Source organism: Macrosteles quadrilineatus, unplaced genomic scaffold, assembly GCF_028750875.1.
Source record: "Macrosteles quadrilineatus isolate MER2022 unplaced genomic scaffold, UCM_ALF_1.0 Scaffold_2__2_contigs__length_208266976, whole genome shotgun sequence".
NCBI lineage: Eukaryota > Metazoa > Arthropoda > Insecta > Hemiptera > Cicadellidae > Macrosteles > Macrosteles quadrilineatus.
Window position 1 is genome coordinate 75,182,106 of NW_026542595.1, and position 67,324 is coordinate 75,249,429.

The 67,324-nt window shown below is 36.1% G+C and overlaps 2 protein-coding genes across 2 annotated transcripts; one reads left to right on the forward strand and one right to left on the reverse strand.

Moving 5' to 3' along the window:
- Positions 1–14,772: 14,772 nt before the first annotated feature.
- Positions 14,773–43,414, reverse strand: LOC128984435 (uncharacterized). The gene is made up of 22 exons (XM_054403755.1): positions 43,214–43,414; positions 41,220–41,447; positions 37,783–38,013; positions 37,053–37,208; positions 27,768–27,861; positions 22,634–22,882; positions 22,041–22,184; positions 21,101–21,251; positions 20,922–20,935; positions 20,643–20,777; positions 20,327–20,461; positions 20,011–20,145; positions 19,743–19,829; positions 19,537–19,671; positions 19,221–19,355; positions 18,953–19,039; positions 18,747–18,881; positions 18,431–18,565; positions 18,236–18,249; positions 17,965–18,077; positions 17,244–17,497; positions 14,773–15,089 (listed from the first exon to the last, which is right to left on the reverse strand). Exons 1-22 carry the CDS (start codon positions 43,250–43,252, stop codon positions 14,878–14,880), a joined length of 3,018 nt encoding a protein of 1,005 aa, XP_054259730.1. The 5' UTR covers positions 43,253–43,414; the 3' UTR covers positions 14,773–14,877.
- Positions 43,415–47,205: 3,791 nt separating this feature from the next.
- Positions 47,206–55,028, forward strand: LOC128987477 (WD repeat-containing protein 18). Its single transcript, XM_054408338.1, has 5 exons — positions 47,206–47,382; positions 51,355–51,430; positions 52,067–52,345; positions 53,256–53,516; positions 54,110–55,028. Exons 2-5 carry the CDS (start codon positions 51,383–51,385, stop codon positions 54,983–54,985), a joined length of 1,464 nt encoding a protein of 487 aa, XP_054264313.1. The 5' UTR covers positions 47,206–47,382; positions 51,355–51,382; the 3' UTR covers positions 54,986–55,028.
- The last annotated feature ends 12,296 nt before the right edge of the window (positions 55,029–67,324 follow it).

The window sequence follows — 67,324 nt, forward strand, 5'->3', positions numbered from 1 at the left end:
CCTAAGTTGGAATACACTACCGAGGGTAGTAGTCAAAAAATATGCACTGTATAGCAGTCAAGTCATGATACAACATGCAATTAATAACAAATCACAAAACACTATAATCTATAAAAGGTTTACGTACAAAAAACTCACACAATGGAACACTAACAACACCGTACGCTATGACTCCACCACTATGATCCCGAAACGTTGTGTATTGTTTTTTACATTCGTGATGGAAAATGTCCGCAATAAACCTTTGAACAACATTAACTCACCATCACCAACAATGAACTTCAAACAAAAAAGGACATAATAAACTCCTAGCATTGACTATATATACCTACAGTACATAGCACTACCTATACACCTTAGCAATCCAGTAGGTATATATAGTCAATGCTCCTAGCAAATTCAGGCTAAAAATCAAAACGGATCAAAATGTTTTACCAGCTCTGCAACGACCGGAGAAGGACTCGTATTAACGTGAATTGTACATACAATTTTTGTTAAAACGCGATACTGATTCTTCTAAAAGGGGTATACTTTTTAAATAATCTCAAGAAAACATAGTACAAAAAGAACTTCAACTTTAATCAGACATAACTATTCAAGACCAACTCTAACAATCAATCAAAAGGAAAACACTAATAATTGCAAAATGGAAACAAATAAAACATCTGATGAATTAAATTAATACATAAATAATCATCTAGAGACAGTCATTTTCAACATACTCCCACCTTTTGAGTCTTAAGTTTCCATTGTTTAAAGACTCAAAACACATATTATTGTAATAAAAGTTCAGTCTTTTTGGTAACTTAATTTGCTTTCCTCGTTTTCTAAATTTAACTTTATTTACAACTTTTCCATTTGAACTTTCTTTATCTTGCACTTCTTCTACTTCTTTTTCGTTTGAACTTTCTGAGTTCAAAATTGCTACACTTGATGATATAGACTTTTTAAATTCATATCCAAAAGCGTCTTCATCACATATCTTATTAATTTCAGATTCCATCCTGACAGTTACAGGATCCTCTATATTAGGAATGTCTACACTACACTTGTCAGAAATAGGTGTTAACAAAGATGTTATAGTCATTACACTTGATCTACATGTCACTCCTTTTACTTTTACTTTCCCCATTAACACCCAACCAAGTAAGGTTTCCATTGCAACTAAATCATATGTCAAAACATGACGTTTCCCTGTAAACAACTTTCCACCAATATCAGATCCAATCAAAACTTCAATTGGCCCTTCTACAGTGTCAGAAACATTAAAACCAAAAGACTGTAATTCGTTTATCCAAGGGCCCGCTTTGATTTCTGAAATATTATTACATATCACATCTTGATCTAATACCTCAAAGTTGCAATAGTAATTGTTACCCAAATCACTTAACCTTACTTTATGTCGATTGTGTTCAACAGCATTTGTTACTGATCCACCAAACAATGCATGATTAAGGGTTTCCTTTCCAAATGATACATACCCCATTTCTTCTGCAGTTTTCTTCAAAATGTAGGACCTTTGAGAACCAGAGTCAAAAATGACACGTGCTGCTCGTTCTTTATTACTTCCTCTAATATTCACACGTACAGTTTGTAAAAATACTTCAGAGTGTGCATTATTAGCTAAATTACTTTCACAACGTACTAAAGTGTTATCATTAACATAATTTACATTAGATTTATCTTGAGACTTGTTACACATTACTGTTGCATGTCGACCATTGCAAAGAGAACAGTTTAGTCGAACATGACACTTCTTACTAACATGGCCATACTTTGTGCAACGATAACAACATCTGTTACTTGACAATAGGTTTACCGTTTCTAAATGTGTCAGATTACTACAACTCTTACAATTTTCTGTCAAATGTTTTTCACCACAAAAAATACATTTCATAGGGGGTTTACCAACCTTTTGGTTGACAAGTCCGGCTGCAATTGGTATTGATTCCATTTTGTCTCATAAGAATGGTTTGGATGACTTACCCAATTGTCTCTTCGAGTCCCCAAAACCTGAGGTAGCAAGTGAAATTCTTTCCTCATTTGTCACTTCAATTCGCAGAAACTTCAAAAGCGCATCGAGTCTATTCTTCAAATCAGCTTCTGGATCAAAGTCGGAATGACGTTGCCACGCCCTTAAAAGATCCTCTGGCAAACACGACTCAACTAATGGGTAAAGAATAGCCGCACATTTATCAGTAGTTACTCCTAATGTGTCAAGAGCTCTGATTTGACATTCTAATTTGTCAAATAAAGTCGAAATCACTACCTTTTGGCTCAAGTTATTGAGTAGCAACTTTAAAAGTTCTCGAACATAGACTTCTATCAAAAGATCATCCCTTCCAAAACGACTTTTTAAACTCTGAATAGCATCTCTATAATTCTCTGATGTAGCAGGATAGCTATCTACAATTTGTCTCGCTTTAGAATTTGGAATAGTGGCCTGAACTAAATAGTGGAACTTATCAACATCATCAATAGAGGGATCTTCATCTATCCTCTTAAAAATTCCCCAAAAAGGAAGCCATTCTTTAAGATTCCCGCTAAATTGTACTAGTTTAATCTTGGGAAGTTTAAGCTTAGTCTTTAAATTTGAACTTCCACTCTTAGCTGAATTACTACTGACCAAATCATAATCTCTAGACTCATTCAACCTACTTTGTACCAAAACATTTACTTGATTATAGGTTTCCAAATAACTATAAGCTTTAGACACTTCTTCTTCAAGAATTGCTTCACTTTCCTCAAATTGAAATAAATGGTCAGATATCTTTGTGTCTAAATTCTTTAACTCTTCATAAACCATACTTACAGTTTGAAACCTACCTTTCAATTCATCTAAGTGAACCGTTTCCTGTGTGAGTTCATCCTTTAAATGGTTCACTAGTCTTGAAAAGTTTGCCCTAACTACAGTTCTATGTTTCTTGTTCTTATTAAATTCCCTAACATCAGTTTCACTCATCATACTGTCCTGTCACGGTCGCCAAATGTTAAAACGCGATACTGACTCTTCTAAAAGGGGTATACTTTTTAAATAATCTCAAGAAAACATAGTACAAAAAGAACTTCAACTTTAATCAGACATAACTATTCAAGACCAACTCTAACAATCAATCAAAAGGAAAACACTAATAATTGCAAAATGGAAACAAATAAAACATCTGATGAATTAAATTAATACATAAATAATCATCTAGAGACAGTCATTTTCAACAATTTTCTTCCGCTAAAACTTTACATTGAAACTACTGTGACAACTGAAGTGTAGGGGGTGTGACAGGAAGAGGAAGTAGCGCTTACCATATTGCACCCTGGGTAATCCGACCCGGAAGTGATCGGCAGGTAGCCTGGGAGCTTCCTCCCCCTTCCCCTGCATGGTTCGCACCCCGACTTTAATTGCGGATATTAAACGCTGTAAATCAACAAACCTAATTCCATTTTATGCTCGACCACTCTTCAGCTTCTCACGGGCTTTAGGTGTCTAGTGATAAATTTATGTTTATAGGCTTCACATGGTCACACGCCTTTGTCTGAAGTCGATGAGTGAATGTAATGTATTGTGAATATATTGACCTTCATAAAAACAACACAAATTTATAACGAAATTACCACAGAATAGAGAGAAGTGTAATGGTATTCATATCTGTCTGTAATAATAATAAACTAAAAATACCCCCGCCGCAGCAAACCTGCTGACTAAGCGAATTTCCATTTGTCTGAATTGATTTTCAGTTAAATATATTTTAATAACATTAGGTTTAACGAGTACCTAGGTTTGCTGCTACAAGGAAACTAATAAAGTGTGTTTTTGAGTAAAATATTGATAGCTTAGTACAAAATAAATAAATTTGCCAAGTGTGATCAAAATATATCCATAAACAAGCAAACTACAAGATTTGACATTATTCTCCATAAGAATAACATGGGAATTTTAAATTTACAATTTTTTAATTTTCTTCGTTACTAATAATCGAACAAAAATACTTTTATATACTAAGTTATTTGTTTTTTTAAGCTCTTTAAAAAGGTCTAAAGAGAAATCGGGAAATTTTGTGTTTTGAGGGTCAAAAGTAAGAAAAACCAATTTTTACCATATAAATCCCCCAGTAAATCCCCGTTCCCATGGTCCGATTGTGCTGGTTCGCGAACTCATTCAAGTTTATCCCACTTTACACCTTTAAACCAAATTTCATCAAAATCGGACAAAAATTACTCAAGTTATCGCGTTCACGGACGTATATATATATATATATATATATATATATATGTCTATATATATATATACATATATAAAAATTTGAACGAATGGTGTTTTTGGCCTCTGGGGACATCAAAATGAAAAAAGCAAATCGGTCCCGGGTCTAGGTCTTACCGTGCCACCTACGGTAATAGCTACTTCCCTATAGGGAAATTCGCTAAAAGAACTATGATCAAAATCACGAATACTAGAATATAAAATTCATAATTCATGGAGATTTCAATTTTAGACCGTAAAAAAATATAACTACAGTACACATTAACAAAAATTGAGTTTTAAGCGTTGTCTATTGGATAATAGTCAAATGTTTAGGCTAGGTTTATGAGTACCAAGTGAAGCGTATTATTCAGTCATTTCATCCTATAAGCTAATTATGATATCTAGTCTGCCGAAATAATATTATTCAATTAATTCTTTTTATTTAGTTAAATGTGTTAAAATTGTACACATTTAACTAAAAAACAATGAAGCTAATATTAACCTAATGAATATTGACTGATATTATTTCGGCGGATCAGATATCATAATTAGCTTTAATCGGATAAAATGACTAAATATGCTTCACTTGGTACTCATTTAATATACAGTACCTATGTTTTTATTTGAGATTCCATACATTATTTATGTGTTTCCATATCATGTTTTTACTCCACTGTAAATTTTTGTTTCAGATGAATCCCCAGTAGCAGCTACCATCAGATTGACGTCGGGAATAATAAATTTTCCTCGACTGCCTTCTTGGATGTTACTTTTAGTAGACAGACATTTTAAAAGGTGGTAGGCTTATTATATGTATAAAGTAACAATGTTTCTACCCCATTCAATTATTCCCATTTTGAAATCTTACCTTCAAAACAGGACTTTTCTAAATATCAAGATGTTCTTGTTCTTACTGACCTACCGTACCACATCCAATTGAATCTGGGATTCCTCAAGGAAGTGTCCTCGGGCCCTTTTTAAATATTCTTTATACAGAGCTGACCTCCCGTTTTATGGGAGGGCTCGAACTGCACTCACGTCAGTCCCTGGTCCTAATCCAACTATGGAACTGCACTCACGGTCACTTTGAGCCTTTCTGGGGGTACTGGAACTGCACTCACGGTCAGTTTTTAATTAGCCTATATCACATTGTGCAACACCATGATTAAATTGATAAAAACTTATTAAATTAGTTGAAATATATTGAAAAGTTTTGATTAAATTAATCCAAACGTCAAAAAATAAACTTACTACTGACATTGTAAAAAATACACATATATATGTGCACAGAAAATTCTAGCATAGTATTTACGATAACATGATAAGCTATATTCTTATTATAACGAAGCTGCTTTTGTAAAGGTTTCTTGTTGGGCGCGAATATTTTGGGGATTTACAGCGTATTTCCAAAGGGGGAGGTGGGAATGTCCAGCGAGATGGTTCTTTTGGTAGCGTCACCACATTCCATCCCCATTGTTCGTACATGACTCATTTACCTGTTGTGCCAATATACACTTCCCTTTCTTGTCAGTTTCAGTTTCAGACTAGAGCTGGTGTGATCTGTTTCCGAAGGTATGAGTAGTGCGCCGTGTGATACGGTTAAGATGTTTAGTGAGAGGGGGCGGGAGTTATTAATATTTAGTCATTATAAGTTTTATAAAAGCCGTTTAACGACTCAGGGACAAAAGTGGAGATGTTGTAAGAGGGGTTGTACGGCAAGAATATACATCAACTCTACGAACGACACGTTGCCTGTTGGGGACCATAACCACCCTGCGAGTGAAATTTTGCATCGACAGTTCGTGTCTAATAGTGTAAAAAGAAAAGCTGAGGGCGATTTACTAGATATGCCGGCAAAAATCGTTAGGCGAGAAATTGTAAGTGCTCCTCCAGATATACAAACTAAGCTAACCCGGTACGATGTGTGCCGTATAAAGCATAATTTATACCACAGAAAGCGGCAAGAATATCCACCTCTACCAAAAGAAAGGCGTGACGTCCACGAAGCGCTGGAGTGCCTGAAGATCGAAAGTAATGAGAAAGAGAACATGCTCATGAGCAATGACAAAAAATCTAATATTATAATTTTTTCAACGAAAAAAAATTTGGATTATCTGGCTAAAAGTAAAACAATTTTCATGGATGGAACTTTTTCTTACAGTGTCCGTTTTTTCACTCAGATGTTTACGGTGCACATTGTGGAAAATGGTAACTACGTACCCTTAGTCTTCAGTTTGTTACCGGACAAAGAAACCAAAACTTATTCTGCGTTTTTTAGTAAATTATTGGAATTGTGCTGTGAACATGGAGTGGTGCTGTCTCCGGAAAACATCGTCGTGGACTTCGAATCCGCTATACATAACGCTGTTTGCCAAGTTTGGCCAACAGCAAAACTTACAGGTATGTTTGATTTTTTTTATTTTAGACGTATTTATTATTCTTTTTTAGCTGAACCTGCATACATATATTAAATCAATAAAGTCTCAATACACGTGTTAGTAAAATGGATTTTATATCTCGTATAACAGCAAAATTACAATGTTTAATCTCACTAAGTGTATGTAATACTAGTTGACCCCCGCGATTTATAATTTAATTTTTCATTATAAAAAGGAAATTACGTATTTATCATGAAAAGTAATGAAGTTATTTTAAAGCTTCAGGAAATGTGTTCTCTACCATTATATTTTGCGTATGTAATTTACGCGCTCCAATAAAACCAAGGATTGGCACATTTAGCCATTGTATTAAACTTTGAAACTTTACATACTTTGCCAACTGCTTTATCCTCACGATAATGCTATAGTTTATTTTCCATTTTGTAAATAATTTATAATTTATTTCACTATTTAAAAACAACACTACCGAAATCATGACATAAAACCGAAAGGTCGCTGGAAACTTTTTTATATTTTGGTCAGAGTCTTTTGACCTGCGGCAAAGTTGTAGGTTATGAATCAAATTTAATTTTTCGTTTCAAGATTTTTTTCTAAAGTGCACTGTTCTGCTCGTGTAGCACTCAGAACGACGCGTCAGTGGAGATTTCTGAACGGCTCAGGTTATTTCCTATAAAGGAAATTACTGTACTTTGTTTATTTTGTTTGTAATATTAAGAAGAAATATTTTTACTTAAGATTGTGCGTTATATTTGGTTTAAGGTGGGTTTGCTGTTAGATTAAATGTCAAAGCAATAATATATTAGTTTTTAGCGAATTTCCCACATAGGGAATAAGCTATTACCGTAGTACTCATGGTAAGACCTGGACCCGGGACCGATTTACTTTTTCGCCTAGAGGCCAAAAACACCATTCGTTCAAATTCATATATATATATATATATATATATATGTGTGTGTGTGTGTGTCCGTTAGCGCGATAACACGAGCAAAAATCATCCGATTTTGATGAAATTTAGTACAAACGTGTAAACCTACGTTTATTCGAACGAGTTCGCGAACCAGCATGATCGAACTATGGGAACAGAGGTTTATTGGGGGTTTTATGAGTTAAAAATTGGTTTTTCCTATTCTTGACCCTAAAAACTTAAAATTTAGCAATTTCTTTCCAAACCATTTTGTAGAGCTTAAAAAAATAAATAATTTAGTATATAGAAGCGTTATTATGCGCATAATAGTTACGGAGAAAATTCCAAAAATCTGTAAAATAAAATTCCCATATTATTCTTATGGAGAATAAGTAAGTTAAACCATTGACTATTGGATACAGAAGAAGACATCCCATCTATATGGATCAGCTGTCGGCAATTTTTTACTAAAAAAGAATGTACTTGTGTGAGCCAGTCACATATTGCACTAGTGGCTAAAGCTCTATTTTGTACCTTATTTTTTTACTGGCATAGTTGCTGGGTCACAACAGTTGCTATAGCTCATAATAAGTCATTCCATTAATTTGACTTGGTAAGAAACATTGTGTATTCGACAGAAATAAGTCATTTAGATCAGCGCAATCTGTTGGTGGCTAACATCAACCACGACGAATTTAATAAAAAAAAACTGGTGACAACTTTAACATGGGAATGGAATGTAAGGGTACAGGCTTCTCTATTTTCACCCCACGCTGTAAATAAAACATGTGATTGTAATTTCTTCCATTCGTTTTGATTTTCTGTTTATATTTTGTTGTTATTTCGTCGCCAACATGGCAACGCATAAAGCCCATGTTATTTTTTTTTTGAATTTCAAATCCATTTTTTGTGCTTATATTTGAGCCTATTTTAATTTTTAAAGGTATTCTGCACTTCTACAGGAAAATATCTTTCTAACGGTATGCGTGGATTTTCTCTGCGATGCACACGAGCTGAGAAAAAAGGTTTTAAAGAAACATGCTTGCCTATTAATATATAGATAGATATAGATATTAATATATAGATAGATTGGATAAAGTAAGACAGAGGACGGAATAAACAGATGACTTTTTATTACTGGCTAGCGAAGCGTTCAGCCGTGAAAGACCGATTTTTGACCGTGAGTGCAGTTCCATATGGCTTAGGCGGGCGACCCTTCCAACCCTTGTAAATTCCTTTGACCGTGAGTGCAGTTCGATGTCAGCCCGTTTTATAGAAATTGATACATTTACAGATGATACTGGAATTTTGTCTGTTCATCATGATCGACATGATCCGTTTCAAACTTCTCTGAATTTACAGCATAATCTGAATCTAATTACTGATTGATTGAAAACATGCAGATTGAAAATAAATTAAACTAAACCCGATTACCTTTCTTATACTCTAAATAAAAATATTTTGTTCCTGTCACTATAAACAATATACCCACCTTACAGAAGTAACAGAGGTTAAATACTTTTTGAAGACAACATTAACGTGCGGTAACACATATTTGGAATTGAAAAAAATACAATTAAATTAAAAATCTTAGCAGTTAATGTTAATTAATAATCTAAGGTCTTACCTTAGCAATCCTATTAGGCTATTGTATTGTCCATCCGATATTAATTTCGGATCCGAAGGTCCATCTTCAGTCGGAGTATAGGTAGACCAAATATTTATAGTAGAATGCACCCGATGGGCTTCGTAGAGAGTACAATCACATTTAACACATTGCAAATTACAGTCAACACGAAAATTGTACAAACATTAGGGACAAAATTCATAGTTTTTAGAAGTGTAGGATAACCTCACTTTAGTATGGGATCACGTTTCCGATACACAGGCAAAAGGCAAACTGTCCCAAGTAGCAAAAATCGTTGGCAAATCGTTGGCCCAACGTTTCTGTCGATCGTTGGCCAACGGTATGTTTTGGCACTCAGTCTTACGGTTGGCCAACCAACCAATTTTTGCGGAAGGGCCAACCATCCCATTGGGCATAAACATAAAAAACACAAAGTAATATAGATTTTGTATGCAAAACATAATTATGAGTTGAGTAAATTGATTAAATAGTTAATAAAAACTTATTTTGAAAATAAAACGAAATAAATTTTTTGGCTGGGACGGGTCTCGAACCAGGTACCTTCGACATGTGAGCCTCACGCCTTACCTCTGAGCTACCTGTGCTTGTTGACTAGTGTTTTCAAGTGGTGAAAGAGTAGCCGACAGGTGCAATGGTCACAATTAATACTTTAAATATTTTTGATGCTACAGTATAATATGATTCTGTTAATCTGTTTAGGACTCAAGTAGTTGAATTGTTTTTCTGGTAGTTGGAGAGGATACTAGTATTTAAATATAGATTATTTAATTACTATTAGATTAGTAGGCTATACTGTTATAATTGATTGTTATATAATTAATTAATCTTTTCTCTATAACTATTAAAAACTTGCTTAAATAAGTTAAAGAATATTTAAAAAAAAAAAATAATTGTAATAATTATTATATGTTAAGCAGGTGTTCCCCACTGTATATCTAGTATCACAACATCATCTGACTACATTCATTATTGATCCAAATTTTTACAATATTTGTCTTATATTCTGCTGCCATAATATTTGTACTTTTAAATAAATCAATTTGTTAAAATTCGTTTTATAATGTTTTATACTTAAACCCAACGAATGCCCAACGATTCTTTCCTTTGTAGGGCCAACGAATACCAGTTTCTGTTGGGCCAATGTTGGCAAATCGTTAAAATTTCTGCCAACCATTTCCCAACCGTGCCGACCATTTCCCAACGTTGGGCCAACAATGTGTGCTACTTGGGGTCAAAATCATTGGGGACGGGATTCCAATTTGAGGTTAAGGCTATGTTACATGTTGACTTGATAAGAATACATTGACAAAGAGTAAGAAGTTAATACTATCGATACAAAATTATGTCAATCAATATTCATTCAGTTATACAGTGTGTAAATTAAGTCTGGCACACATTTTTTATCTTTTTTTCTCTAATAGATAGAAGAAATCAATTTGCGTGACTGATTAATAACAAATGTTAGGCACTTTTTACAAATTTTGAAAATAAAAATTCCCTTAAGGGCAAGTGGGGGTGGGGGGTAACTAAAAATTTTCAAATGACAACCCCCATCTTGTGACCCCTCATTTTAAAGGTATTTAGAAGACAAATCTAAAGATGTGTCTGAAAAAAGTTTTTTGCACCCTATCCAAGATGGCGGTTTAAAATGTACTTAGGGTTGAAAAGGTAAATTAGGTATGGCACACATTTCTTATCTTTTTTACTCTTTGTAGATAGAAGGAATTAATTTGCGGGACTGAGTAAGAACAAATGTTTGGCACTTTTTCATAATTTTGAAAAAAAATTCCCTTAAGGGTAAGGTACCACCCAACCGTACCAGCAAACACCACAACTCAATCAAACCATCGTAGTTTTAAAGCACGCTCCAATCAATACCCACAATATACTTCACCGGAGAAGGACTCGTACATACAATTTTCTTCCGCTAAAACGTGTTGTTTAAAACTACTGTGACAACTGAAGTGTAGGGGGTGTGACAGGAAGAGGAAGTAGCGCTTACCATATTGCACCCTGGGTAATCTGACCCGGAAGACAACATTGTATGTAATAATATCTCATTATTATTATTATAACCGAGATTATAACCGAATTGCGATTTATTTCATCGTTAAATTTGTCTTCCAAATACCTTTAAAATGAGGGGTCACAAGATGGGGGTTGTCATTTGAAAATTTTTAGTTACCCCCCACCCCCCCTTTGTCTTAAGGGAATTTTTATTTTCAAAATTTGTAAAAAGTGCCTAACATTTTTTATTAATCAGTCCCGCAAATTGATTACTTCTATCTACTATAGAAAATAAACGGTATCAGCATTCTGACACATACTTTCTCCCATAAGTTTGTCAACAACCTTTATCATATTGTGTAAGCGGTGAGAGTAAATATACGGAATTGGGATTAGTATAATCTTGTTCAGAATTTAAAGGACTACATACAAAATTTTTATCAAAATCGTTTGGGCCAGTTTTTTGAAAATCAGATTTTCCGTTATTTTATGGGAAAATAACATAATTTACAATAACTTTTGAACCGTAATTTTTACAGAAATGGGATTTGTACAATTTTGTTTAGAATATAAAGGACTATAACATACCAAATTTTTATCAAAATCGTTCGGGCCGTTTTTGAGAAAATCCTATTTTTCCGTTATTTTATGGGGTTTTATGGGAAAATTCCCATAAAAAATTAAATTTTTTTTAATGAAAAAAACTATTAAAACTTTAAGAACCATAACATACTATGTTAAATTAAAACCGGATTTTTTTCTAAAATCCTATTTTTCGTTATTTTACGGGGGTTTTATGGGAAAATAACATAATTTACCATAACTTTTGAACCGTAATTTTTAGAGAAATGGAATTTGTACCATTTTGTTCAGAATTTAAAGGGCTACAACATACTAAATTTTTATCAAAATCGTTCGGGCCGTTTTTGTGAAAATTTGATTTTTCCAGTTTTTTATGGGTTTTAATGGGAAAATCCCCAATAAAAATCAAAATTTCAAAAAAATGAAAAAAACACCTGGAGATACCATGGATTAGAACCTACATACCAAATTTCATCGAAATCGGACCACAGGTGTAGTCCCTAGCTCTGTACACATCCAGACACACAGACACACACACACACACACAGACATCACTTGGAAAACCACTTTTTTGGGTCCAGGGGGACCCAAAACGAATATATCCACTCAAAACTCAAACTCGAAAATTTTGACGAAAACAATACTTTCTCCATACTATGGTATAGGGGGAGAAAGTAAAAAGATAAAAAATGTGTGCCAGACTTAATTTACACACTGTAGTTATTCGTAATAGTCCAGGCAATTTAGACAAAAAAATGGTGTGCTTCCCGAAAAATCGTCTAAAGTGTTTTATTTAATATCTTTTAGGGGTCCCAAAAAGAGTCCTTTGAGTTTGTATAACTTTTGGAGTCAAAAAACTATGAGAATTTTGCACTTTTTCAGTTTTTGGCTTAACTCATGAATGATGAATCCAACGAAAATTGTAGTTCAGTTGTTTCTTAAAGTGCAGTAAATCATGTATCAACTATAACAAAAATGTGTTAAATGGGTCAAAATCGGCTCAGCGGGTTAGTCGCTTAGCTTTTCAAAACTGAAATATTTTCACCAAAATGGCTATTCTTTATTTAGTTTATGCTTACAACTCCTAAACGACACCGACAATTGCTACAGAAAATGTACCTGCAATTTGTAGTTTGAAGAAAATACAATTCTAAAAGAATGCTTTTTATTCATCAAGAACGGCTCATCCTCTCAACGGTAATTGATTGTTCAAATTGGGTGATTTTACCAGCTTGGCCAACATTTTTATTCTGCCCATTAAATGGTTCATATTATATAGTGATGTCGTGGTAATCATCCAGAGATTTATCCAAGAATGTAACTATGTAATTTTAGGTCTAATATTGTTGTCTAGGGTTCCAGAAATTCTAAGATTCACTTCAACCTCTCCTTTATTCGATCCATCCCTGGATCCTTTGTTCAGTTTTTGCCTTACAACTTAAGGACACATGCTACAGAAAAATGTACCTGTAATTCGTTTGAATAGCATAAAATTCTGCTTAGAATGCTTTTCAACTCATTAAGATCGGCTTTGTCATTTAGCCGCTATTGATTGATAACAAACACTAGATCAGATGCTTGTAAGTTTCTGTACTGACGAAAATTTTTCAAAGTCTATCACACCATAATCTAGCACAATGTTTTTTGTTACGACTTTTGTGAAATAACCTAGTTCAATAAACTGTCATAGCCACAGACATAGCATTAGTCGATTTGCCATTGAGCTGTAAGGGCCGGCGCGCACTATCCCGACCACAACCAAAGGCCCGACCGGTTGTTGTCATTCACCATACAATCAGAGCACAACCCGACTAGGACTAGAGCAACGTATGTTAAACAACTTCAGTGTCAAGATGGATGTTGAAATGAGTAACGTTTTTACATCCAATAAACATCAGTGTGATCTCCCAAGCTTCCTTCTTCATCCCTCTTTTGGAATAATCTACTACTGATAGATCCCATAAATAGGGCCCTCCTTTAATTGCTGCAATAAAACTCTCAGTGTCAAAATCCTGCGACATTTTACAAAAGAAGCCACTTCACAAACCACACAAAAACAAGAGCTGGGGAGTGGTGTACTGGTCGGGTCGGAGGTCATGGGTAGTGCGCGTCGCTCCATTAAAATGTGTTCTATTTTAATTCTTATTCTATTTTTTCTGGCAACAGCCAGCGAGTGGAGCCCGACCTAACTGCAAGGACTTTGGTCGTGCAACCAGAGTCTGTCCAGGGTCCGACCAGTGCGCGCTGTTCCATTCACTGTTATAAAACTGGTCGGAGTCGTGGTCGTGGTCGGGCTAGTGCACGCCAGCCCTAAGGAAATAAATTTAACTGTTAACCAATGTCGTAAACCTAGTTTTATATTTTGGTATTTTAAGCCTGTATTGGTCTGAAATATCAATGTTTAGTACATTTATTTTTTCTTTTTGTTTCACTTTTAGTTACAGACTTGTTCAGAATAGATTTCAAGTTTGGAAAATTTTCGCCAGTACAGAAACTTCAAACGATGACATGACATGGTGGTTAATTGAACACTTCTTATTCCTAAACAAAACCTGACAAAGTCATGTACGATTCCCAGTTCCCTTAAAACTCTGTATCAAATTAAGTTTTTTTTTTTATTTTATTTACAAAACCTGCAAACAACATAAGATTTTATTCCATACACAAGACTCTTCATCCAATTTTGTTCTGATTTCTACTTAAAAAATTCAAAATTACTCATCCAAACTTTTGAAATTACCCACTCTAAATTCTTAAAACGACAAATACTCACAAAAACTAGACAGCTATTAAACAGTGGGTATCATACTTGAGCATTCTACTATCTAAATGTTAAATTAGAGTCAGTGCTTATGGAACTGTACGAGCCTGGCCTTGAAATATACAGATAACAAGATAACCCATCACAACTAAATGTTAAATTAAATTATAACCCGTTAATAATTAATAAGGAACCTAATAAACTTTTGCTTCAAAACTATAATCAAAACACAAGGAACAAAAATAAAACATATTTAATCAAAATGGGTACAACAATTGCGGCAGGATGCATATAAATATCTTCTATAAAAATAATATAGCGTTGCGCTGGCGCTGTGCCTCAGAAGCACTGCGGACGAAGCGGCAAGCACATGTTGTAGTAAGCTGTCTTGTTCCAAAAGTCAGGTTTCTTCCAGCCGACCCAGCCCTTGGACTGGATAGTGCGAAGGTCCTCACTGCCTGTGTAGTGAGGGTCCAGGATCAGGAATCTTACATCTCCAGAGTCCCGGTCCAGAGTCACTCCCAGGATAGTGTGGGCCAGAACTCCTCCTCCTGCAATATAGGCAAATGTTTAAGCCAAACCAAGTGTTTTGGTTTTGCAAAGGGGCTTGAATTTAGAATAACTTTGAAGTTCCAAAGTTAAAGTTATTTGCTAGATTAATGCTTCCTATGAATGTTTGATTAACGAGAAGCTCTTTTCCTTAACATTACGTATACAAAATGTACAGTTCATACTGTAATAACCTTAATAGCATTAGCATTAGCAATTGAGATGGAGACTAAATTGAGATAGCAAGATAAATGTTTACAAATCACTAGGGTTTTATCTGAATAACTTCTGATGATAACAAATAAACTATAAAAGATTAATATTGAAATTTAATTTAAGTATAGTTCTGCTAAGAAAAAGAAGAAAATCTTTAAAGTAAGCATAGGATGATATGCACATAAAATATGGTCTTTGTTAGTAAAATAAAATGCCGTTGAAAGATTGGAGTCAAAAGTTAGCTTTCACTTTGGATGTTGAGGTTTAGGTCTAATTGCACCTTGCTAAGTAGCCAAAAAGGATGTTAAAAAATTTGACGCTAATATGAATTAGTGTGCAAAAGGCTTTTTCATTTCATGATCGTATAACTGTATGACATTAAAAACAATTTCTCTTAAAATTCAAGACTAATTTCAGACTTTTCAAGACTAGTTTTTCAACAATTGGTGATGTTTTATGTCGATACCAAAATTTATCGATTCTCGATACCAATACCATTTTTCATAGTTTAACCAATATTCATTATTATTAATAACTTAATTTTACTACACTAACCCCTTTATGTAATAAAATATTTTTAAATGATGGAGCGTTTATCACGTAAAGAAAAAATTAATGCAGCAATGAAAAACTAGCCAATTTGGGTTTGAACCCATCTTAACACATTAAATAAATACCATATCAAAGGTAAATGAAGATCTAATGACAAAAAGACAACTTTATTATAACTAGAGGTGTGCCAGCCTGATATTTTCAGTTAAGCCAAGACAGAGGTAATAGCGTGATCATCTGCGGTCGTGGAGACATCATCGAAACATCCTCACTATCTTTTGCGGTTGCGGGAAAATCCTGAATAGCAACAAAATCGCCATTCTCTCTGTCTCCCGCGGTCACGGAATCGCCATCCTCATCTCCCGTGGTCATGGAAACATTATCAACAACTACCACGATCGTGGCGATATCACAAGTATCTCCCACGGTCATATGGCCATTATCATCGTCTCCCACAATCACAGGAAAAACTCTGATCAGACTATCCCCTGTGGCTGTAAAGACAACTTTATAACTTTCAAGGTCACAAAACCTTATCTTTGTCTTCCCCGATCGCGATAACAGTATGATTATCTCCCGTGGCCATGTGAACATCATCATCGACTTTCGCAGTCACGGAAACATCATTGTAATCTTGTGCTATCGTAACAAATTCCCAATAAATTCTCGGCAGAATGGGCATTATCATCCTATTCCGCGAGTGCGATAACATTCTGATTATTTCCCGCAGCCATGAAAATATCATCATCAACCTACGCAGTTAGGGAAATGTCATCATCATCTTGCTCGATAGCAGCAAATTCACAAAAATGTATCCGAATTATTTGGCCGAATGGAATTAATTATTATTGTATTCCGCAATCACGGCAAAATTCTGTTCATCTCTCATGGTTGTATAGTCATCATCATCAACTCCCCACATACACAAAAACGTGATCGTCATCTAGCACAATCACGGCAAAATCAAGAAACATCACTAAAGTCGTGTAGACATCATCGTCTCCCGCGGTCGCGGAAACATGATTGTCTTCTTGCGCGATCGAGGCAAAATCTTAAACATCCCACACATGCCGTCTAAATAGCATCATTGCCTCCTGTGGTCATGAAAACATGATTGTCGTATAGTGCGATCACAGCAAAATCATGAAAATTTGATTAGATTTTACATGGTCCATAAAGTTCCTAACTCTGCCAACAAAATAAAGACTAAATCCCGACTTACCCGACTTATTCCCAGATTACCAGTTTTTCCCCGACTACTAGACGGTGATTTCTTGAGGGTAAGGCATAGGGGCATTATACATTTCCTAAATTAAATCTCATTTCTCTTGTCTGCACAGTAGAGAGAAGCCTCATCAACAGTCCTCTGTTCAGTGTTCTACACTCACCAATCATGACAGGTGTTCCATGAGTGTTGAAGTGGTTGGCCAGAGTTCCTCCCAGTTCCTGCAGCTCGCTGCCGGAGCTCACGTTGATGATGCGACAAGTGACTCCCAGCATGGTGTCCAGACAGAAGCTCACCTCTGTTGAGCCGATCCACTGGCGAGACCCCACGAAGCTCACTGGCTTGTCTTTGATGTCTACCAGACACTGTTGTATCTCCTTGTGTGAGGGAACCGGACGATCCGTGTAACCTTGATGCCTGTGCGATTTGTTAAATAGTTTAGGGTCATTTATGTATTGTATGTATTGTACATTTATGATAAGATCTGACAAAAAACTTAATTTATAAATTTAAAGACATCATTCAAAACTTTTTGTTTTAATATTCTAAGTCAACACTAAGTAAGTATATTGAATATCATGACAAAAATAAGATGAGTTTAGAGCGCTTTTAAAATTAGCAATGCTTCTTGTTGTATCTAAACTTGCATATAAAGTAGAATGGGTGAAATGCCCTGTGTAGCTTAGCTTTATACTAATAATTTATTCTTAATCCATTTACTAAACCAAATCAAGAATATATTTACCCAACAATTTTGGGACAAGTCCAACAATATTTGTTAAAGTAAAAAATTCAAGTTAAAATAATGATTTAATAACATGTTAAAAGTTTATACTGTTAATACTGTTGCTGTGTATACTGTAATACTGTAAACCCCCGTTTACCTGAACCATGAGATGACCGTCTGTAAGCTTCTGTATGCACAGCCCCAGCCATCATCATTGAAGTTGTCCTGCATGTAGTGGTGATAGCTGTAGCGGCCAGACACCACACTCACCTTTCCTTCCTTCACTGTCACAAACACAACACATTACAGCACAATCTGAACCATAAGATGACTGTCTGTAAGCACCCGTATGAACAGCCCCAGCCATCATCATTGAAGTTGTCCTGCATGTAGTGGTGATAGCTGTATCGACCAGACACCACACTCACCTCTCCTTCCTTCACTGTCACAAACACAACACATTACAGCACAATCTGAACCATGAGATGACCGTCTGTAAGCACCCGTATGAACAGCCCCAGCCATCATCATTGAAGTTGTCCTGCATGTAGTGGTGATAGCTGTATCGACCAGACACCACACTCACCTCTCCTTCCTTCACTGTCACAAACACAACACATTACAGCACAATCTGAACCATGAGATGACCGTCTGTAAGCACCCGTATGAACAGCCCCAGCCATCATCATTGAAGTTGTCCTGCATGTAGTGGTGATAGCTGTAGCGGCCAGACACCACACTCACCTTTCCTTCCTTCACTGTCACAAACACAACACATTACAGCACAATCTGAACCATAAGATGACTGTCTGTAAGCACCCGTATGAACAGCCCCAGCCATCATCATTGAAGTTGTCCTGCATGTAGTGGTGATAGCTGTATCGACCAGACACCACACTCACCTCTCCTTCCTTCACTGTCACAAACACAACACATTACAGCACAATCTGAACCATGAGATGACCGTCTGTAAGCACCCGTATGAACAGCCCCAGCCATCATCATTGAAGTTGTCCTGCATGTAGTGGTGATAGCTGTATCGACCAGACACCACACTCACCTCTCCTTCCTTCACTGTCACAAACACAACACATTACAACACAATCTGAACCATGAGATGACCGTCTGTAAGCTTCTGTATGCACAGCCCCAGCCATCATCATTGAAGTTGTCCTGCATGTAGTGGTGATAGCTGTAGCGGCCAGACACCACACTCACCTCTCCTTCCTTCACTGTCACAAACACAACACATTACAACGCAATCTGAACCATGAGATGACCGTCTGTAAGCTTCTGTATGCACAGCCCCAGCCATCATCATTGAAGTTGTCCTGCATGTAGTGGTGATAGCTGTAGCGGCCAGACACCACACTCACCTCTCCTTCCTTCACTGTCACAAACACAACACATTACAGCACAATCTGAACCATGAGATGACTGTCTGTAAGCTCCTGTATGCACAGCCCCAGCCATCGTCATTGAAGTTGTCCTGCATGTAGTGGTGATAGCTGTAGCGGCCAGACACCACACTCACCTCTCCTTCCTTCACTGTCACAAACACAACACATTACAACGCAATCTGAACCATGAGATGACCGTCTGTAAGCTTCTGTATGCACAGCCCCAGCCATCGTAATTGAAGTTGTCCTGCATGTAGTGGTGATAGCTGTAGCAGCCAGACACCACACTCACCTCTCCTTCCTTCACTGTCACAAACACAACACATTACAGCACAATCTGAACCATGAGATGACCGTCTGTAAGCACCCGTATGAACAGCCCCAGCCATCATCATTGAAGTTGTCCTGCATGTAGTGGTGATAGCTGTAGCAGCCAGACACCACACTCACCTCTCCTTCCTTCACTGTCACAAACACAACACATTACAGCACAATCTGAACCATGAGATGACCGTCTGTAAGCACCCGTATGAACAGCCCCAGCCATCATCATTGAAGTTGTCCTGCATGTAGTGGTGATAGCTGTATCGACCAGACACCACACTCACCTCTCCTTCCTTCACTGTCACAAACACAACGCATTACAACACAATCTGAACCATGAGATGACCGTCTGTAAGCACCCGTATGAACAGCCCCAGCCATCATCATTGAAGTTGTCCTGCATGTAGTGGTGATAGCTGTATCGACCAGACACCACACTCACCTCTCCTTCCTTCACTGTCACAAACACAACGCATTACAGCACAATCTGAACCATGAGATGACCGTCTGTAAGCACCCGTATGAACAGCCCCAGCCATCATCATTGAAGTTGTCCTGCATGTAGTGGTGATAGCTGTATCGACCAGACACCACACTCACCTCTCCTTCCTTCACTGTCACAAACACAACACATTACAACGCAATCTGAACCATAAGATGACTGTCTGTAAGCACCCGTATGAACAGCCCCAGCCATCATCATTGAAGTTGTCCTGCATGTAGTGGTGATAGCTGTATCGACCAGACACCACACTCACCTCTCCTTCCTTCACTGTCACAAACATAACGCATTACAACACAATCTTAACCATGAGATGACTGTCTGTAAGCACCCGTATGAACAGCCCCAGCCATCATCATTGAAGTTGTCCTGCATGTAGTGGTGATAGCTGTAGCGGCCAGACACCACACTCACCTCTCCTTCCTTCACTGTCACAAACACAACACATTACAACGCAATCTGAACCATAAGATGACTGTCTGTAAGCACCCGTATGAACAGCCCCAGCCATCATCATTGAAGTTGTCCTGCATGTAGTGGTGATAGCTGTAGCGGCCAGACACCACACTCACCTCTCCTTCCTTCACTGTCACAAACACAACACATTACAGTGCAATCTGAACCATAAGATGACTGTCTGTAAGCACCCGTATGAACAGCCCCAGCCATCATCATTGAAGTTGTCCTGCATGTAGTGGTGATAGCTGTAGCGGCCAGACACCACACTCACCTCTCCTTCCTTCACTGTCACAAACACAACACATTACAACGCAATCTGAACCATGAGATGACCGTCTGTAAGCTTCTGTATGCACAGCCCCAGCCATCATCATTGAAGTTGTCCTGCATGTAGTGGTGATAGCTGTAGCGGCCAGACACCACACTCACCTCTCCTTCCTTCACTGTCACAAACACAACACATTACAACGCAATCTGAACCATGAGATGACCGTCTGTAAGCTTCTGTATGCACAGCCCCAGCCATCATCATTGAAGTTGTCCTGCATGTAGTGGTGATAGCTGTAGCGGCCAGACACCACACTCACCTCTCCTTCCTTCACTGTCACAAACACAACACATTACAACGCAATCTGAACCATGAGATGACCGTCTGTAAGCTTCTGTATGCACAGCCCCAGCCATCATCATTGAAGTTGTCCTGCATGTAGTGGTGATAGCTGTAGCGGCCAGACACCACACTCACCTTTCCTTCCTTCACTGTCACAAACACAACACATTACAGCACAATCTGAACCATAAGATGACTGTCTGTAAGCACCCGTATGAACAGCCCCAGCCATCATCATTGAAGTTGTCCTGCATGTAGTGGTGATAGCTGTAGCGGCCAGACACCACACTCACCTCTCCTTCCTTCACTGTCACAAACACAACACATCACTACACAATCAAACAGCTTCCTCAACACAAGCAGTGCTGTACCTACTGGAGGATGGAATGGGGAGTGGCCATAGAGAAGATCTTTCAGATAGCTGTGATGTGGAGTTTCATGAATTATATAGTCAATGATTGACCTTTAATGGCTCTCTGTCATCACTTTGTGTTATATACTGTACTTCTTTTATACAAACATTTTAAAACTGAAACCTCTCGAATTTCTATGTCAAAAATTGAACAAAATTAGCATAGCTTAAAGTGGTGGAGGATGCACGTTTTGCTTTTTTATAATAGTATTTTTTATCTTTATTATTGGATCCACAGCAAACAAGCTTTGAACCAATAAGTCATCGCATAGTTTCTGCGGTATTGAAATCTGCAATAAATTAATTCAGGACAGGAATTCCACCCTCTAATCTCTTTGAATAGACTCTTTGATACAAATTGCAATCTGGAGTGGCATGTAGATCCAGGATCAGATTTAAAATTAATTTGAACATGACAAAATTTTGAAGAAAACGCCTTATGCCTAGTATGTGTCATGAAATATTGCTACTCTAGCAGACTTATAATTTAATATACTTTTTGGACAAGCTCTCATCAGGTACTCACATGCAGGACTGAGGCCTTCGTGAGGATTGACAAGTGGTGAGTTAGGTGACAGCTCTTCTTTGAACACATGAACATTTCCTTTCCTGAAAACAGGTCTATCCTGTGGCAGCTTCAACTGGTCGTGGAACCATTCCCTTCTACTCTCTGTAGACAGATTTAACGAGCATTATTTTAATTATACATTCAGAAAGTATCAAGCAAAGAAAAGAGTGAGCTGGTACAGTACAAGAATGAACTCTACTGATAAATATCCGAGGAAGCACCAGGACTTAAACCCACGGCATTGCTGCTTTAAAATGTATATTTGTAGTCTTGCTACCCACTGAGCCATTGACTCACCAACTTGCTGAATTGGTTTAAGTGTCAACAAAGCAACACGATTCATTATCCAAAGTGAATGAATAATCTAAGAGACAGTTAGAAATGGTACATTAGTTAGGATTTTGCAGTTTTAACAAAGACTGAGACCATGAAAAATAAAGCGGTTGACTTTCAATTTGCTGACATACAAGAGTAACAAAGGCTGGGAATAAATCTACCAGTTTATTACATAAAACTTATAGATTTATCAAGGCAAGACTGGCTATACTCACTCAAGTCATCGTCAGTTCTGTTAGAGAGGTAGACGAGTGTGAGGAAGTGTCCAAGGTGTGGAGGTAGGAAGTGGTAGGCTCGTGGTACAGCCAGCCGCTTGTGTCCCTGACTGAGACACCTCTCAAACACTCTGAGTGAGCGACACAAAGTGTCTACCAGTACAGAGTACAACTCTGCTGTGTGAGTCTCTCTGTCTAGCAGAGCTAGGTGGTCCACTGGCAACTCTACCTGCACCAGCTGTTTGTTACCTGCAATACAAAACATTCCATTCAGATTAGGAGTCAGCGGGTCCCTGATATTTTCAACAGCTGGCCTGAGGAATGAGTTCAGCCAAAGACAATTTGGGTTAAGCGGAGCTTTAATTTTTGCGATCGTAGGAAGTGTCTGATTTATCCATGATCGTATGTGATCACAGTTTTCCTGCTTTTGTTGAAGAACATGATGATGTCACTGTGACAGTGAACATGTTGACGAGTTTGACATTACAGCAGAAGACAATTGTATTACCACCATTTTGCCAAGATTGCAGACAATCTTTACGATTTATGACAAAAGAAAATTTGCAGGATTTTGAAGTGGCCGCGGAACATGTTCTCAATTTTCCTGCAGAAGATGTTCTTGATTTTGTAATGACTGCATAAGATGTTCTCGATTTTGCTTTGAGTATGTTCACAATTTGGTAACCTGCACAGTTTTTCTGTGACTGCAAAAGATGTTATAAAAAAGATTTTTTCACAATGTGTTTCAAGCACTGAAAGTAAACATACACCTAAAGGAAATTCAGTTAGTCTTTAGGTTTGCTGCGGCAGGGGTGTTTATTATTATCTACCTTCATAATAATCCAAATAAATGCACTTGTACCATATACTACCCAAATTTATGACATGTGAATAAGTTAACAAAATTAGTATGTTGGAGAGTATGTATGAACTCATATGAGTGCTGTTTTGCTGTAGCCTATTAAGCTTTTATAATTATATGAATCTTAGCTCCTTGGTTCTGAATTACTTTGAAACTCAATAAAATAATATATCAAAAATATTTATATAAAATGAAAATGAGACTTTTATTAGTTTTAAGATACTCCAGGGAAAAAATGCACAAAAGCTCCAATACATTTCGCTAGTACAGTAGAACGCCAACCATCACCCAAAGCAGAACTACGGGCGACAGTGCGTCATTGTTGCAGAAAGGAAAAGGAGGGCTCCAGAGAGGGGTCGCCGGAATTCTACCCCCGGATATTTACCCCCATGAAAAAACGCCTACGTCATTTTGACGTCACGAGGGGCGGGGCCTATACACGGTCGAGAAACAGCCCGCGACTGGAAATCTACCCCCGGACATCTACCCCCGGACATCTACCCCCAGACATCTACCCCCAGACATCTACCCCCGGAAATCTACCCCCGGAAATCTACCCCCATGGTCAGCTACGCTACGTATCGGCCAAGATGCATTGTCGTAATTGATTTCATTAATTGGTTTATGTAGGTCAACGGCTCGGTTATTCATTAGCTTATTATGCAAATTATTTTTTTTCTTGTAAAACGAAAACTCAAAAAATACTTTATTTTTCTTGGGCAATAATATACCCCAAGCCATTGTCAACGCAACAGGTGTGTCACCAAAACGATGATATCATCAAAAATATTTCAAAGTAATTAATAAGAAAGCATATTCATAATAGCATATTTAGAAATACCCCCCCCCCCCCCGCTGCAGCAAACCTGCAGACTAAGCGAATTTCTGTTTGCTTGATTAGATTTCCACTCAAATGTCTCCTTAAAAATATCACATTTATTTCCTATTTAAATAACATTAGTTTAACGAGTACTTAGGTTGCTGCAACAGGGAGGGTAAAAAGGTGTTTTTTTGTAAAATGTTAATAGTTTAGTATGAAATAAATGCATTTTCCAAATTTGATCAAAATATGTTCATAAACAAGCAAACTAGAACAGTTTACTTATTCTCCAAAAGAATAACATGGGAATTTTAAATTTACAGTTTTTGGAATTTTCTCCGTAACCATTAGGCGTATAATAATGCTTCAATATACTAAATTATTTGTTTTTTAAGCTCTACAAAATGGTTTAAAAAAAAATGCTAAATTTTAAGTTTTTATGGTCAAAAATGGGAAAAACCAATTTTTACCCCATAAAACCCCCCATAAACCCCTGTTCCCATAGTCCGATCATGCTGGTTCGCGAACTCGTTCGAATAAACGTAGGTTTACACGTTTGTACCAAATTTCATCAAAATTTAATGATTTTTGATCGAGTTATCGCGCTAACGAACACATATATAAATATACATATATATATATTTCTTGATGAAAATGCCAAATGACTTTTATATTCTTGAGGAGATCTTGATAGAGTTTATGGTGAATGAAACATGACACATTTCAAATTTTCGTTTAATACAAAAGTTTTCAAGCAAAGAGAATGAAAAATGTAAAGATGAACAAAACAAATAAATATGAACTGTTTACAAATAGTTGAATTTTGAGAACAATGATTGAGTACAGATCAAAGAAAATAATAAAATTAAAAATTCAGCTGAGTTGAATCACTTTTTTACTATCTTAAATTTAAACCAGAGGGGGACTTTGTTTTCAGTACCAACTGGTGAGCCAATTCAGAATTTCTTAAAACCAGTTGGTTGCTAAAATATATATATATGAATTTGAACCGATGGTGTTTTTAGCCTCTAGGGACCTCAAAACGAAATAGTAAATCGGTCCCGGGTCCAGGTCTTGCCATGAGTACTACGGTAATAGCTTATTCCCTATATGGGAAATTCGCTAAAAAAACATATTGATTTCAGAATACCTAGTTTTTTTTTAACTGCATAATCTTGTAGTTGTTTTAATTCCAATAACATAAGATAAATGTTATTTGTTATAACCTTATTTAGCTACGTAAATCAAATATGAAATAGTATATTTCGTACCTAGGGCCGAAAATAAGGTTTTGCTGGCTCGAGACAGTTTTTAAGTTCGAGACGAAGTCGAGAACTTAAATCGATCGAGAGCTGCAAAACCATTTCGGTCCGTGATACGAACGCTATTTTTCACCACACTATACCCTATTACCACTATTCACCACTATAATAATGCACACTGATAGTCAACACAATACAACTTAAGGTTATGTGAAGAAATCATTTGAGGAATCAGCAAAAATAAAAATAAATAGTTGCTAGGCAACGGTGACCAAAACACAATTCTATTGCAATTCTATGGATTTTGATTGTGTATTTAAAATGCATGTTTTAAGTAAGTAGGCTAAGCGGACAGCTGATTTTGCGGCCCCGGCCTGTAAAAACCTGCTCGGTCCCCAAATTACGATGACAGCTGGCATGGCCAGCAAAACGCAAAACGTAACTTTCAACCACCAATTAACGTATGTAATACAGCCAAAAACATCATAGTGTGGTGAAAAATACTGTACCTATTCGATGTACATGTTAAACATGACACCGACATATCGCATGCTTTATACTGGATATTATAAGCTAATGAATAACCGAAGAGCCGTTTATTTACATAAACCAATTAATAAAATCAATTACAACAATGCATCTTGGCCGATACGTAGCGTAGCTGACCACGGGGGTAGATTTCCGGGGGTAGATTTCCGGGGGTAGATTTCCGGGGGTAGATGTCCGGGGGTAGATGTCCGGGGGTAGATGTCTGGGGGTAGATGTCCGGGGGTAGATGTCCGGGGGTAGATGTCCGGGGGTAGATTTCCAGTCGCGGGCTGTTTCTCGATCGTGTATAGGCCCCGCCCCTCGTGACGTCAAAATTACGTAGGCGTTTTTTCATGGGGGTAAATATCCGGGGGTAGAAATCCGCTACCCCCCAGAGAGCACAGCCTACATGACTGTTTTGACAATTTTTTGATTACTTTGATCATTTATTTTTATTTTTACAGGCAAAGTTAGGGCCATATGGCCCTTTGTAGTAAGTGTCTACAGAAAATGCTACATAACAAGTTAATAAAAATTTTTTTGCAGAAAATATTTCTGTAGAAAGTTGGAAACGAGAATTTTCTGCAGAAAAATTCTCGTTTCTACAAACAGTAACGCAACAAAACGTCATGCATTACATAAACAAAAGCTGCAAAGTCAATATTTGGTGCATTGATTGTGTGGAAGAACGCGTAGAATAACAGACTTAGCAAAGCAATTCAATGCAACAATAGTAGGTGTTTTCAAAATGATCCGAGCATTTAAAAACTTATTCCAAATATTTATTTAAACTATCACACACACGTTTAATTTACACACAGCTTGGACTGGGTAAGCCCACAGAAAATGTTTGGATCTTTCCAAGTCCGTTGTAGAAAGCTTAAAAACGTTCTGCTATATCCAAATTGGGACCAAACGATTATCAAAAATTCAAATCATTGGATTTTTACCAAAATTTAGAGTCTTTTAAAGCAAATAGGCTGAGTCATGCCGAGGTTTTACTATTGTGATCGCAGAATGTGTCTGCAATGATTTCACGATCGGAAAATTTTATACTTAAAAATTTACAGAGAAAAATTACACGATTGTGGAGCGATTATGATTTTCTGACCACGGGAGACGATGATGCAGTGGCGTAACTAGCCTGACTGCACCTCAATGCAAGTATTCCCCGTGCACCACTATTCGTCTAGACTCATTCTCCCCCCCCCCCCACAGTAACCTCCAACGAAACTAACAATGACATTTCTCTGTACTTCCACACTCTCTGGATACTATTTCACTACACACGACATATACAAGCTTTATCCAATTAGAGAAAGATTACCAAAGAAATATAATTTATTATGTACAGTAATTTAATTTTATAGTTAGATGTTAAAAATATGTTTTAAATAGTGATGGTCGGATCCGGAATTTTTCAAGATCCGGATCTGGATCCGGTACCGACATTTTATTGGATCCGCCCATCACTAGTTTTAAACATGAGGTTTAAAAATTTGAAATTATTTCTCTAAGCAATTCGGATAATTGGCAATTTGGATAGTTTGAGTTCGGATAATTGGAGTTTCTACTATAATATATTTTCTGACGAATTGGGCTTTCATAATTAAAGTACTTTACAGAAAAGACACCACATATGTAAAATATAAAGCACCTTACACTTGAGATGCTGAATGACGGGAGCTATACGAGATGTGTTCTCACTGAGGCTGTCTCTTGTTGCTTTATGTAGCATGGACACATTGATCACCTCCTGAAACCAGCAGTACTTGTGAAGAACACTCTCAAACGGGCAATACACAGTTATACATTTTAAATAACATCAAAAGCTTGGGAGTTGACATTCAAACTCCGTTACAACTTAATAAATATTCAAGATGACTTATACAAAAAAAATTTTTATGATTGAGGATTACAAAACCTTTCAAAATATTTACAGCAACATCAATACCAATTGATGGACATTCTGCCTTAATTAGACATTAGAGCTTATCCGTGTCAACTCATAAAACAATTACAAAACTAAACTACTAGTAAACTACATGGATAATTTCTAATCTCATACCTTAGTGCCCTAGATATTTCATTTACAATCCCTTCGGTATTTGAAAAAAACATTTTGGGATGGTAAATAGCTCTTGAAAGCGTTTTGAAATTAATCCAAGATAGCCTCCATGGACTCTTAATGTGCTATATGCATTAACGCATATTCAAAATATAGAAATTTATTTGTGTTAAAACAACAACGAAACAACTTCAAAATCCTTTGTTGACATACAGGCTAAAACATAATTATTATATCCTGTACATACAATCAGCTGATAATATTAAATTAAATGTTCTTTATTTATTATGAATGAAAAAACAAACAAAATAAGACTTCAGTTAGAGTTACTACATCTTTACATTATGAACCTTGTTAAACTTGTTAATAAATAACTGTTCTTAAAGTTGGTGTTTAATATACAATAATGGCGACGACTCAAAGAGAAATAAATCAAGCATTACTGTTATATCTACAAGAGAAGTTTAGTGAAGAAAAGGAACAAAAGATTCGTCCCCCACTTCAAAAGTTGGAACCTTATGATGAAGGTAATGAAACATTTACAACCTACTTACTTAGGCTCACTAACTATCTTGAATTGAATGGATTAGGGGGAGAGGATGATGACAAAACACGTGTGCAGGTGTTAATTAGCTGCCTCAGTCCAAAGAATTTTCAACTCTTAAATGATTTATGCGCCCCAGACTTACCAAATACTAAATCGTATAATGAACTGGTCAAGCTACTCAAAGATTACCTTTGTCCAACACCAAATGAAGTTGCTGAACAACATAAGTTTTACACAGTGTTGGGAAGTAGCGCGCTACAAGTAGCGACGCTACAGTAGCGCGCTACTTTTTTTGTAGCGTTAGCTGTAGCTACGCTACTTTTAAGATTTTGTAGCTTTAGCTGTAGCTAGCTACATTTTTAAAGTAGTTGTAGCGGAATTTTAGCTACTTTTCTCGCTACATTAACATTGTTTGAGATAGTGATTTTTATCATAACCTCAACCTTAACTACGTGAAACAACCTCTTTCAAACTGAGATTTAAAAAAAAAATTAGGCCTTACTTTCTTGGCTTCATACAGCTGGTTGCAGCCGTTTCATTCCCTATTCTATTACAACGTTGTGTGGACATGGAGGCCATTAAATGAGTGTTATCCACATTTTTGGCTCTCATTTCCTTAATTTACTACTCCATGATTACTGTCAGATAAAATAAAATCGGTAGATGCAGACGACGTTTGTACGTTACCGGTGACAAGAGAAGCTATTGAATGCTTGCAAGTGATTGACAGGGAAATTAGTAATCAATTTAGTTTGTTTATTATACCGATAGTGTTTCAACTTGGATTTTAATGGAAACCAACACTTTAAACCTTAAGACGAATACCAAGTTCCAAGTTCAATTATTAGGAATCCTATCTGTTTAGTCCTAGCAAGAACAAGCCTACTATAGCCAACTTGTTACATAGCCAAGTAGGCCTACATGTTATTTTTACTTTACAAATTTCAACATGTTTAAATTAAAAGCCGATTTCAGGATAAGTTACTGGATACTGTTTTCTGTACCAACTAGGTTGAAGCACAATTCGCCCTATGCATAATGACAATAAAGGACGATTTCTTGACATTGAAAAGTGTTATTCATAGTACAAGTAACTTATCACTTAAAAGTTTATAGCAATGTCGTTTTTAACATTAAAAGAAAGGCAATAAACTCCAATTTCAGTAGGCTAGGCTCTGTAACACAAAAAAGTATTTTTAAATAATCGTTTTACAGTTTTATTGGTCTTAATTGTTGATATAAGACATCTATAAATGAATCTATATTAAAGAAATAAAATGAGCTTTTAAAATATAGTTTGGTTGTATGTCCTTTGAACTTAATGAAATTTACATTTAAGATGCATAAAAATAATGCAATATTTAAAAATAAGTACTAAATATGATGGGACACCGAACTATTTGGTTCTGTTGTTGTAATGTTAGGTTTATAATGCCAAAAAATTAAATACAATCTAGGAATAATTTGTTTTCCAATTAATGTTAGATACAATACTGACATTTTTTAATGTTTGTTCAGTAAAAATGTAGTTGCAATTAATTTTACATTTACCTAATGTGCGTGGAATAAAAAGTAACGTCTTTGGAAAAGTAGCTAAAATTGTAGCTGTAGCTACATTTCAATGTAGCTGTAGTTGTAGCTAGCTACTTTTGCGGAACTGTAGCTGTAGCTGTAGCTAAGCTACTTTTTTGGAAATGTAGCAGTAGTTGTAGCTAGCTACATTTTAAAAGTAGCTTCCCCAACACTGGTTTTACACGCGTTCACAACAATCGGGTGAATCTATTTCCACATACATGAAAGAACTTCGTAGCATGACTCTACACTGTAATTTTTCCTGTTCAAAATGCAAATCCAGTACGATTGACACCCACTTACGCACCCAGTTCATTAGAGGGTTGTACAGCAAAGAGATAAGAGAAAGGCTTCTACAAGAAGATTCCTTGACTTTACAAAGGGCGTATGAGTTAGCATTATCTTTCGAGATATCGAAACAAGGTAACAATGATATGTCATCACCAGCTATTGTAAATAAAATCAGTAAAACCACAAAAAACCCATCAAAATCCAACAGCTTTGTATCAATAGATGATTTGAAAGGCAAGTGTTTTAGGTGTGGTAAATCTAACCATAAAGCAAATGAATGCAAGCTACGCAATGCCACTTGTTTTACATGCAATGGTAAGGGTCATACTGCTGCTGTTTGTTTGAAGGCGAGTAAAATGAACAAAGGTAAGGCATTTCAAAAACAAATGGACTCTACGGATAAAGATTATTCCAGTGACAATGAAGAAACATATGGTACAAGTAATTCTTTCACTATCACTGAAGAGCTACAACTCAATTCTTTGTCATCCAAATTCAATGACAAATACTTAGTAACACCGCTTCTAGATGGAGTACAATGCTCAATGGAGTATGATACGGGAGCTGCTGTATCATCTATGTCATTAAGTACCTTCAAACGATTATTCCCACACAAGAAAATTACAGAAGTCCCAAATGTTAAGCTAAAAACCTACACAGGGGAATCGATTAAGTTAACTGGAACAAGTGAAGTTAAAGTTCAGTTAGGTTCAAAAACAATGGTAGGTAGAATTTTTGTTGTACAAAATAATGTTGATAATATATTTGGGCGCGAATGGATTCGTAACTTTGACATATCTATTCATGACATAAATCACATGGCGAGTCCTAGTTCTTACAAGCAAAACACCCTAAAGGAAAATAATATAAAACAAGACATTTTTGACACATATGAATCCCTATTTACAAAAGAAGTAGGAATTGCACCAGATAAACAAGTCAATCTTCCATTAAAGCCTGATTCAAGACCCATTTTTATTAAATACCGTGTCCCTCCTGTTGCATTAAAAACTAAAATAGAAGACGAATTGTGCTTACTGGAAGAAAAGGGCATCATTTCAAAGGTAACCAATTCAGAATGGGGAACACCCATAGTACCTATATTGAAAGAAGATGGAACAGTAAGAATATGTGCTGATTATAAAGTAACTGTAAATTCCCAACTGCAAAATGATCACTATCCTATTCCCAGGATTGAAGAGATATTTGACAAGTTAAATGGAGGACAATACTTTACAACCTTGGACTTACATAAGGCGTATTTACACCTTCAAATGGACGATGATAGTGCCAACCTTCAAGCCATAAGTACCCATATGGGAGTTTTTAAGGTAAATAGACTTATGTTTGGAATAAAAACAGCTCCAAACATATGGCAACGCTACATGGACTCAGTTTTAACTGGACTGGAAGGTACTGCTGTTTTCTTTGATGATATAATAGTTCAAGGAAGGAGTATTGAAGAAACAAAACTACGCACGATCAAGGTGTTGGAACGTTTGAAGGAAAACAACTTGCACATAAACAAGAATAAAAGTAAATTTTTTCAAGAGTCTGTGAACTACTTAGGATACAAAATTGATGGAAAAGGATTGCATAAGAGCCATGATAAGATAGAAGCTGTTTTGAAATGTCCCATACCCACTAACGTTACTGAATTGAAGCAGTTTCTTGGGCTTGTAAACTATTATCACAGGTTTCTACCCAACCTCGCAACTAAGATACATCCATTATATGAACTGCTACATAAGAAGAAAACCTATACATGGACAAAACGATGTAATGATGCTTTTGAGGGCATTAAGAAGGAAATCACAACAGAGAGGGTTCTTACAACATTTTCACCAAACCTACCACTGATACTGGCAACGGACGCTTCCCCTCATGGACTATCTGCTGTTTTATCTCACAAGATGCCGGATGGAACCGAACGACCTATAGCTTTTGCTTCAAGGACATTAAGTAAAGCAGAACAAAATTACAGCCACATTATTAAGGAAGCGACTGCGATCTACTGGGGTGTTCATAAGTTTTTCCATTACTGCTATGGTCGAAAGTTTACACTTATAACCGACAACAAACCATTGTCTTCTATTTTCCATCCCTCAAAATGCCTAACACCCTTAACCGCCACTCAAATGTTACACTACGCTGTATTTCTGTCAGGTTTTGACTACGAAATACAGTATCGTAAAGCATTGAATCATGTCAACGCAGATTTCCTATCAAGGTTTCCTGTTAACAATACATGTGATCATCAAGAAACCTTAGATGAAACAGTATCAGACAAATACCTTTTACAAGTACAACTGAATTCCCTTCCTGTCACAAGTAATGAAGTAAGAAGAGAAACTATGAACGATCCAGAATTAAAGTTGGTATACAATGCCCTAATGACATCCTCTTACATTACGAAGCCTGAACAATGCAAAGGTTTAGAGGGAGAACTGTCAATTGAAAACGGATGTTTATTTAGAGGAGTTCGAGTTGTAATTCCATGTACTTTACGAAAAACTATTCTGAAAGAACTACATGAAGCTCACACAGGCATAACAAAAATGAAAGAACTAGCCAGGCAGTATTGTTGGTGGCCTACAGTGAATTCTGACATAGAAAACTATGTAAATTCATGTAAACCATGTGCATTGAATAAAAACGATCCTCCAAAGTACCATGAACCATGGCCAAACTCCAATATTCCTTGGGAAAGGGTGCACATAGATCATGCAGGACCATTCAGAGGTACATACTTTTTCATAGCAGTAGATTCATATACAAAGTGGATGGAGGTAAAGGAAACAAAAAGTATATCTAGTTTCTCCACTATAAGAATCTTAAGAGAAATGTTTGCAAGATTCGGCATTCCAAGTACAATTGTTAGTGATAATGGTCCTGCGTTCATTTCACATGAATTTAAACATTTTATGGAATCCAATGGTATTCAACATAAACTGATGGCACCATATCACCCAGCTTCAAATGGACAAGGGGAACGTTATGTACAAACTCTAAAAAGGAAACTAAGTGCAATGGCTGAAGAATCTGGAGACATCCATACAAACCTATGTAGATTCCTTCTACAAACCCGTAAAGTTATGAACATAAGCACAGGAAGAAGCCCTGCGGAGATGATGTTCAAACGGAGTATACGTACGAGAATTGATCTGCTAAAGGCGAAAAGGATCTCTGACACAGAAGGCGTTGGTACCTTAAGATGTTTTAGCACTGGCGATAACGTTCAAGTTCGAGACTACAGAAGTAATCATCCTAAATGGAAATTTGGTAAGGTGGTCAAAATATTAGGAAACTGCCATTATGAAGTTGAAGTTGAAGGTTTAATGGTTAAATGCCATGTTGATCAAATGCGCTCTACACTAGTATCTTTAAATGAACAGTCCGATGAAGCCTCAGAGTCTGAGTCACAGAAACATGCACAAGTGGTAAACAAACCAAATGACTCTCCTCAAGCATCACACAGGACGAAGAATTTTTATCCATCATCTGTAATAAGAAGATCTCAGAGAATACTGAAGAGGCAATAAGCTGATTCTTTTCCAGGGAAGATTATTATATCCTGTACATACAATCAGCTGATAATATTAAATTAAATGTTCTTTATTTATTATGAATGAAAAAACAAACAAAATAAGACTTCAGTTAGAGTTACTACATCTTTACATTATGAACCTTGTTAAACTTGTTAATAAATAACTGTTCTTAAAGTTGGTGTTTAATATACAATAATAATAAATATACATGTGGACCTTTAAAGACAAAGAGTTCTACATACTAACACTTTCTCCTAACATATCCGTAATCCTTGAAAGCCAAGACAGGAATACCTACTCAACAACTTTCACAGCATTAATCTGTCTAAAATTAGATTTGCTTAAAAACGTATGGAAACTCAACGTCATATTATTTACTTTAAATTATGAGTTTAAATGAATTAATAAATTACAGAATGTAATAAAAAGTCAAAAACATGTATTCATAACAAAGTTTTAACAGTAGGGTACTTATAGGTTAGGATTGCTTGCCCTAAAAATTCTAAACAGCTTCTGATCACTGTAGACTAACTTGCTGTTGATATGACCCAAGTTCACATATTGGCTGCCATTTTTCTCCACCATATAAAAATTATTGTATTTTTTCCACAAAGCGCAGGGTTAAAATGTAAAATTTCAATGTTAATTTTTTTTTATCAGTGTCACATTCTGATTTTAAGCATCATAACTTGTTACAGATAGATATTATCTTCTGAAGTGTCTTATTTTCTTGGTAACAAAATAACATCACACACTATTTTAGTGGCTTTAAGCATCTTTAAGTAAAAAAAAGTGATAGATTAGAATGCATAGGCATAATACATTACTGACCTTTTACTATTGGAAAGTCTAAGTTATTTTTTGGTTGTCTTGATTAGTTGAATCAACTCCAGATGTACTAGCGCTATCTTTTATACACAGAAACTTGGATGAATTTTAAATCGGTGTCTTTGATGCTCAAAAGTCCATTTTTGTGTTTTGTACACAAAATGTCGTGGTACCTAGAGAGCATCTCTAAATCACTTTTCTTCTTTTAACAATGTGATATAGTTACTGGCATACTATCCCTGGCAACCGACATTCTAAGTGCAGTGCAGTGTATAAGAGGCAAAAGGGTAAAGAACGCAACTGCCAAGTTAAACTCTGGCAATGAACCTGTAACGATGTATTCTACACCCGTTACAGTTTTACGTTTCCGAAGGTCGGTACGTCAAATCAGGAACGTACAGTAGTACCAGACACTCGCGCTCTCTATCTCTCTCTCTCTCTCTCTCTCTCCTCTGCACTCTCTCTCTAACGCACAACCAAACTCTGTCCTTACCGCCAGAGTAGGGACGACAGGAGAGGTAGGGGATCCGCGCCTGCGCACTGGCCACAAGCAGTGGTTTGTAGTTTCATTCGACTCAATACCTCCGAACCGTGCAGTCGTCTCGAGCACGGTAACCTCGCTGGCTTAATAACGGAGCCATAAACCATCTCTGATCTCACGGTAGGCCTAATTAACTAGCACTGAGTGTGACTTTTGCTTTAGTTTCCATTAGAAGCTTCGATTCCTAGTAACGTCGTGTTGCTGCTAAAGCAACCTAGGAATACATTACATTATTTTCGATACGATAACTAATTATCAACTTCACAAATATATTAACTCGTTTCCTCCCAGTATCGTTGTGTTGCCGCTGAGGCAACCTGGGAGTATTTTGTTTTGTGTGGGTTGTTTAACGTCGATATTCTTATTTTATTAACTCGTTTCCTCCCAGTATCGTTGTGTTGCCGCTGAGGCAACCTGGGAGTATTTTGTTTTGTGTGGGTTGTTTAACGTCGATATTCTTATTTTATTAACTCGTTTCCTCCCAGTATCGTTTTGTTGCTGCTGAAGCAACCTGGGTGTATTTTGTTTTGTGTTGTTTAACGTCGATATTTTTATTTTATTAACTCGTTTCCTCCCAGTATCGTTTTGTTGCCGCTGAGGCAACCTGGGTATATTTTATTGTGTGTTGTTTAACGTCGATATTTTATTTTATTAACTCGTTTCCTCCCAGTATCGTTTTGTTGCTGCTGAAGCAACCTGGGTGTATTTTGTTGTGTATTGTTTAACGTTGATATTATTAACTATTAACTCGTTCCATCCCAGTATCGTTTTGTTGCCGCTGAGGCAACCTGGGTGTATTTTGTGGTATGTCGTTTAACGTCGATATTTGTAACAATTAACTCGTTCAATCCCAGTATCGTTTTGTTGCTGCTGAAGCAACCTGGGCTTTTTGTAACGTTTTTGTAAATTTAGTGTTTTATGAGTACGTCCTTTAATACTTAGAATCGTTTTGTTACATAATGAAAAGCATTGGTCTCTAATTAGACAAATATCTACCCCGTATTTCCGTATTTCGACATGATACAGACAATCCAGTAAGTATTCTAAATTCACCCATAGCCGAACCTAAATTTCGTGTACCAAACGCTTTGTAAAACACGTCCCATCCAGTATTTGTGTGTTGCTGTATTTATTTAAGGCAACCTGGAAGAGCTCAATTGGCAATCTAAAACAGTGACAATGATGATAGTGAGATATTACCGAAATTAGGTATCTTGTCTGAGTCACTCAAAATTATTTTCGTATCTGCGATGACGAATCCTGGCACCCACTGAGCCATCCGAAAACCTAAATTAATATGATGACTATTTTTCAATAAAACGGAAAAACATGTCACAAACCGACCTACTATTTCATTCAATAAACTAAAATACATTTGACTGAGTAAAATGGTTGAGTAACCCTAATCCTGCATATTTTGTTGTATTACAATACATGCCATAGAAGATTTTTCCCAAAGTTTTTTTATTTTATTTGTTATTACCAGACTGGGCAGTTGTGATTCCTCCATGTCAAGGTCTATTGATTGTTATATAATTAGTCTAACACTTACTGAAGCTTCTAGTGAAGTGGGAGGTTTCTTCTTACTCTCAGGAGATCGTATGGAATCATGCAGTTCTCCAACAAGGATCCCGGACTCTTCCAGCTCCGCACCAAATATGTAGATCTTGGCTTGTGGTACATGAAACCCTACGGTCCCTGATGATACCTTGAATCAAGAAAAAAGTGAGTTTATAGTTTACAAATATAATAAAAATTGTTTGGAATTTGCATTTGAAAATTTCAAATTGGATGATTTTCACAACAAAGGGCATTGATTTCTCAACATTTTGTTTAAAACCTAAATAGTGTTGAGTCCTGAACATGTTGTGGCCTTTAATTTACATTCCTCCATTGTCAAATTGTTAAAACCATTCATAGACTTAGGTTTAACTGAGGGTAGCATTCTTATGAGCAGCCTTCAGCAATGCAGCTATAGTTTCTGAAACCAACCAATTTTTCGTACAGAAATTTCAAAATTTTTAAGCCTTGGGGTCTGTTGACAATTTTTTATCGAGCTTTAAACGAAATGGGAATTTACTAAAGAAACTTCATGGGTTAAGAGATGCACTCAACTTTGCAAACTGTCTGTGGTAAAAAGTCTGTAATAGACACCTTAGGAGCAAATAATAGGTTCCCTACTCTCCCTCTACACCTCAGCCAAATTCTTGTTACCTATTATTTTAGGTTACTCTTCAATACCTTGTTTTTTATATACTTTTCATACCTGTAGGCCTACAAACCTGTTTCTGCAGGTTGTTGATAGCCTCCTTGATAGCGTTAGGTTCCGCCTCACACACCAGTGGCAGCGTGGTGCGTAGTCTAACATGGACAAAGCGTTGACACACATCAGACTCCGACAGGACCACATGCGGTACCTCTACCAGCTTCTCATTGCAGTAGAAGTAAGCTCGAAGCGCACTCGAGTTGACTGCACGCTTCATCACAAGAGGGTTATCCGTAACCAGCACTTCCTGTAAATGTGGCCTGATAATTATACGATCAGCAAGCTGTAAAACAAATTACTAATACTGTCCAAATTCATTAACCATTAACCAATCATAAATAATAAACCATTAATTTTTTCTGATCTTTGTTAGGATTATAACGGAATATGTATTAGGCCTAGGGGTTTTATCTTCAAATGTATGTATTCTTTTTATTCTGCTGATGTTTAGTACTCTTTAGTAAATAGCAGAGAATGACTAAAAAATTAATAGTTTCATTGACTACTCAAACAATTGTTTCTACACTACAATGGAATGAATGTTTGTTTCTTATTTCAATCAATACATTTAGGTTACTTTCCAGGGGAAACATTAACCCTAGCAGTGGCCAATGTTAGAAGTGGGGAATGGCCAACCCATTTTGGCGATTTTGCAGACCTTTTTTTGAAAATTCGTAAAAATTCAACCGTACAAGTAAACCTAGCCAACCTCATATTCATTTTGTTCGGAAAGAACAGGAGAATCTAGAAATAGCAATATCATAATGATTTAGACAGTGTATTTTATCGATAAAGTGAAAAAATAAAAAAATTTGAATTTTTTTTTTTGAAATTTCAAAAGCGGCCTTGGTATTTTTTTTCTACGGATTTCTTTATGGGAAATTCATTATATACATTTTGTAGAAAATCTAATTCCCTACATAGAAATATATAACATGTTAGGAAAATATTTTTTTTTTATAAGTTTTTGGGGCGAAATATAATGACAAACGGAGAACCGAAAAAATTGAGAACCGTACAGTGTTAGTTTATGTTGTAAAAAGTTCTATAATACATGTGTATACTAATAATGATATATACATGTTTGTAAAGCTAATGAAGTAAGGAATCAAAAAAAGTCATAAAGTTTATGGTAAAAATAATTTTTTACCTATAAACATACGTATATAAAATAATGTTTATATATTTTAGCGATTTCTCGAAAAACAAAATTCACAGTACTTAGTATACAACTTTTGTACCAAATTTTTTTACTTCAAACCAATATAATAATCTTGTAGTGTATTCAATTACCAACATAAAAATGTATAACATGTTAGAAATATTTTTTTGTAGGTACGTAATAGGGACATAATAATACAATAACCGCAAAACCGCAAATAAGTGTAAACTATAGCCTACAGTGTTTGCTTGTGTTGTGAAACATTATGTAGGCTGATGATATGTAGCCTACATATTTGTAAAGCCAATGAAGTAAGGAATCCAAAAAAGTCATAAGTATGATGGTAAAAAGTTATTTTCACCTATGATTATGTAGGCCTACCAATTTGAGAACGTTTTGAATTTTTTGCGCATTTCGAGAAAATGGAGTGTACAGTATTTAGTAGCCTATATAATTTTTTACCAAATTTTTTACACCAAAACCAATATAAACATGTTGTAGTGTATTCATTTACCTTTATAAAAATGTATAACACCTTGGGTAAATCATTATAACCCCTCTGAATGTCAGAATCGTCATTTTTGGACATGATGCTAACAAAATAGCCTACAGTAGTAGGCCTATTTAGTATAGGCTATAACTTTTTTACAAAATTGTTTACCCCCGAACCATTATAAACATGTTGTAGTGTATTCATTTACTTTTATAAAAATGTATAACACCTTGGGTATATCATTATATAGGTACAACAATCTCTGAATGTCAGAATCGTCATTTTAGGACATGATGCTAACAAAATACAACCTTTTATGAACACTATTCCACACAATTCAGTAATATTTATGCATGAAGATAACTGTTATACACACACACAACACTTCACTTACACTAACACTACGAACTAATAACATATTTAGTAATAAATCGCGGATAAAACTATTACGGCAACAACACAAACAAACAATGGCAATACAAGACAGCTGACAGACTGTGGCAGTAATGACTCACTTCCGTCGTCTACATCACTGTCTACATGCGAGCATACAGAAATAACCCTGAGTGCAGGGCTGCCACTCTCTGAATCTAAATTTCTTCCTCTTCAAAATGATATACTATATGACTAGTAATAATAACTTTCACTGTATATAATTCGTATTTTCCATACTGTCACCAGACGACTGTTGGCCATTTGTTAGAAATTTCGAAAACAGCTGTTTTCATAAAATCGTACCGATTGTGCAATCAATATTTAGTTATAAATATCACTACCACAATGAAGATAAAATCAATGGCTATCCAGTGGTATCACCCGCAACATCCCAAGACGAAAATTACCCGAGCAGGGTAATGCCAAACAAGACGTGTTTTGCCAGTTCCCAAGTGTCGGCTGCAAAAGTCGTACCGCGCCAAAATTTCATTTGATTTCTAATCGTCGTGACATTGTTATATACCTGCTACAGGGTTTGTTTATGTAATCAAATGAAAGTTCAGAATGTGATCTTTCGAATGGTATATATATTATTCTAATCTGAGTTGATTGTAAGTGTTTTGTTTACCGTTAAAAAAATTTCGGCCCATACCGTAACCAGACGACTTTGGCCATTCTAAGCATCAACGTCATACCGTAACCAGACGACGGTTGGCCACTGCTAGGGTTAAATGGTACATTTTTATGTGGTCTCTAGCACTAGTAGCTGGTGTGGTGCCTAGGGCAAAGTCCAACACCATACCTCTTGTCCTAATGTACTAAAACGCTCACAGTGCTCGCTGCTCAGTCCCTTCCTTGCTCGTCGCAAGTATATTTCCAGCACAACATACTAGAGCTGAAAGAACACAGTTTAGGTAACCTATAAGCATGTTTCCTCTAGGTACCTTACTTCTCTTGTGGTCAAACAACACTTAAGTCGCTTTCTTATCTTAATTAGGTATAATTTATTCTTGTTATTTGTCAGCGCAACAGCTTAACCTTAGTGTGGTAAGAATGGTACATAAAAAAATAGGCCTAACTTAATATCTAAAATTAGTTGTTCTTTTTTGGGAAACTAGTTAAAATAATAGTTACTACTATTCAAATAGTGTTACACAGTCATTAAATTTAGGACAATGAATATACAAAACATAGGCTACATAGCACTAATAATAAAGAACAGACTCATCTTTAAGACTAAAACAAACAATTCTGATGATCAAATTCACCTTTCTCTAATTTAAATGATTTTTTTTTTATAAAAATGAATGAATGGACAAATTTAATTAATTAATTTAAATATGTACAAATTTAGTTGTGTTACCTTCAGGACATCTAGGGTATCAGGAGACAATTGTGTGTCATCAGTTTCGTCTGTGAAGGTAACTGTGCCGCAGAAGTCTATCTTGGTGGGAAAGTGAGTCTGTAGCTCGATGTAAGGATCTGCTCCGATATGAGATGGACTAACACTGAGTCCCAGGATGAGCAATGTGTTATCGTACATTGTTCCATACACAGCTCCCTCTTTACCATCCCTCGCTTCACTCAATCGCTGACAAACAACATTTCATAAAATTTACAAGGATAAACTTAAACCATGTAGCCTACTTATCTTTTGTAAAACGGGTGGCTAAGTTAGTTAAGTTTAGTTTAACATTATTTTAATATTTTTGCCAATTGTTGAGGGCTGGAGCATGGATTGATGGATAAGACAAACTAGCACTATTTTGTTTGTGTATACAGTATACAATGTCATTTGCCCAAATAAACGCTTGTGTTTGAAATTAGTTCAAACTTCTTGATCTGTAAGGATTAACCAGAGTTCACACCAAAGTCTGAGACATAAAATAACTAAGTTAAGCCACAAAGAGTTAGTAAACATTTAAAATCATCAAGTAACTTAATTCATATCTTTTGAGCCTATGCTCAAAATCTGTCGAAATGCATTACAAAGTCCATTACATCCATGCATTACAACCACCTACCCCTCAGCTCCCCATCCCTCACATCAGTCACAACACACACACACATACCACAAACACACAACACTAACACATCGACGCTCGCTGGTCTGACCCATCGATATACAACTTGTCTGACCTTGACTAACTGCGTATGTTGTGCACTAGTGTAGTTGACAACAGTTCATACTTCATTATACTCGTAATCAGTGGTTCAGGACACGAAATGTGGTTGCGGTGCTGTTTCTTTGCGTGTTACTAGCAATAGTATTTTCGTGTTTTGAATAATCCCACTTGTACATAATTTACTACCTTAAGTGTTTTTTGTAAACCTGAATGATTTCGTTTTCAAATAAACCAGCCTATTTGTCTTTGAAAATAAGTAGGCTACTGTATTCAATTATATACCACATATATCTAGTCCTTAATACTTTGAACTTGAGGTTAAGCATTTCAAGATCTAAATAGTATTAATGTATTGTACCAATGGACACACCACACATTTTTTAAGAAGATTTGTAAGGAATTAGTTTCAGTCCAATTGAGGGGTGGGGGGGTGCCAAAATAGGTGTTTGCCCCGGGTGCTGAATAGCCTAGTTACGTCCCTGCAAGTCATGAGCTCTACGTGTTCCGTGGTTGTGGTGGCTACTTCTGCTATTAAAGCTGGTCAGGTTCTTTTTAACAGTAATAGGCTGTTCAGGACATACTGGCTGACAACGGTGAGGATACCCAATTCTTTAAAAAAGGGTCGGCAGTGTTCTCCTGGGCCTGGAGATGTTATGACTTGCAAGGCTTTCTTTAGCAGCAGTAAGTTCCATACATTAAATGACTATGGAACAAAGAATTGTAGATGGTAATCAAGTAGTTTTTGGTAATAACTTCTCTAAGCTTCCCGAGAAGGTAGATAGAGGACTCTTGACAACTTGACACAAACCTTGTCTGTGAGGATGTTCCAGCCTAACCTAGGGTCAATCCAGAAACCTAATAGCTTTACAGCCTCGTCCTGTTCTATCCTCGATCGCAGAGTGCAGATTAGGGATTGGGTTTTGGCCTCCTTGTCATACACTGATCCATCACTAATATTTAGGTTAAAATAGGCATCTAATTAGGCATGTGGTGACCCCATCTCAATTGATAATGATTGTGAAATGATTGATGACATACAACATGGACTTTTGGAGATATCAAATATCAGGTGAGGATTTTAATATCAAGTAACAGTTTAAACAAACGTTTAGTTCAAACAGTTATTATAACTTTACAATACAAAAATAGCTACAAATTCAAAATTTTACCATCTTTGTAACTTATTTAATTCTAAATGTTCGGAACCAAGATATTTAGAACCATAACTTACAGTTATGACACTCTGAGAAATTTGTAGTTTCGGTAGCATCTTTCTGTTTCACTTAAAAAATAAGATAAAATATACTTAAAATAAAAAGGAAGTTATAAATCAAAACTTATTTATTTAATGTATTCAGCATGACAGAAAGAATACATCCTAAACTTGACACTTGGACAACACCTGATGCTACAACAAGTACAACTTAGAAGTAAGTCGTGGTCGTGGACATAGAGACTACCAAAATAATATTGAAGAATGAAGATTGAACTAATCTGCCACTTAGTTTCTATTTGACACACTTCTTACTTCTTACTCTTAGTTCTTGGCGATTACCGTTTACACCAGCACCAAAATCTATTCCAAATGGACTAGATTGAGTAAGGAAGAGAAATTTACTTTGATATTGACTTTGATAGCAAAAAAAGAAAAAACCGTATTAAAAATAGGTATTTACCTTCGTCTACAGCTCAGTCTGTTGTCTGTTGTAACTTGAGTTACGGCCGTTTCGGCATTATAATGTCATCGTCAGACGTTGAACATTCGGCTGAAGTAGCGTCGTCATAGTTGAAACACACTAATAACATAACATTTTAAAAATGTTATAACACATAACACGAACACGAATAACATTTTTAAAATGTTATTCGTGTTCGTGTTATGTGTTTCAACTATGACGACGCTACTTCAGCCGAATGTTCAACGTCTGAAGATGGCATTATAATGCCGAAACGGCTGTAACTCAAGTTACAACAGTTTGAGCTGTAGACGAAGGTAAATATCTATTTTTAATTAATATCACAGCTCAGGGGCTAAAAATGGATTTTAAAAAGCAGTAGCCTACAAATCTGAGTTACTACGTGAGTATGGTTTTACTAGTGTTATATAGTCAATGGTTTTACCTATACTACGTTATATCACTAGACAAGCTGGGAGATATTTAAAATAGGCCAAACCGATAAACAAGTTCATATATTATTCATTCACCATTACCACGCCAAACCAATGTAAGTTACGTACTCTAAAGGTGGCCGTGCTACTATCACGGCCGCCTTTAACTACAGGCCGTGGCCTGGTAGAATTGGCAACGTCGAAAGTGGTGTTGGCGAGTGCCACTGAGCTAAAATTATAACTATAAATAATTAAAGAAATTATAATAATTTATTATTATAGATTTATAATAATTTAGAATTATAGCTCAGTGGCTAGCGCCAGACATCCCATAAGATAACATGGCAGACAGGTGACACCAGCTCATTATTTCGCGTATTATTCATTAAAATTAAAATTTATGAACATAAATTTATTGAAAGATCCAAAATAAAACATTTAGAATTAAAAGCAATATACGAATAGAACATCAATTTTTGTACTTTTAAAATGGAGTCAATATTGTCATAGTCCAGTAACCAAGCATTCTCAAATACACAACCACTGAGCTAAAATTATAACTGGAGGTAGCACCGCCATGGCAGAAGTCGCTGAACCAAGAAAAAGCGTGTCGCTGATTTTGTTAGGTTGGTATAGCAGTGGGTTTTCTTGTCATTGCAATAACTAACATGGCTTCTTATGGCACCCGGCTCACTCAAACATGGTGGCTGGCGACACGCATCTTTGACATTCAGTGCTACCTCCAGTTAGATTTTTAGGTCAGTGTACGAGTGAAAATTTAAAAACGTACGTTTTCATGTCCCTGGCCTTTTACTTCGTAGATACTGGATTTGTAGTTTATTATTATGTGTTTTAATATTTTTTGGGACGGGGGCAACATGTTACACACATTTATTTGGTTTTAAATAGGTTCTAGGTATTTTTTTCGTATTTTTAAAGTCTCGAAATTCACGACCATGACGTGTCCCTAGGGTACATTTTCCAACTTTCACGCTGTTTTTAGACTAATTATTCATGCCAAAATATATAAAGCCATATTTTTATGTCATCAATGGTTATTAAACTTACAAAAAAGGAGCATATTATAATTTTATTGTCATTAAAAACTGACTACCATGACAAAATAAGTCTGTCCCTCGATTTGGCGTCACGACCATTTGGGAAAAATTTTCAACTTTGGAGCACGACAGTGGCAAGCCTGGCGTCAATGGAGTCAGTTGGTTTTAGAGACTAGTTCGGGGTGTACGTCAGGATTGTAGTGCCGGTCGTTTCGAGTTGAAAGGAGGAATTACAAGATTAATAAAGGAAAGATTGTGTTTTTTGTAATTTTGGTGTGTCCATGACCGTACGTAGTCATTCGATGAAGTAGACATGGTGTTAATTTTTGTTTATAAGATATTTCAATTGCTAGATTAACCTAGAAGTCCACTTTGTATCCTCGAACATGAGGTGCAGGGCTACCGCCAGAACAGAGCCAAATAACACGTTATTTCACGACCAAAGTTTCACGACCATCGCGGGTTTTTACACGACCAATCCAGCCTTATGGATTATAATGTGTTTGGTCGTGACAATAACTTTAATATAATTGTAAATTGAACAGTTTAGTTCAATTGAAACACATATTTTTATTATAACTAACAGGATAATTGAAGGATTGTTTAGAAAGATTTAGATTATTCCAGACAATTCACGACCGTACCGCTTGTCCCTGACCATCACGTTTATGATTTCTATCATAAAAATTTAAAAAATTAAAATATCGTCATATTTTAATGTTTTATACACAAAAGAAGCACACCTCTATACAAACATAACGATTTTTCGGGTCTCAGGTAAGTTTTTTCGGAGTTATACAAACTTAAAAAGATTTTATTGGTTTTTTTTCAATTTTTTGAGTTTTATTATTTTTTTCTAGAAAGACCAAATATACCAAAAGCTCAGTGACCTTTTTATTGTATAATGGTCATAAAAGTAAATTAGTTTATAGCAAAACATAGCTATAAAAATAATATTAACTATTTTTAATATTAATTTAAACGTCCGTTATGGTCGTGACAGGATTTTGTGTTTTTCCACTAAAGATGCTCTTTTAAAAAGAAACTACCAAAGATATTGCGTTACCATGGACATTTTATGAAACTTCAAATGTTAATGAAATAAAAAAAATAATAAAAGTTTTGAAAAAAGGGGAAAAAAATTTGCAAAGTGCTTTTCCTGAAAACGTACGTTTTTAAATTTTCACTCGTACACAAATACCATTAGATGCTGTCAAACTAAACAGCTGTTACAACACCACTTGCGACGTTGCCACTTCGAAGGCCGCGGCCTGGAGTTAAAGGCGCCGTGGCTACTATATTGTCCAGCGGTGCCATAGTGTCTCTACTCTACACCTTCTCCAATTTTATTTGAGAAACAGTTATGTTTATTTGCGAGGTAGGTTACCGGTACCTTTCATCAGTTGTTAATTCCGGAAACATATGAATAACTAAAGAAGAACTAACGGTTGATGTATAGACACAAGCATTCTTCGTCAGAAAACGGTACCCGCTGGAAGTTTATAATTGTGAAGTTAGCGTACCCACTTTTTATGCATCGTAGTTTTATTTTTATTTTTCGATATTCAGCAATAATATTGGAGAACTATCGAGAACTAACGTTTGGTTAATAGATGTAAGCATTTTTCATCAGAAAATGGTCGCGCTAGAAACTGGAAGTGTGAAGTTAGCGTACCCACTTATTATCGCCTATAACTTTTTTGAGAACGAACGAAAATATCGGGCAACTATCGAGAACTAACGATTGGTATGAACAAAAGTAGATACGCTAAGATGGGTACGCTAACTTCACGGACCTAAGTAATGGCTCTAAAATACAATTAACTTGTCAAATAAATGTGGAAAAGGTGTAGTACTTTGGTAGTGTCATAGATCCCCTGAGGGAGTGTGTATAATCTATGGTAGTACCTATGGTAGTACCTTCCACACCAATTGACCAATGACCCAACGACAACGACTAACGAGCGAAACGAGAACACCTGAACCGACCGAACTGAAAGAAAAAAGTGTTGTCGTCGTAAGCGTATCATCGGATCATGATCGATCATATGGACGGTTGCCAGGTTGCCGGTTGGTGTGTAAACAACGTGGTTCTAAGTTCTAACCTTATTAATTCCATTAATGTATTTCAAGATGTTTAGATGTTTAATTGCTTACAGAAGAGTGACAACAAAATAATTTTAATACTAGACTAACGTTATCATCAGATAACCAGCTTCGTTTTTCCATAGAGTAAGTCAGTTTAATTATTTCTGCTCATAAGTTACTTACACCAAGATAAGATTAGGTTAGGTTGCCCACATGTGAGTTGTCAGGTTTAATTTGCCAAAATTTTGCTGTAATCCGTTTGTTTTGGTAAAGTTAATGAAATTCTATTCGGGTACAGTTTCTTAACTGGGCTATGCTAATATCGATTGAAACTATTGATTCGATTAGTAAACCTTCATGCGATTTTTTCACCATCAGCAAGTTTGCTTGGTTAGGTTAGGTTATGATAGTTTAATTTTATAATAGACTAGCTGTAACCCGCGGGCTCGTTTGCATGGCTCAATCACGTCCTGGTTGAAGTTTGTTCGCTACGCTCACTCACCTTCAGGTTGGACCTCGTTCTCTACACTCACTCACCTTTAGGTTGGAGCTTGTTCGCTGCGCTCACTTGCCATCAGGTTAGCTCGTTCACTACGCTAACTCGCCTCCAGGTTGAAGTTCGTTCGCTATGCTCACTCACCTTTTGGTTGCAAATTAGCTGTTGTCATAAATGTAAAAGAAATAATAGTGCTGCACCCTGTTGGTAATCTTTGTAACTTTAATGCTATTGAACATCATAGAACAGAACCAACTTGTTTAATTGAAACAGCTGTTAAGATTCATTAATTCCATTTCTCATAAGGTTAACATGGGGAACTCCAGAGCCACTGGGGCGGAGCCGATTGGACGGATCACGAAATTGATGGTGTATAAACCTATTTCATGAAATTCTACACGTATGTACCAAGTTTCGTGGCAATCGGTTCAGCGGTGTCTGAGTTTATCACTGCCAAACATATATACAAACATCCTCTTTTATACTGATTATTAAATCAATATTTTCAATTTGATAGTTTCAATCGATATTAGCATAGCCCAGTTAAGAAACTGTACCCTTCTATTCTTATGTTTTTATTCACTATACTGAAGAGTAATACCATTGACTATATAACCACAACTGGTTATGGTGTTGTGGTTATATAGTCAATGGTAATACTAAGCAAAGCAGGTTTACGTTAAGTGCGCCCAACGTGTGAGTTAAGGTTGATGGCAAGAAGTAAGTTAGGACTTAGCCTTAAGTTTGATGCCTCTAGAGTCTAGAACTTAACCAGTTTTACATTTTATTTTGAACACCAATCTCACCACAGTCAATTTCATCAAATCTCCACGTGTGTGGTTTTTTACCTACCTACCTAATGTTCCCTTAATTTAGGAATTAACTTATATAATCGTAGCGTCTAATTGGAGGGATACATCCCGAATGACCTACTGCCGAGACCTGGGCTGCACTTAAGTTTACCTCCCACATTCATTCGTTTGAAATTTTCGATTAAAACTATCAATATTGTTTATTTCATTTGATTGTTCAATCCATTATTTTATCGATTTTACTTTGTTATTTTTAACTAGGTGAAACCCGTCGAAATCGACGGTTACTTTCAAGGCTTACGTTAATTCATCCAGCTGCGATAAATTGGGTGAAATATACATATTTTGAGCATTTAGCATTGTTTAAAGAGTAATACAGTAAGTGTAAAAACAATAATGATATTAATTGCGTTAGTTGCCAAATTTGGTTGATCATTCAATGATTAAAATATTTCCTATACTGTCCGTCATTGGAGTTATTATTAGTATGTTATATGGTATCTCTTCTTCCTTTGGAAGAACATTTAAATAGTATTAAAATCATATCGGTGGATCTTTTGTAGTTAAACACTTCCGTGATTTCATCAGTGTAATATGATTTTATTTTAAAAGAAAATATTTTTTGGGAAGACACATTCTAACTTCAAAAAGAGGTGTACCGTATCCGTTACAGTGTAAGTTTGATTTTTCCTTCGTCACGTCGCGTCAGTTCATATCGTACTTCTGTGCCAATGAATGACCCCTCTAGCATAGTTTTTTGAGAAATTGATTGTGGAATTACTGTACTGAAAAGCTGGAACTCCTTGACATGGGGGATGTCAGTTAGTTGTCTCAGCCATATTAATAACATAAAGTCGTCAATATAATCTCTCTACGGAATGTTAAGTGTAGAGGAATACTTGACGTGAAGTTGGCTTTTATTCTTGAACTGTTAGGGACCTCTTAGTTCATATGGTCTCGGCGGCTTCATTGGCAACAAATAATGCATATGACATAGCAATGGGACATTACTAAAAAGCAAAAATACTGTAAATTGGCTGTTACGTATATATATATTGACGTTTACATATTGTTAATCAACGTATCTTATAAAGGACTATGTGATCTAGGCCTAGTTTAATAGGAACTAGTGTACATGTTGCTCGATTTCGAGCAATTGCAAAGTATTACATGAGTTATTTCAAAACGAATAGCATTCATTTTAAAAGAATCAACTCAAAGATTATCGGTGTGTAACTCAGACCATGTTTATCTTCGTTATTGTTAACCTAAAGCATTCCGGCCGGTTTTCTCCTTCTCAAAATGCCTCGCTGTACAGGCAACACAGGTCATTGATAGAGGGCCAATTGAGGACGAAAAGTCGTTTTGGGGTAGTGTTAGGGCGCATTTGTAACTTATGGTTGAGGTTGTCCAGGGTCAGGTGCTGACTGTGATGAGTTAAGCCATAGACAAAAAGAATTCTTTTTGTCTATCGTTAAGCCTATTACCCCTACCCGCCACTGTTCTGCGGTCGTTATCACGATTACACGATGTTTCGTTGTCGCGTCGGAGGCATTTAAAAGAAAAAAACAAGTTCCAAATAAAATAAAATCCAATGAAGTTTCCAATTAAATATTTAGATTCCCCCATGTTAATCTTATGGGAGAAACTCCAAATTAGATGGCCTGTGGGGCAAAGCCCGAGGACTTTTATTACAGGAATTGTAGAAAGGGGGCGTCTACACAAAAAATACTTTATTTTGACACGTCGTTTGTAAAAATCCGTCCATTATTAACGGAGGAGTAGTGTTTTGTAGAAATCGCCTTCACGTATTATATATAAGGATTGTTTAACTTACTGTTTTGTTATTGTTTAGGGCCTATATTGAAGTAGCCTATTTTTGACAAAAGTTAAGTAGCTTATTGTAAAATGAACTACCGGTACCGTGAAATTTTGTCAACATGTTTAACTAAACACCTAAGTTATCTAAGTACAGTAGAACTCCAATTATCCGAACTCGAATTAACCGAATCTCCAATTATCCGAATTGCTTATTTCAACAATTTTAAAAACGTAAAGCTACAGTAATAAGTTTTGCAAAATATCAAAGAATTGTTATTAAACACATTTAGCCAATTTTGGACTTTGATGGAACACTATTGACTTAATAACATGTATAGAACACTTGTACTATGAGCATTGTAAACTGTAAAAATGTTCTGATTTAAATTATTATTAATTAAAAGTTTACTTAGTACCAAAAATGAGGATTTTTCTTTAAAATTCCCGGAATTCCGGTAAAACTCCGATTATCCGAATTTTTGATTATCCGAATGGGGTCTGGTCCCTATTGATTCGGATAATCGGAGTTCTACTGTACCGTATATCAGTTTTATAGGCCTAGGCCTACCTAGTCAACATTGCTAGTTAAATTGTTTGATATTGCCTAAGTATTTATTAATCTCTGTTTTGTTTAGTTTGAATTTATTAAATAATCGTTAATCTTCTGTTAATCATGAAATTTTTATTTGTAAATACTATTACATTACATAACATAGTAAACATAATAACTTCTTGATCAGCATCGTCCACGTTTTATTAAATTAACCTGAAAAAAAATAAAAAAGATATAACTTACGTCTAATAACACTAGTACCTAATAATATATTTACACTTATACTGTTGACTCACAAGACGGTAAATACATATGAAAGTTGGTAAGTGGTGATCGATTTCGATTGGACACTCCAATCATCATCAGACCCAATAGGCGAATGACAAGAATCAAATATGGCGTCCCTTATATACTATTGGCCAATTTTGTTCTAGGATCATTAGGCAAAGTCTTCATTCTGAAATGGAGTTTGGAAAGGAAATTGCGGTCACCAGTTGCCTAAACGATGCTGTAAGTTTCCTAGTTATTCACTGGAAGATTTCCTAACAAATATATAATTATTTTTAAGTATTCAATATGTTGGTTGTTGTTGTTGTTGTTACTAGATTTTAGTTTTATGACAAATCACCTGTTAATCACTGACGTAACGTGAAGATGATAAATAAATAGTAGATCTAGCTAGTATTTCTATGTTTTGCCATACAAAAACTGAATATCCAAACTATCCTAGAGCTTATGAAGTACCGGTCGGTAGGTATATGAAATGATGAATTACTTAACATCAAACTACTTGCACACCAATGGCATTTTATGGAAAAGAAATACAATCAAGAATGGGAGATGGTTGAAACTCCTTAGAGTTTTGTAGATGTTAAGTCATTCCTGTATTAAAGTCAGAAAACACTCTAAAAACGAACTAGACTAATAAATATATACTCTAGAGAAACTCAACATGGGCCTAACACTGCAGCAAAATTTACCTAGCCTACAAATGTTGCTGTGTGAAATGTGTTCAAGCAATTTGCTTAGTTAATTACCGGACTCGAAAACAAGTCTATTTCCTTTGACATTCTGTGTTTCAATTTTATTATTGGAATCATTGTCAATAACCAAAAAGACATAGATAAATATTTCCACATTTTTAAGGTCGTGAGTGTGTACGCGTGGGATGTGCACACTGGGGCTACTCTAACAACATATCGTGGTGACTGCGCGGTGGTACCGCTGGGTTTGAGTCTGCTGTCCGAGCAGTATGTCGTAGCAGCACTGCAGGACAAGCCATTCCTGCGAGTCTGGCCAGTCAACAGTCAGCATTGCCTCGGCTCTGTTAGACTGGTATGCCCTGGTAGAGTTACCCATGCTCAGACCAGCCCTGACGGATGTTACATCGCTCTTACTGTAGCAGACAAACTCCATGTCTATCAGGTAACGTCTCCTTTGGTTGATTAGGTTGTCTATGTATTTTCAATATTTGTAAATAGATTAGCCAACGTTATTCATAACAAACAAATTTTCTGACTTGACAATTTTGTTTCTTTCTGTTAGATGTAAGATTTTTGTTCAAAAGTGGTCACTTAATAAGAAGCTTCCTTGTGAGAAACCTTCCCTACGATCGAAAACCATACCGGTACTATATTAGTTTCCATACTGATAATCTTTTCCATCCTTACCTACAGTAAAAACTCGCTAATCTGACATGTTTGATGCTTCGGCAGTTCCAGATTACAGAAAATGTTGGATTAATGACGGCATAGCCTCCTCTACTACAAGGCCGTGGCGAGACAAAACTGGCAGACCTGGCATACTGAAACAGCAGTTTCACTAATATATAATGGATCATATGCGCAATGTTTTTATATTTACAAGTTTGTTATTCCTAGTCCTGTAATTACCATGGCAGTAGGCATGCTGGGGAAACTTCACCACACACTAATGCCGCGGCCTTGTTTTAGAGGAGGTCAAGATGACAGCTATCTAGTGTTAGCAGATATACATATGGCTTTAAAAAGAGGAATTATAGATATTAAAGGTATCAGTTAATCTTTTTGTGTTAAATGGTGATTTTTCAGCCCTCCTGACTTCACGGATTGCCCTTGAACTTTTTGTTCCTGTGTAAAAAATAAAAAAAAGCCCAATACCGTATTATTGAATATACTGAATTATTGGATGACGGAATTGTGGGGCTTTACTAGTACTGTTTCATAAATAAACTTTGTCAACTTAATAGTACATCCTTGAACCCCTCTTAAGTTCTATACATACAAAGGGATATGCTTTTATAAAATTATTCTTTTAAACAAGATTTGTATGCTATCACACCACTCTTGTGTTGTAGGTAGCCAGTGGTAGACTGATAGGCTCAGGAGCCCGGCACTTCCAGTCTATCAAGGTAGTGAGATGGTCGAGAGATGCTACAGAGGTGGTGTGTGGAGGGGAGGACGGACTTGTCACTGTTTGGCCTCTGTCAGCCTTCACCTCGGCCTCTACACAGCCTCGCCTAGTGCTCAGCGACCATACTCTGGCTGTCACAGACCTCACGACCACCAACGGCAGTCGGCCCAGGCTGGTGACAGTCTCGGCTGATCACACTTGCAAGGTTGGTACACCAGATTTATGGACAAGATAGTCCTGACAATATGAAATTAAAATGCTATCTACTAAACTGGTTTTCTCAGGATTTTGGATACAGTGCAGATTACCTAAGATGCCGGAAAAGAAATTTCGGAGTCCTATCATATATAAAAGTAGGTACTGTAGTTGATCTTGTGAAGAAGCACAATCGGGTTTATACTCAAAAGGACTATTACTATAGCCTAAGTATCAAGGAATTCTTTGTTGGTTTGTTTGAAATATTTTCTGTTAATTTTTACTAATTAGCCATGCTAAATATTCATGATTCTGTATTTTTGACAGCTAATGATCAGCTACAGCCCTATCTGTCTAGAAAAGTGAAATAAATATTCTATTTAGGTTATGAAACATATGCATTTGGAGATTAACCTCAACCTCTTAGACTAGACCTTAGTGATATTTTTTAATTTGACTTAAATGTTAATTTTAGGATAAGAAACATTTGTTTGATAGAAAGTTGGTAGTTCTTGAGTGTTACAAAACATCCATCACATCATGCCTGTTACATCATAGAACATACAAAGACAGAAGTGATTAACTATGCAATGTTTGTTTCAGATCTATGACTTGAGGGAGGGATCACTCCTGCTGTCCGTGGTGTTTGACAAGACACTGACCGCAGTAGCTGCCTCTGCGCTGGAGACTGAGGTGTTTGTAGGGACAGAGAGTGGCGCCATCCTGCGGTTCAGTTTGTTGTCTCCCCCACGCCAACTGGAGTACCACATGGGAGCCGAGGAAGCTGCGCCGGTGTACACAGGTCACACCAAGGCTGTGCGTAGTCTCAATGTGTCGTCTGCTGGCACACTGCTCATGTCTGGGTCAGCTGACGGGACAGTCAAGCTGTGGCCAATCGGAGGGAAGAGCCAACAGTGCATCCGGACATTCACACACAAAGGCCCTGTCACCAATGCGTTCTTTGCTCCAAAACCGAGGCAGATGTTTGACAACGAACTGAAGCCGACTGTTGTGTTGAACTCGTTTCAGACGGCCAACAGTGATAAATCAGACTGTATCGAGGTGATTACTACGCGAAGGTTGACTTTGTGTGATGATGAAACTTACGAGTATTCACTACCCGGAGTTACTTCATCTGTGGGAACAAGCTCTGTGTGTGATGAAACAGTTAAGTCATTGCAAACGGAAATCGATCTTCTGAAGTCGGTTAATTTGAATCTTTACAAGTTTACTGTTGATAAGATAATATCTGGAAATACATTCAAACCTCATGTTCCTAAAGTAGTCAAAGTTGAACCGCTAAAAGTGAAAAGTAAATCCAAGAAAAATAAAAAGAAGAATGCAAAGAAACCTGTTGTACAACCAACTGATCCAAGTATTAATCATAATTCCATCATTGTACCTATGAACGATGAACCGACTCCGAAGAAAAAAAATAAAAGGAAAAATAGGTATAAAAATTTTAACAAGTCTGATTAAAACTAATTAGTTATTAATAAAACCTAAAGAGAAAACAGTTTAAGTCAAAGGGATATCATTCAAACTACCTAGCACAGAGAAGTAAGGAACAGAGGAAACACGCTTATAGGACGACTGTGCTCTGGTATGTAGTGCCGGAAATATACTTGTGACGAGCGAGGGAGAGACCAAACGGTGAAGCTGTGAGGAAATTCCTATCACTCAGGGCACAGGGTCTTCCTTCACCATGAGCCTTGTGGTGAACATGAGGTCGGGGGTGGTGTGGTTTGGACCACCAGCACTAGTGATGGACTCCACTTATATGTACCATGGAGTGTATCCTCTGTTCATTACTTCTCAGTGTACCCAGAAATAAAATTTATTACAGTAGAGCCCCGTTAGTTCGAAATGGTTGGGACCGGACCCATTTCGGATTACCGGTACCAAATATTTAGGATAAAACTTTTTTTTTTAATTTTTAAAAATAAAAAAAATATTTTTGACTCAGGACGCTAGGCACGAGCCTGGGATTGTTTTTCACATTACTTTAAGCTAGACTTAGGGGTTGCAGCATTATCACTTAAATAAAATCCATTTGTGATTTGGCGGGATTGGAACCCGGGACGAAAATGAAAAAAATGTTAATTAAAAAACAACAAAAAGGCGAAATATTTACTAAAAATACTCTATAAAACAAGTCTATCTCGCCCGGCCGCTACAGAATGCTTTGACCAGGTACAGCTAACTGTGTTAAAATTTTAATAATCAACAAAATTTTTTGTTTGTTTGTCTTTCGGATTACCGGCTCACTCACTTCAACCAGGACGTGATTGAGCCATGCGAACGAGATCATCTTGAAAATTAAGAAGTTAAACGGGGCAAAGCCCGCGGGATTATAAATAGTCAAAGGCAAGACAACGTCTGCCGGGTTCAGCTAGTGTTTAATATATTATTCAGAGCTTTGAATGTCCAATGGTGCGAGATGAAAGAGCTTTTATTTTAAACTGGTATTGGTATTAAGAATACCGTCGTTTAGGCTTTTTTATGTTTAAAGTTCTGTCCAATTTTATTTTTTATATTTGATTATATCTAGTGTAGGCATCAAATAGCGTAATCAAGATCAATTCAATACTTACTTACTGCCGTGGCTCCACAAATCTCAGTTGATTCTTCGCCTCGTGTACCAGCCTCTTCCATGATCAATTCAGTAATCTCTGCTTGATATTTATTATTGTGATATGACTAAGGGGCTAAAACTTATGCCAGTCATGTAGGTGGCTGCTTGAGCCAAATTATGCAAAAGAAAGGGAGTTTACCATATATATTGAAACTAGGTGTAATATTTCTGACTGCTTAGTAGATTGCCCAAATGTTTATCCCATCATTAGCTTGACATGTCTCCAGACCCCCCTGAGTATGAACTCTGTTACAAACATATATTGTATAGTTTAAACTACGGTATACACTGTTTTTTACCAGCAGCATATAAAGTTTTATCATATTGTTTTTACTAATGTGAAATAAATAAAGTTGTTAAATTTTTTCACAATTTGTTTGTTTTAATGCCCTGTACTCTGTAGTAAACATTCCGCTATCATCCCTCCTACCTGCAATTTTATGTTTTTAATTGTGTTACGAGGGAACCCATGTGCAAATTGCACATTTTAATAAGGTTTAAAACTTAGTTCCAAGGTAATGTGGAGCTCAACATCCACAGCCAACTCAATGTCCTGCCAAGAGATAACAATAATAGCTTAAAGTTCAAGCCATCAACCAATCCAAGACGTTGTCTCAGAGTCACTGTGTTGCTACAGAAGAGTTTGTCACAAAAATATACACACAAATATAAAAAAAAAAGTGTGCGACGGGAACGACGCTGCCCGCACAGCGAAACGAAAAACAACATCCTCCGACGACGGCTCAGCTCGTATCGAGGCAATAGTGTATTGGGGCTTTGACGAGATTACTCGTCACCAGCATTGAACGTGTTAACTGTAGAATTGAGGCAAAAAGTGTGTGTCTGCCAAAACCATAAATTGAATTGAATTTATTTTAGTTTGAATATTGAGTTTGTATTAAACATCACATATTATAGGTATTGCTACTCTGTCCATTTCAATTTCAGTGCATTAAGAGGTCTGAGTTAAAAGGGGGAGGGGTAAAATTGTAGGATCCAATTCCGGTCCTAGAAGGAAGACTACACTGACAGGGGGTACAATTCCACCCTGTACACTGACCAAATATGTGTGAGTTCTAACTGGGGGGGGGGGGGGGGTTAATTTTTTTTACCCGGCCTGACCATTTGATTAGTTGCCGGTGGATAAGAAAATGAGACGTCACTAATCTGGGTGGGGAAAAATTCCAGGGGTGTACAATTCCACCACCCCTTGTAAAGTATAGTGTCCAACTAGCAAGCTTGTTTTCAAAGAAGGTAATAAAAAATAATTTAAACATACAAAACAATAAATAATTTAGTTCCATAATTCAGTGTCAATAAAAATACATATCTAAAGTAAAAATTATACATTGAATAATAAATGCAAAACCTACAAGACTTCTAATAACATCAGGACTATTTTAAAGTGTCTTATACATTTTGTGAATGGATACAATACAGTTTAACTTATTACTTATAGGTCCTTATGACTTAATTTAAAAAGTATGAATTGAATGTGAATAGTATACAAAAATATATAATTTTAAATCATGGCCATATTTTAGAACCATGCTCCAATACCTCTCTCTATCTTTCCGTGAACAAAATTTTGAAGTTTAAAACAATTTTATTGACAAATTATTTCCAAACAAGTACTGATGCTAGGTATTTTGTACTATTTTTTGTTGTAATATAGTACAACAGTCTGTACAGGAGAATAAATGAGAGGATGGTAAGAGAAGGATATTATTCAAGGTACATTGAGTTGTAGGATCCAGTTCACTACAGTGGGAACTACACCAAGTTTAATGTAGAACTGCTTGACTTTAGTGACATCTATGAGACACTGGTAACATTTTTGCAGCATATTAACATTATAAAAATATATCAACTTCACATTTGGTATACTACAAAGTAAAAACGGTACAATATGTCAGTCTCTAAATCTACATGGTAACGTTAACACGTGTTATTATTATTATTTTTCCTCTAGAGGAGAAAGTGAAAATAGGAACCATAGATATGTTTAGGGATTGGTTCAGGAAACAGTTTTGTAGCACTTTTGCTGTCGACGCATGACACAAGCGGCACACATCAGCCAATTATCCCTCCAGCTTTTCTTGGTGGACTTGCAGACTTCTGAAAATAAATCATACAACTGTTAATGAAGAATGTAGAGTTCCACGGTTGTTCTTACTAGATGCTTATTGGCTTCTAGGTTGGACGGTGGAATGTCGAGATTGAAATCATGGTCCAATCCAGTATATGAGTTCACATCTTACAAATCTTTTTCTGGGAAACATATTTTATATCAAGTTACAGTATTGTTGTGATACAATTGTTTCCCAAATGTTTTCCTTTAAAAAAAAAATTCTATGTTTAATTTACAAAAAATATCTTTTTCCAACAGCTGGTAATAAAAAATAAAATAAAAAACACTGTTAAGAGAAAATGTTTAATTCAAAAGTGATACCTGTCATTTTGTTTCCTTGAGTAATTTTCACAGTCCAAACATTAGATTACGAAAACACCAAGGTTTTTGGTTGTAATTTGACACAAGTTAAAATTAAAGTAACTTTATTTCACTGAAGTTCCCAATAGTCAATGATTATAAACAGTATATCTGGGCACTGGGACAGGAATTAAATATTTTACCTTCAATTTTGAAAAATAGTATAACAACAGTAGAAAGTGAGTGATTACATATTTGAGACCATGTTTGAATTGTGAGATTTATCGAGCACTTTAAATGGTCGAGAATTGGACATTGTACATTTTAAATCAGCATAGGCCTAATTATAACTTTAAGTTCACCAAGATCCAGGGCCGCGTTAGGAGTCAGAGGAGCTCTGGGCAAACCCCAAAAGCAGCGCCCCTGGGCATATTCCCAGTCTGCCCGTTTATAAAAGCAGGCCTGCCAAGATCTACATACTTCCTCAAATCTTATTTTATTACATTAAATTCAGTGTAATCATTTTGCACACTAACAAATTAGAATACCATAATAAACCTATTAACCTATTTCAGAGCAACAATAAATTATCTAAATTGCCGTAACTGTAGAGCCTATTTTTAAGTTAAAGCCTAATATACCATTCACGGCACGACCACCCCTCCCTGAGATTAAAGAGCTTAAATTATATTTATTTAACTCGCTAAACTATTTATTCTTAAAATAATTCATCAATTATCAGATTTAAATTAAGACTTACCTCATCAGACAAATAAATAAAACATATAAGTTAGGAATGATCTTTAATAAGAAATAGATTTCAATGCGTTGGCTAAGTTAACAGCCAAAGGAATTTTGTAAACATCTTAAAGAGCGAGCCAACAATAATAGATAGATATATAGAAAGATTTCCTGTGCGTAGCAAAACTTCTTTGACAGTCATATTAATATATTTCCAAATAATATAACTAATAAGCGCAATAATTTTTCACCAGTTACTTTAAATTAAAGAAAAAAAAGAATTTGATCAAACTAAGTGCAGATGAACTACTAAGTCAAGTTATTTTTCTATAACAATGGTGGATGGATTTAACTATTTCATGCAGTGGTGTTAAAAAACGTTAAAACGTTCTCAACCGCATCCCTTTCCTGTTGCAAAGCAGGATATAGTGAAGAGTCTTCTTCACCCCTGCGAAAAACATTGAAAACATGCCTCGGGCGTCCCTCGCTCGTGATGGAATTCGTAAAGATATATTGCTAAAACTTTTTTTCCTTACAGATTAATGTTGGTTCTAGGTCCCTCATACACGATATATCCAAGAAAATCAATAGTATAAGTACAAAAAAATCTTAAAAGTAACGTAAATTCAGTTACTTTTAAAGTTTAATAAAACTATTTTTTTGTTTAATTTTCAATTTTTGAGGTATAAGAGACGTAGTATAACTATTCAACTAAATTGTTGCCAAGTTTCAAGAAAATCTGTTGGAAAACAGCGTCCGAAACGAGGGACGAAATTAACATGTTTTCTTCCAAACGCCGGTCTGCCGAAGGGAGGCTACTGCGCTACTAGCCTTTTACAAAACTTGGCTCAGACGCAGGTGAGTCACCAACACGTGGTCGCTATTCGCCTACTGCCACTGCCACTGTCACTGTCCACACACCACACTAGAGGACTCGTGCATTACGTGAGTGAGGTGTTGGTATCCTGTTGCTTACTACAATAGTTGTTTCTATATCCAACATCATATTGTGTTGATTTAGTATTATTTTCACTGTTTGATGCAAGAAAATGGCAAGAAGGCGCGGCAAGAAATCTAGGCTTTTATTGAGTGCAACGCGGAGGAAAAAAGTTGTGAACGCAGGACTTGTAAAATGGCGACAAGACAGATGTATGAACAGGTGAGGCATTTTTGTATACTTTGTAGGTGTACGTATAATATGATCAATTTATTATTAGATTGGAGATAAAAACAGGGCGTGTTTTTCATGTCTTAAGTAAATTTCAGTGTCCCGTAAAGCATGCATTCCTACCTCTAGCAAAAGTTATTCGAATATTTTTTAGAAAGCATAGCTTAGAACAACCTGACACCAAGTTAAATTATAGTAATAGTACAATAAGCTGTCTGAGGGTGACAAACATTCGGTCAACTTGTACCGACAATTTTAATCTAATATGATTTTAATAATGTTTATTCTGTACACATATTAACAATTTATTTTAAACTTTTAGGTTGCAAGGTGAAAGGGAATTGATTGCTAATGAAATCGAGCCACACCAAGTAACAGATGAGAATTCCAACAATTTAAACTCTGTTGCAGAATTACAACCGTAAGTACAAAATCGATGGAATATAATAGTAGGCTATCGCTGTATAATAATTATTCTGAGGGTGTAAACTCTTTGTGAGGTGAAATTCAAAACGTTTACAGTTCTTTTGCTCATTATTTCCTTAACAAAAACGACGACGAAAAAAAAACCTAACTAACATAATTTTTAAGCATTATTTATTCTACATAAATAATTACAATTTTAATTTTTAATTTTAGGTTGCAAGTTGAGAGAAGTTTGACTATTAGACAAATTATACCAGAGATAACAAATGGAAGTTCTAAAGATTCCACATCTGTTGCTGAATTTCAACCGTTAGTACAACGTTAAACTGTCAACAATAGTTGACAAACAATGTTTATAATACTGACATAAAATGCGGTACAGTGATAGGTAAACAAAATCCACATAATTAATTTGCTGTGAAACTTACATCTAAATTTAAAATTCAAATGCGAATGGATTTGTATAGAATGAATTTTCTAGACGAAATAAATAACAAAATTGAACGAATGTTTAGAAGTAGTGGCTAACAAAAGGGCGTGTTCAGGGGCAGTTGTGAGCTTCTATGACAGGTGCCGGGATTAACTGTTACAGTGATAGTAATGTGAAGAACTCATTTGCATAGCAAGTTCGCTGATTTAAATTACAATGGGAAATTGAATTGAATTTCGTAAAAAATCTATTCAAATTGATTACTTATCTATTATTAATCACTTTGGCTACATAATTTTAATTATAACACAAGTAGGCCTACAATTAAAAAAATCTAAATCGTATATATTCATTTTAATTCCATTTTTACTTTCTCCCCCTATACCATAGTATATGGAGAAAGTATTGTTTTCGTCAAAATTTTCGAGTTTGAGTTTTGAGTGGATATTTTCGTTTTGGGTCCCCCTGGACCCAAAAAAGTGGTTTTCGAAGTGATGTCTGTGTGTGTGTGTGTGTGTGTGTGTGTGTGTGTGTGTGTGTGTGTGTCTGTGTGTCTGGATGTGTACAGAGCTAGAGACTACACCTGTGGTCCGATTTCGATGAAATTTGGTATGTAGGTTCTAATCCATGGTATCTCCAGGCGTTTTTTTCATTTTTTTGAAATTTTGATTTTTAATGGGGATTTTCCCATAAAAACCCATAAAAAACAGGAAAAATCGGATTTTCTCAAAAATGGCCCGAACGATTTTGATTAAAATTTAGTATGTTGTAGCCCTTTAAATTCTGAACAAAATGGTACAAATCCCATTTCTGTAAAAATTACGGTTCAAAAGTTATGGTAAATTATGTTATTTTCCCATAAAAACCCCATATAATAACGAAAAATAGGATTTTAGACAAAAAATCCAGTTTTGATTTAACATAGTAGGTTATGGTCCTTACAATTTTGATAGTTTTTTTTTCTTTTTTTAGAAATTTTGATTTTAGATGGGGATTTTCCCATAAAACCTCATAAAATAACGGAAAAATAGGATTTTCCCAAAAATGGCCCGAAAGATTTTGATAAAAATTTAGTATGTTATAGTCCTTTATATTCTAAACAAAATGGTACAAATCCCTTTTCTGTAAAAATTACGGTTCAAAAGTTATTGTAAATTATGTTATTTCCCCATAAAACCCCATAAAATAACGGAAAAATCGGATTTCCCAAAATTGGCTGGAACAATTTTGATAAAAATTTAGTATGTTATAGGCCTTTAAATTCTGAACAAAATTGTACAAATCCCATTTCCGTATATTTACTCTCACCGTTTACACATGATAAAGGTTGTTGACAAACTTATGGGAGAAAGTATGTGTCAGAATGCTGATACCGTTTATTCAGTTTGTGTAGCAGTACGCCGTGCGTACCTCGCAGCCGTAGGAGTTTACCGTACAGCGTGCCTACAAAAGCAGATGAAACGTTGAATGATGTAATTAGTTTTGACAACAGTGACAGTAACGAAGGAGTTCACTCAGTTGATGAGTACGGAGATGACACCACCCCTTTAGATATTGTTGGAAGAAGAGTAGTGGACTTTAGTTATTTTTTTCAAGAGGTTAAAAAGATAAATGACCACAACAACACGATGGGATGCACAATATCAAACATGAACTGCATCAAAGAAAATAGATTCGGTTTAAAATCCGTGTTTACATTGAAGTGCAATATGTGCAATCTCATTTGTAAACTAAGCACAGAAAGAGATTGCAATGAAATAATGGACATAAACACTGCTAGTGTAGCAGGTACCATGGCAATTGGCATTGGTCATTCTCAGCTGGAGGAGCTTTTATCAGCCATGGAAGTTCCCTCCATGTCAACCAACACGTACATAAAATACCATGACCAAGTTTCCGATGGTTGGCAAGCTGCGGCTTTGGCGGAAATGGAAAAGGCAGCCAAAGAAGAAATTCAACATGCGATCGATGAGGGAAGATTTACTAATGATGGAATTCCGGTTTTGACGGTTGTCGCGGATGGCAGCTGGTCTAAGAGATCCTACCGTACAAACTACAATGCATTGTCGGGGGTGGTAAGTAGGCTATTTATCCTATCAAAAAAAAAGAACTACAACCAATAACAACCCTCACATTTTCACACTTTACCCTCACTTTACCTTACTCTTATTTCTATATAGGCTAATCTGGTTAGCTCACCACGCAAAAATTCCAATATTCGCGATGCATTGTTTATTAATATTTGTTATCAAAGTAGATAGTACATGTTCACTTACTACTGCCAATATTCTAGTCTCCAACCAAGCACATTTTTAACAATACTTTTGATGGAGAATCTTACACTTTATTGACCATTTTGTGTAAGGGATCTTTACAACCTGCTCTTTACCTTACTTCTAACGGGTGACGTTTTACTTGATTTATTTTTATTTATTTATTTATTATTTTTTTACTTTAATTTAGCATCTAATTAATAAAGCTGGTAGCCGTTTAGAATGTGTTTTGACATGGAAATTCAAAAGAAAGAACAAAGAAATTCTATAAATCTTTTTAACTATTGACTAATTTTGTAATTTTAACTTGTATCTTTGTTATAATAACTGTAATCTGATTTAATTTTGTACAGGCTGCTATTGTTGGTGCACACACAAAAAAGGTGTTGTTCTTGGGCGTTAGAAACAAATATTGTACCATTTGTTCTCGAGCAGAAACAAGTGCGACCCCAGTGACAGACCATAGGTGCTACAAAAACTGGGATGGATGCTCAGCCAGCATGGAAGCAGATATAATTGTGGAAGGATTTAAAAGGAGTGTGGAAATGTATAATGCAGTGTATGGAACTATTCTGGCTGATGGAGACTCTAATGTGTACAGTCAAATTTTGGACACGAGACCATATAATAATTGGACAGTAGACAAAATTGAATGTTCAAATCATCTTTTGAGAAACTACTGCACGAAACTGCGTGATATTGCTTCTGATACAAAATCAGGTCCTCTGGAAATGCGGAAATTGCTTAGGAACAATATTTTACGCCTAAGATCAGCAGTGACAAAAGCTGCAAAGCACAGGAAAAAAGAAAGTAGTACGGTCGGTGGTAAAACGGTGTTGCTTCTGCAGCAAGATTTGACCAATTCCGCCAGCCATGTTTTTGGTGAGCACCTCCATTGCAAGAGTCTCAAGTATTTTTGCCAAGGACCGAAAAAGTCAGAAAAAAACTATGTTCCTGCCATGAAGCAATGTGGAATGTATCAGAAGATAATGAAGCACATAAGCTTTTTGGTTGATAATGCCAGAAGTTTGATACTGCAAGACAGCAACAATCCAGCTGAGCATTTTAACTCAGCCGTTGCAAAAGTAGTAGGTGGAAAACGAGTCAACTTCTCTAAGGGCAGGTCATATGAGGCTAGATGTTCTGCAGCGGTTGTGTCCCATAATACAGGACAATCACTGTACACCCTCTACAAATCGATGATAAAACATAGTCCAAGAAAAGTCTTAAAATCAATGCAACATAGAAGAGCAATGAAAATACGCAAGGCTGCACTTAAAAGAAAAACACAAGTAAAGAGACACAATTTGAAAAAAAATTCTATTGTTGAGAAAAGAATGTCGAAAAGTAGCTATGGACCCTTAGCTCAAAAGCCAGACATGCAACCAGACGTTCTGGAGAGAAAGAAAAGGGAATTTATCAAAAGCCTTAAAAGAACAGATGAAGAAAGAGAAGAGCTTGAAAAAGCTACTGTTATGCAATCAGAATGTGGAATGTGGAAGGAAGAAAGGAGGAAGCTTCTCACTGCCTCTAACTTTGGAAGTATTGGCAAAAGGCGAAAAACTACTAGCTGTGAAAACATGGTTAAACAATTGTTATATACCGACATTGATTGCCCAGCAATGAGGTACGGAAGGGGTAATGAAATTAACGCTATAGAATGGTTTGAAGAGCACAATGCATTATCTGTTTCAAAGTGTGGACTCTTTGTAGACAACGAAATTCCTTATCTCGGTGCAACACCAGACGGGCTTGTGGGAGATGATGCAATAATAGAAGTAAAGTGTCCAGAATCCTGCAGAAACTTGACCCCTGAAGATGCCATAAAAGAAAAAAAATTCAACTTTTGGACTGTTACAAAGACGGGTGATGTGGGCTGTGTAAATAAAAATCATAATTATTTTTACCAAGTCCAAGGCCAGCTTCACATTACAAAAAGAAGCATGTGCTTCTTTGTGTTGTGGACACCTTTGGGAGCTCGAGTGGAGGTTATAGATCGGGACGACACTTTTTGGCAAGAAAAAATGGTAAATCCTCTAAAAGCCTTTTATATAGATTGCCTACTGCCAGAACTGATCGATCCACGGCACACCAGATCAATGCCTATTAGGAATCCAGCAAACTATGTGCATCCAAAGACAATAAAATCGAAGAAGGATTAAAAACTGTAGGCGTACATTAATCAAACCTACATTTCTTTATAGGTACTTGTTGTAAATAGTTTTAACTTATGTAATGTAAATTATTGTCTCATAGACTTGATTATTAAATACAAATTAAATAAATTGTAATTCAAAGGCAATAATGTATCCATTAAACCTACATTTTGTACATTGTTTGAGGTTGCATATCATAATTTGTCAATAGTAAAGTTCAAATTTGTTGTCAGTCTAAACACATTTATATTGAAACACACTCATACAAACTATTATTATTTTATATTTGTTCTGAGCTTACGTTGTATTAAATTTATCTTTCCATGATGGGTGCATAATTCATTATTACCTAGGTCTTTTATAAAAAAAAATACTTTGAAATTTATCTTGATTGTATCTGTTGACACTATTGACATAATAACTAATTACTTTAGAGAAATTGTGATCTAAGCTATGTACGCACGATAAACATATTATTGACAACTTATTCACAACTGCACATGCCAAAATAATGAAACTTTTAAGTAATTGCTGTTTTAAGCTAGAATGAGCAATTCCAATTATTCTAATAATACACAATTTCATGGTATTTTAAGACTAATTAATTTTACTTTCTAATTTAATACTTTCTGAGATTTAAAAACTACCTATCTCATGACTTTGAAAATTCGTAAAATGTAAACCAAACGTCAGAACCTAATAAAACTTTAATACAAAATGAATTAATGCTTGTTTTGAAGGTCATTGTATTTATTTTGTAAATATTCATAATGCTAAGGCACAATGTTACGCATATTATTGATATTAAATTAACAAACAATATTAGTTGCGCTCGCCACAAGGGCTCCTCACGCTCACAGCTAGTGAAGTAAAAGGCCCGTTTTGCCAGAAGCGTCTCGTGCGTCTATCGCTCAGCGATTATCGCTCCGCGTCTATCGCTGCCCACTGCTTTGCATTGTTTTAGGTTAGTCTATTTTGCCAGAAGCGTCTATCGCTACAGCCGCCAGCGTCTGTAACTGAGACGCTAGCGTCTGACGCGGACCACTGCTCCTGGAGCAGACGGAGACGCAGTCGCTAGCGATTATTACAGGAATAAGCACGTGTTTAGTTGTTGATATAACTTTGATTCCTAAAATAAGTCGTGTTTACAAGTTTAATGACATCTCACAATCAAAGTGGGGATTCAATAGTGAAGAAGATTTAAAAAAAACTTAAAAACTAGTGAAAAATTAGACAAAACTAGTGAAACTTGGTCTTATTAGAGTGGAGGTGATTTTCAATTAACAACTTAAAATATCCCTCTTCAGTTCTCTTAAAACATATTACGCACTTCTTCCCTAGGTTTGCACAACATTTCTAATATCTCTTCATCGTCTAATTACTCAGCTAACAAATACTTTCCTAATTGCTTTTACAGCTCATTTTCCCACTCACTGATCGAATAATCGCAAGCAACAGACGCTTCTGGCAAAATAGACCCGAGCGATAGACGCTGAGAGATTATCGCTCTAGCGATCATCGCTGAGTGTCAGACGCACCAGACGCTTCTGGCAAAACG

Excerpts from the sequence above, each read along its gene's own strand:
- LOC128987477 (XM_054408338.1), top strand. The coding sequence starts at position 51,383 with ATGGAGTTTGGAAAGGAAATTGCGGTCACCAGTTGCCTAAACGATGCT. Across the intron at positions 52,346-53,255 it reads ACAAACTCCATGTCTATCAG|GTAGCCAGTGGTAGACTGAT; the intron begins GTAACGTCTCCT and ends CTTGTGTTGTAG. Across the intron at positions 53,517-54,109 it reads CGGCTGATCACACTTGCAAG|ATCTATGACTTGAGGGAGGG; the intron begins GTTGGTACACCA and ends TGTTTGTTTCAG.
- LOC128984435 (XM_054403755.1), bottom strand. The coding sequence starts at position 43,252 with ATGCTACCGAAACTACAAATTTCTCAGAGTGTCATAACT. Across the intron at positions 19,672-19,742 it reads CAATGATGATGGCTGGGGCT|TGAAGGAAGGAGAGGTGAGT; the intron begins GTTCATACGGGT and ends TGTTTGTGACAG. Across the intron at positions 19,356-19,536 it reads CTCATGGTTCAGATTGTGCT|TGAAGGAAGGAGAGGTGAGT; the intron begins GTAATGTGTTGT and ends TGTTTGTGACAG.